Source organism: Sipha flava, unplaced genomic scaffold (genome assembly GCF_003268045.1).
Source record: "Sipha flava isolate LNK unplaced genomic scaffold, YSA_version1 65_pilon_pilon, whole genome shotgun sequence".
Lineage (NCBI taxonomy): Eukaryota > Metazoa > Arthropoda > Insecta > Hemiptera > Aphididae > Sipha > Sipha flava.
Window position 1 is genome coordinate 1,323,448 of NW_020273605.1, and position 72,089 is coordinate 1,395,536.

A 72,089-nucleotide genomic window follows, 5' to 3' on the forward strand; every position below is an offset into this window, starting at 1 on the left:
TTAATTATCTTAATGGTGTGGCGAATTGGTGGTACGAATTATATACTGCGGTACGGAGATTAGGTTATTATGATATATTCTGCAAGCGTTACTTTTGATTTCTTAAACTTAAGTTTAATAAATATTTAATAAATATTAGACGTGCGATGTTTGATAAAATATTATCGTGGTAATTTTAAAAATCATTCATGTTTTTCTGTGTCTTATATTATAGTGTGTATTGGAACATTGACTTTTGTGTAATAATTCTAGTATACTTAATCATGGAATCACAAAATGAAAATACAATAGATTAAATTTTATTTTCAAAAGATATTGTGCAATAATATTGAAAGGTGGGCTTGTTTCAAACATTTATATAAGTCTTATATTAAGTTAAACAGTGAACATAAAGTTATATTCTGTGAAGGGCCCCACACTCTGCGATGAAACACGACGGTTTTTATCGTTACGATAAAAACCATCGGTCAAAACTGAAGTGTGTGGACAAAATCCGACGATGAAACACGACTGTTTTTATTTCTGTCGAGTCTTGAATTTAAACACGATGGGTTTACCAGTTGTCGTTTAAAATCGTAATGTATGGGCTTTCCGATTTATAAGTACATCGAATGGAAGGTTTAAATGTTCGACTACCAACCAACGGGTTGTCAAAGTAGAACTTTTAGAAATTAAAATAAATTACATTTGTTTTAAAATACAGAATATTAGTTTTTGTTTAAATGAAGTAAACGGTAATTTGTACAAAACATACCTTTTTTACTTCGTAAATCACATTATTTATACATTGTAAAATTATTGATATAATAAAAGTGTAAAAAATTATGTTTTGATACTGTTATCGATAAAGAGTATACCGATTTACAATAGGTTCATCTTTAATGTTGTTGGTTTTTTTAACTGACACGTCATGACGTTCTATTTCGACACGTGTATCAAATGTCGGTAAACAACGTTAATTTTTTTACAAAATAAAAACTTATAATAATATGATACTACCTAAAATATTTTAAACAAAAATAATTGTATACTCAATGAGTGATACCTAATCTCAAAAATCATAAAAAAAACTAAGTTCATATTATAACTACCAATAATCCAAATATGTGCATTAATTTGATTGAGCTCATAAAATAACTTAGACTGCCAGTTTTCTCCGAGACCTCTCTTCTAATATTTTCATTTATGGATATGTGGAAGAATAGTAAGACTATTTGCCTTTGGCTATTTCCTAAGAGTTATAGAACGCGATTACTAAATTATAGTTTTTTTCGTTATTCTCTAGGATTTTTCCAATAAAATTTGATCACAGTTTATATTTTATCTTTCTATTTGTCATATTCAGACACAATTAATATTATAATACAAAGTCTAATTTTTCATTATTTTTTTTTACCAATCCGAGTGAAATACGCACACAGACCTTGAGTAGTTTAATTATGGCACTCTACAAAATGATAAATAATTAATGATTTTAGTTTAAATTAGCTAGAAAAAGTTTTATTTTATTGTTGAGTATAGCCAGTAGCCACAACTAGGTATATATAATCTAATTAGATAGGTACTAAAAATTCATAACATGGTTATATAATATTTTGCATAGTTACCAAGTTAGATTATTAGATATTCAATTACTGAAATAAATGTTTATAAAACGATAAAGTAATATTTTTGATAATTAGATAATTTAACCAAACATAATAATTTTTAGAATACAAACTTGGTCAAAATTCATTGTTTTTAATTATAAATTCCATTATAGACCTAAGAGAATTTCTTAATTTTTTTATTTTCATGTTGAATAGAACTGCTATACATTCATGTTGCAGTTATAAATATAGCTGTAAGAAATATAATATTAAATACAACATATTATATTTATTGTCTTTTTGATAAAAAAAATTGAAAATAATTATAAGATAGTTAGAAATAGATTTTTGTATGTTTTTTGGATGATATTATATCTATACATAACTAGAGTAGTTATAGAGGATGTAGTAAAATTAATTATTAATATTATAAAAATTATAAATTATATATACTATAAAATTACAATCCGAATGAAATCATTAGTGTCAAAAGGATTTTTTAAGTTTTTACTTTTCATAATATTTCATTAAAACTGCTTCTACAAAACCCAGATAATATCCTCTTATTTCAATATTTTAATAGTAATATTTAATTATTTAATAGCTGTAAAAATAAGAAAATATTAAAAACAAGAACATGTATTTTAAATCAATAATATTTATTTTTTTTCAATATAAATACACAAATAAATATTATTAGAGCAATATCAATGTATAACAAATATGACATTATTATAGCTAGATTTTTATCACGAACTTAAGATTTAAGAAAATTTAATCAAATTTATGATTTTACATTGTCATTTTATATAAAATACTTAGGAAATAAATAATATGCACAACACCATTTAGTTATGTTATCTATACTATACATATATATTTTTTTATAGTGTAATTACAGGTACTTAATAAATTTTTAGCAAATTTATTAAGAGATATAGTTCAAATTTATATTTACCTACTAGATATTATCAAAACACTGGACGGACATACATATTATGGAGTTTATACAAGAGGCACTGGTGTATTTATTGAATCTGATTCGGGATTTAGGGCTGGTTCAGTGACGGATTGTAATAAAGAACCGGAAGTTGGTACTATATTGGAACTAGACGTAGATATGTCAGTTGAATTGGTAATTGTAATAACAGGAGCTGATATAGGAATATTATTTGATACTGGTGCAAACGTGGTCGTTGTTTCTGGTACGGGGCTCAATACTTCTTCCGGTACGAATGTAGGTTTTATGCCTGGTACATTAATTGTGGTTGGAATAGTAATTTGTTGTAGATTAGATAGTGGATAAGGAATTAAACGGTCTGTGGACCATTGCTTGGAAGATCCTGAATTAGGCATAAAAAGTAAAACTAATGGTTTCAGATGTGCTGGACTGTCAATAGATGGAAAAGGCTGAGAACTATCAAACGAATTCGTTGAAGGAAATGGAAGAGATATTGGTGTAGCAATGGGTATTGGAGGGAATGACAAGTAATTTGGTAAATAATTATTTGAAAGTTCGTCGTAGTTAAAAGAGCTACTTGAAAGAGGTGTTGCGGGTAGACCTGGGTCAGATATAGACGTAACTGGAACAGAATTATATTGTGGAAATGAAGTTGAATCAAGCGAAGTACTTGCAATTTGATTTAACCCATTAGAACTGCACTGTCCAGATGTTGATCCACATGAAACCGACGTGTGCGTAGTTGAATCAGAAACGGAAGAGGAAGTCGAAGTGGACGTGTGACTATGTAATGAACACGATAGGGCGCCATTCTAAGAAATATATCAATAATACATATAGGTACTCAAGATGCAATATTATTAAATAATAGTAATATTTATATTAATTAATTGTTAAGATGTTATACCTTCAGAAATAACGCTACAAAGAACACTACTAAAATTTTCAAATCAGCCATGGTGAAAAATGTGAAGCGTAAAGTGATTCCGTGCTTTAAAAACTGTCACTATAGTATTTTTGTAAGGTCTTATATACCATTAAATATCGATAATATTTTTTATCGTAACACGTTATTACACCATTTTATTATAAAATATTAAACAGATTATATTATATTTATATTTAAGATAAATGATAATATTTTATCAAGGTATCAAATATAACAATAAGAAATATTAAAATGTAAAACACACATTCATAATGTAATTATAATTCATCAAAACTCAGATTAAACCAAAGATTTATCATTTATAATCTTAAAACGAATAAGCATTTTTTTTTTTTTTTTTTTTAACAAAATATATATATAGATCACATGAAATTAAAATATGAGAGTTTAAATAAAAATTAAATAAAAACTAAAATCTTGATAATTGCGAATATAATACAATGTGATTATATTATATTTTTTTAATGTGTTACTTATATACTCCTTATATACTCGAATGAAATAATCTAATTCCTATTAAATATTCAAAATATTAATAATGCGAATAATAATTACATTATAATTATTACACTAACGTTTATAATATTACGTAAACTCACTCCACTATCATTAGGATTAAAAATAACGTCTTAGTATAAAAGTTAAAATTTTCAACTGACAACGTATTATAAGATTATAATCATAAGTATATAAAAAGAGGTTAGATTTTTGTTAAACATTTTTTATCATTTCAAGGACTTTTAAATTTTTATCAAATATTTCTTGAATAGCACTACAAATACTTTACTAAGAGTAAAAATATTATTTAAGTTTGATATTTTATGAGGATAATTTCGATGATACGCTTAATAATTAAACTAATTTATATACTTTCAAACTTAATGAATTATACTTGGTATGAATAATAAAATTTATAATTATTGGGGGATTTCATCCGATTTTATAATGGATCATTGAGTTGATTGATCATTAGTTTAAAGAATATTTTTAAAACACTAAAAATAATTTTGAAAATAAATTTATATTTGAAAAAAATAATAGTCATAATTTTAGGGTGTCCTTCGGGTTAGGTTAAGCCTGTTCTGCACTTAACATTTCAACCACCACGTTTTTTTATTAGTTGTCATTACACAATACATACTAGAATTTATTTAACTTATTCAAAAGGTTAGGTATGTATCAATATATATATATATAAATATACTATATCTATGTTATTTTAACAGCTATTTTAACTGTTATTGTAGAAGTTTGTGAGAAATGGAAGCTAAATGTACTTTCAAGGCTTTTGGCTCGAACGAAGTAATTTGAATTTATTTTCGGACTTCTTATGATGCAACCTATTTTGCAAATGGTTCTAAAAGTTACAAAATCGTTGCACGCAAATAACTTTGAGCTCTTGACTTCTGTTGATGTACCTATTTAATTTATTTAAAATCCTTATTTGTTTCAACGATAATATCTTATTATTTTGAAAATATTTACCAAACATATTTAGAAAGGTGTGAAGGGTATTGAATACATACCTACCCTAAAAAAAAGAAAGTGTCATCAAAAGTTGATACATCACAAAGTCAACGTTTTTTTTCAAACAAAATCAGATGAAATAAAAGTGACAGTATTTTAAACAACATTAAATAAAATAATAAATTACATTAATTTTAGATTTAACCAAGATTCATTACAAATTATAAATTAAATTGGAAATATGATAGTGTATCATATAAATGTTTAGAAGAACAATTTAATATATGTAAAGATGATTTATTAGAAAATATGCCAGATACACCAAATGGTATTTAATTTCAAACAATTCATGTTTTGATTTGATTATCTACAATATTTTAATAAAATTGAAATTTTTTCTAACTTTTTTTATTTTTAACAATATCTGTTACAAGTTATAGGTAGTTGTGAACGTTACTTTTTAAAAATTACTTAAACAACAAAAAACAAAAAATTTGGATATTGATGAGATCATCGAAGAGTTTAAAATACTGAATGACACAATATGCCGGATGGTATTATAACTAATAATTATAACATTTGTTATAAATTAACTGTTTGTAATAAATCAAATTAGATAAATGAAAATTCTGAGTAGGAAAATTGAATGAAGTTAATATGCGCGTGCGAATGTGTGTGATAGAGATATATGTATGTGTATAATATGTTATTACATATAATGTATTAAGTAAACTGAAATGTGTTCGCCTGAAATAAAATCCTGAAACCGACTATGCAAGCATAGATTTAAATCAATTTTTTTGATACATATTTAAATGTTCTATTTGATTTTTTTATACATCAAAGTTCATTATAACTCATTAAAATATTTCTTACGGTTTGCTATTTTTTTAAGAAAGCAAATTTATGAAAAACACATTACAACACATAGGAGCAACAGTCGTGACACAATGGGCGTAGGACCAAGGACAATTATAAAAAAAAATAAGTGTCCGTAAGTTTTTGCATTATAAAACATATTATGGTCAGGGAAGAAGAAGAAAATATATTTTAGTTATCTAGTTGTTTTTTCAAAAATACATTTTTTCAGTGCAATTTTTCAGAAAAAAAAACTAGCAATCTTTATTGCAAAATAAGTTCATTCTATAGCGAAACTTTAAGTTCATTAAATTTTGCTCAACAAATCGGTGCTTGGTAATTTTCGTTAAAACCTATCTTATTTATATGTACATAGTACCGTTGATTATAAATAGTAAATGTATTTTTAATCAACGATAATACTACATACATTATACAGACCGGTATTTTGACACACGAAACAGAATACGTTCGCGAAACACGGCTCTCGCGCTTATTAATCCGTTATGTAGTGCGAATCAATAAAATTATTGCTGTGATCGGTGGTGCCGGTGAACCGAGTAGTGTTCCGAAATGTTTTGTCGAAAAACGAATTTCAGAAACGGGAAAGCCGCAATGGTAACTAGCCGTTATGCTGCGTAGTTGTTGTATTTATGGCGATCAACAAATATCAGTATTGTTAAACGATATTGGGCGTTCTTTACGCCTTAAATATTACACAGTCGGCAAGCGATTCGTCAATCCATCCGTTTTCGGCGTAGCGACGAGGGAACGATCGTAGTCCAGGCGCGCACGACTTGCCCACGACCGCCACCGCCGCGGCTGCTGCAACTGCGGCAGCTGTTATCGACGCTGATAGCGCCACAGTGAGCGGTATTCGATAAATGCCACGGACTGTTAAAGGTCGTTATTCGTTCGATTTCATTGTTATTCTTCATCTCGGTTCTTTCGTCGGCGTTTTAGTCCACCTTTCCCGTTCCAGACAAAAGTACCACTGACGTCCTATCACCGGATACGATTATCTGACGTGTAATCAACAACAGATCCAACAGTTGCAAAACCACAATAACATATGTTTGACGACTGACCAAACCTGTTAATCCGAAACCGAGGTAAGCATTTGTAAAGCGATGCACCTAACATTGCATTCATTCAGTCCTGCCTATCAATAACGCAATTTAATTTCACAGGCATAATGCAATCGATTTTTGCGTGCAGCCATTAATCCGTTTGTGTTGGGTGGGATCATTGTTATAATATTTCACCTGTTTCAACTATGGTCCTCATATGATTTTAATTCCTTAACCTGTTTTAATGTCTCATGTCGAGAAGTCAGGATTAAAGTAATATTTGTGAAACGATTGACAATTTGGTGTACAATGCACGTTGCTTTAAATGACCGTATGTATTCAGTAGCCTAAAGAGTATGAAGATATTAAGAGTGTAATTTTGAACTCTTATAGGCACAGTTATTATACCACTATTGGTCTTTTGTAGTTTCTTTAAGAACAATTAGGTAATATTTTATAAAGCTTTCTATTATTGTCATCAACATTTAGTTGTTATTATGTTTTTTCATTTTTTACTTATTGAAAAAAAGTATTCAGTAAATAATTTTTTTAAATCAAAATAAGGAATAAATATCTATAATTTACTATGAAACTAGCAAGAATTGAAAATTAATATGAAATAGTTTTATTATTTCTGGAATAATATAAACAACAATGTTGTATGTATAAATACAAAAAGTTTAATTTTAATAATTGGTATACAAACTAAACTAAATAATCTAGAAATTATAAATACATGTTTTGATATATTTTTTTCTAGTCAGGTTAGTTTAAATTAAATTAATTATTGATATTTATCATTCATTTAATCTTCAAATAGTTGCCAATGTCATTTATTAATTGTTAAAAAAAAAATTTTAATCTACTGATATTTAAAAATGACATTTATTTGGAACTGAACTCAAATTGGTTCTCAAATTAATATTAGTGCTGTAAAATAATCATATATTTTTGTTGTGAATCCCTTCTAAGTTACATAAATATTTATAATAAATCAAAAGTTATTATAGAAATTGGATATAATATTACATTATATCGCACAACTTAAGATTATATTATATTATTCATTTAACATTTATCCATCTTTTGTGAATAAATTGTTTTAGTAAAAATTAGAAAAATATATTAAGCTATTTTTGTAACATTTGAATATTAGTGATAATTATTTTATTGTGTTGTTTTAATATATTATGATTATTCCTTTATAATTGTTGTCTCAAAACTAAACCTAAAAAAAATTCTAAAGGTAAGTAAATTATTGAGTGAAGTGAATAACCTTTATTAGATAAGGTTTTCATTGATGATTGTTCTATCACATGGTTTTTTTAATACTTATTACCTGTTTAAAAATTGTTAATACAAAACACTTTTTTAGTTCTAAATATATGAGTTCACATAGAATTAAAATTTAAAATAATATGTAGTCTGTTCTTTCAAAACAAAAAATTGAAGTTTCGCCGATATATAATTGATATAAGTATTTATATATTACGTATATTCATGTACTCTTATTAACTTAAAGAACTACGAAAATAAATTATATATTTCTTATAGCAAAAAATTTATATTATGTAAGTAAATGAAAATAAAATTATATTTCTAAAATATTTATAATTTAAATTTATAACTCTTTAGTATACATTTAAAATGAAGCACAAATTATGATACCTCTACTCTTGATTATTTATCTCCAATTAATTATTCTCCTAACTAATAAGTTAACGTTTTTACAGTTTTCGTAGGTTACATCAGTTGGTCATTATCATGTACAATTTATTACTAAGTAGAATAGCTCTACCATAATTTATTACTTTTATTTGAGAATTAAAAAATACAAACATTAATATTAAGTTGTATAATAACTTCAAAGCTGTATAATACAATACATATTAAAATTTAAAATGTTTGTAATTCACTAAAAATACAGTGAATAATGATAATTTTCTCTTATTTTTTTTAATAATGTTCTGATTTCATATTAAATGATATGTTGTATGTACAAAAATGTTATTGTGGAATCCCTCAAATACAAAAATACTATTAAAAAAATTAGGTATTTTTGTAGCTAAGATAAATTAAGTATCATTTTACAAGGATATAAAATATTAATGAAAGTATATTTATAAGCTTTTGTAATAAGTTTTCTCTAGGAAATAAACATTTCTTTTTTTCTTTTTATTTTTATATAGAACTCAATTTTGTTACTACAATTACTATTTTATCTATTTTATGAATTTTTTTATTGGTTTTAAAAGATTCTAAGCTGACTTTTTCTGATAAAGTGCTTCAACAGATTCATGGTTTATCTTTTTTTAATTTCTCTGAATTTAGAGCACAGTTTTTGTTTTTCAAAAATAATAATAAACAATTGTTGATAAGCATGGAATTTTATAAATATTTGTTTTTTTTAATAAATAAGTCAGAAAATTCAGTATAACATATATATAAAAGAACAGGCTTTTTTTATGTTCCAATTTTGTTGTGACACTATTTAAAATTTTTCTAATTTTTTTTTCACAGAGTTGTTCCAAATACTTTCTTGAGTGTCACCATATCACCCGATTTTTCATTTTTTATCTGAAGTGTGGGAGAAGGGGGATTTAATTTAATTGTTACGGTTTTCTAGCGTGTTATTTAAATCATTTTACGAATTTATTTTTCAAAATTTTGTACTAAATACTCATACGATTAATCTATTATCTATTTTTCACAATTTTGTTTTATTCATAATTTTAGTTATAATCGTTTATGCACTCTATTGTAAATAAAATTGTGAAAAAACAAATTTCAAATGAATACAATATTTTTAATTATAATCTTAATATCATGAGAGTTGTATGAAAAACATTGATAACTTTACCTTTATATCATGATTAGTTAAATTATATAAATAATAATTTTTTTTAAACATAACAATTGTGTATTGATTTAAGAATTTAATTTAAAAACTACACACGGGCGAAGACGGGTAATTCAGCTTGTGTATATTTGATTGTATTGACTTCTTTGTTCTATAAACGTAGAAAATCATATAAATACGATTATAGAAGTGAAGACCTGATAGGTACTTAGTGATATTTGTTTTAGGTAGGGTTCGGGACTTATTGCGCACTTATGCTCTTAAAATAAGCGAAATATGCGTAACAATATGCAACTGATTTTTTTTATAATAGCAATTCAATTTTTGTATTTTAATTTAATTTATTAAACTTTAAACGTGGACAGTTTTTTATTGTTTAGTTATTTTTTAACAATAATAACTTTATAAATCTAAAAGTATAATATTAGGTACCCTGTATGATCAAATTAATTTTTTTCTACATTGAAAAAAGGTTTAAAATTATAGAAAATCTAAAAAAAAAAAAATGTTAACCTTTAGAATAAACTTACTTCACATAAAACATAAAAATGAGTAAATATTCTCTAAATAACTGTTTAATTTCCAAAATCTGTCTAACATGCATTTTGCCTATAAAACGGCAAAATATGCAATTCAAATTTTCGTATTTCAGTCCGTTATATTATAAAATAAATTTCTATCTTACTCAGGTTATTTTACAGTCATTAGTAAAAATATGCAAACGCAACAAGTCCACAAGTACCGAACACTAGTTACGAGTATAGTATTAAGCATTGACATTTTTTTTTAGATATTTGAATTAAAATTATAATCAACAATTTTAATTTTAATTTCTCGATACGTAAAATGTAAAATAAATATTTTATTAATTACACTTTATTTATACAAAGAGTGTTATTTTGAAAAATAAAACAATGAATCCTTTTTACTAGCTAAAATTAAATATGAAAATTGTTTTCGGCATTTTAAAAATATTATATATTATTTCACGGTTTTGTTCATTGTTTCAATTTTTAGGAACCATAAAAATTGCAAAATTCCCAGAAACTATTTATTTTTTATTTTCAATCAACTATAGAAAAAATTAAAGGTACTTATTGTGCCGATATGTATTATTTTAAATAAATCATTATTTAAAAATTAATACATTTTATACTGATATTTTCTAATGTCTATCCAAAAATAACCTTCAAAAAACGAACAAAATATTTCAGATACTTTATTTAATTTAAGGCTTTGTCAAATTGTTGTATAGTTCATCATCTATAATAATGAAAATTAACAATAATTTTTGATGATTAGAAACGTTTGAACTTGTATTTTGTTATTGTTCTTGAAGCCGATTTTATAAGCACAGCGTGCTAGTTAATATAATATAAGACCCCCCCCTCCATAAGTTATCTTCTTTCTTACCTTACCGGTTAAGTTCCCCTCTCATTTTATAGTATAGAACACATGGTGGACCAACTACTTATCTTGCCAGTGAAGAAACACCGGCTCGATCAGGATCTCGTATTTATATTATGGCGTGTATGTTCTGCTGTTTGTCCTGAATAATAAATTTTTAATATTGTTCTATAAATTTTAATGTTAAAAACAATGTTTTAAAATTATTTACTTAAATTGACGTTATATTTTTTTAATGGTGCGTTCTTAGGAAATTTTGTAAAAATGAAGTTCGAAAAAAAATAATTTGGAATCATATTCTTAGTCCTTTTATTAATTAAAATAAGGAAAAAATATGGAATCTACTAACTCATACAAACAGGTAAGAGAAATAAAAACAATACTTTACAGATATTTTAATACCTATATATCTGATTAAATTACGCCAAATATAATTTATAATTTATATTAAATATGAAGTATTATAATTACAATAAGTATTCTAGAAATTAATTTGAGATTTGAGTTAAAAAAAAAAAAAAACAATTTTTAATTACATGAATAATTGTACTGGTATTTGTATTCGTATTCTTATTTATATTTTACTATTTCTCAAAATATTGCACAATTATAAATAAAAGGTTTCTGGGTGAGATTTTTATTTTATTTTGATATAGAATTAAAGATAAAACACATTAAAATACATTTATATATGTAATATTAACATAGTTTAGTTTCGAAATTTTCGTTTCAGTTAATTTTATTATTTAATGGAGAATGTTAGCTCTTATTTTTTTGCTGTAGTGTTTGAATTTAAATAAAGTGTATTATAAATAATGAGGTAGGTATAAGAAAACTAGTGTCGCTATAAATATTAATAAATATTACATTTTCAACTTTGTTTCATCGTTCATTACATAATATTTGAAAAACCATTATTTATATTACAAAAAAAGAGTATTATTATTACGTAGAGAAATAGCTAAATTTTCATTACTATCCATTTATAATATATTATACAAACTTTAATTATAAGCTTAAAAATGAAAAAAAAAACGAAATAAATGTTAGTCATTTATAGTATATTATTAGATAAAGACAGAAAAATGTGAGTTACTAAGAATATTTTTTAATAAAATCGTAGTCTTAAAATTAATTAACAACTAAAATTAGTATCTTCTTTGTTTGTTTAAATAATTTATATCAACGCCCTATACTACTTATAACTTTTGTACTTTTATGTCACTGTACCTTCAAATAATATTATTGATTACTGTGTACTACAATTATAATGTATAAATGCTTAAATTATAATAATTTTAAATATACAGCTACTAAATAATTATTGTTATATTTTGGTTTCTGAAAATTTGGGTGAGTTATTAAACAGTTGGTAACTGTATACACTAGCTACTCATCGAAGTATTTTATTATGAGATCTGTGCACACAGTTGTTTTCGATTGAAATGCTATATTATTGATTAAAAATTATTTGAAAGAAAAACTGTATACAAACCTTTGCTAGGAAATCGAACATTAATTGGAAAAATGTTAGTGTGAATTTAATTTGAGTACAAAGAAAAATATACACCGATTCATTTTAAAGAAAATATTTAAAAATATTGATAAAACAAAGAAATCCGTGTACGAATAGTGGTTGTATAAAAATCTTTTGTTGTATGCATTGTATAACTATATTAGTAGTTCTTCCATAAACTAAAACAATGAGTATTTAGATGTACTGTGTTTATATTTAAGTTTCTATACACAAATAAAAAAAAGTGGTAACTGAGCAGGAGGTCGGGGATTATTATTACTATGAAGAGATACTATTATTTTTATAATATGTGGCATCTGTTAAATTAAAAAACTACACATTGTAGATATTAAATATGCATGTCAATAAACCTAGTGTTTATTTAAAAATATTTGATTTTTTTATGACTAAATAAATTTGATTTTTTAATTGCTTATAGATATTCATTTTTGGTATGGGTACATCCGTGAATAACTTATATTATTTTATATAAAGTAGTTTACCATAATTACTATTAGAGTCGATTAAAATATATTGTAAATAGAAATAATTATTCTTAACTTAAAATTTTTTCTCTGACTTAATCAAATTATTGGAAAACAAATTTTTCTGGATTTAACTAAATTTATCAAAAGCTTAGAAAATATTAATGATTTAAAACATCGAAGTATTATAATCCAAAATAAAATAAATACTTGGAGTTTTATATATATTTATGTATATTTTAAAAATATAGTTCGTTATATACCTACTACTTACATTTTTAAAATTATTAACGCTCAACCTTGAATTTATAATCAAATATTTTTTATACATTGTTTGACAACATTGTATCATTAAATTAGACATTTATCAAATATAAATAACCTCGTAATTATATGTTTACCTACAAAGGTATGTTGATAAACACATTGTACAGATTAATATCAATTTTTTCTGTGAAATGTATCAGCATTGTCTTAAAGAAAAAAATTATATTTATAAAAATTATTAGGGTTATAACTATTTTTAGTATTAAAACTATTATTTTAATTTAAAAATTAAATATAATTAAAATATAATATTTATTTCAATATTGTACTATTTTGTACGCAATAAAACGTGTTTATACAGTTTTCTATATTCTAAAAATATTCTAAATAATTTATTTCTAAAATAAAAAGGGATAATTTGATTAATATGATACAATATTAATAAATAATAATTATAAAACAATTATTTCTTTTGAATATTTATGTGGTTTTATTAAAGACCACGTGCTTATATGTTTTTGAATTATAAATTATGTTATTTGGTAATATATAATATAATATGAACAATAATGTATTTATGCAGCATAATACAACGGGAAAAAGTATGTGTATACACTAATATAAGCTATATTTAAAAGATATTTTTTTATAAATGTTGTAATATTACGAATTTATGAAAACCGTTTTCAATATTTTTAACCTAAAATATGCAAAAATATTTAAAATAGTGTAAATAGTATTATAAATCTATGAAAAATGTTAAATCATTTTGACATTTATACACATTCATGGTTTCCATTAAGTGTCAGTAAAGCAAACGTCTTTATGATTTCTAGATATGTTTCAATTTTTGATAAAAACTTATGAGATTTAGTTAAATAAAACTGTAATTGGTGACCAATAAAATATAATTTCCATATTTATATTAAAAATCATCATCTCACTTAACATAAATAGTGGAATAATGATTTTTGATAAATTTTAGTCTGATAAGTACAAATAGTACCTTCAAGCTAACTTGAAGTAATGTTTATTTGTTTTCTCATCTTGTAAAATATGCAAGTCATCGTTTTAAGAACGTAAATACCTAATTATTTGTTGTTTGTATATAAACGTACAGTTTTTGATTTTAATAATAATAATAATACATTTGTGAAGAATAACAATGTTAAATATAACTTTATTTTTATTTGTTTTATATTTTCTTTACTAATTATCGACAATGAGTTAATGTAAGTACTACTAAGTGTTAAAATTACATTTAGATTTGGGAAAATATATAAATTTACTACGAATCACGTAAAACTATTATTAAACTGCTGTTTTCTAAATTGATTCATCCAGGGAGTCATATTTAACTTTATATTTAAGATAAGTTTTGTTCATATTTGTTTTAATTTAGTAAAGTAAAATTTGGATGACAAATTATATGAAATAAGATTTAAAAGTACTAATGACATACTTTATTAATGATATTTGTTGTCTGAGGAACATTAATTTAAATACCATTAAGTAACCTTGCTTTGTCAAAATAAGTTGGTTGACCTTTTTATTTTGATTTAGTAATTATCATATAAAACCAACATTTCTGTAGCTATAGTACCAATGTTTAATCGGATATTTTCAAAAGGATGCCACTAACGAATGATGAACTTGAAAATATGTTATCTATTATTTATGTTTTAAAATGATTATTCACACCGCCAATGATGTAACAGTAAGTTTTTATTTGAGTTATCATTCTTTTTTTTTAAACTTCTTTACTTATATTTTATCTTTTTGAAATTACCCAAAGACAACTACATCAAAACAGTTACAAATATTAATATTAAATTACATTTTACATCAATGCCATTAATTTAAATACATTATACGAGTTATAATACATTTCAAATAAATGTGTTAAAAATTTACTTACAAGAATAATTTTTCAATTATGTTTTCTCATAGTCTGGTTTTATTATTTTATGTTCAGATGTTTAAATAATGTCGAGAGGTTAAATTACAGTTATATGGTTATGAATTTCGTGCCATCGGTCGTCCACATGCCCTTGTATCTGAAATTATACTCATATTTCCTCTAAAATTATGCATCATAATATGATATTATCGTGTATTGTATCCTTGTGAATATTTTCATTATTTTTGTATCTGATGCGGAAAGTTATACTTGTATTTGATCATTCAATTTCTTACTCAACAACTAGGGTTTTTTTTAATTACCTAAAAAATTTTTCAACTTCAGTCTACGCATGATTCGTTCATTTGTGTTTAAGACTATATTCATAGCAATCCATTTTTTTTCCTATACTTTTTTTTACTGTAATATAATATTGGTACATTTTGATTTATAATTTTTTAATTAATCTACTTCCACAATCAATAATAGGTAATAGTAGCATAATTAGACATGGCTTATTGTTTGTGTATAAAAATTGGTCTTGTTTTTATTTTTTGATTTGTGATTTATCTTCGATTTAATTTAAATTTCTTGTTATTTATGAAAATGTTACGTCCTAAGTTCACTTAAAAATATCTCAATTGTGATATACATCAACATATATATACCATATGGTACTCATTACTTTATAGCTCGGGCAGTTGTATAAAAAAATAAAAGTTACTTAATATCATAATTTATTAATCAAAAACAATAATTTACACTCATTATATTAAGTTTCAAAAATAGTATTTTAAAAGATTTGTATAGTTTTCTATTAGTTTTTTGAGAGTAGGTAACTTCAAATGATTTAAAATATTTATTTTTATTTTTACTTTTTTTATTTGTACTCTCGTTTTTAAGTTTCCTAAAAGTTTTAGAATTATTTAAATGATTTGAAATATAAGGTAGTATATATTATCATTTTTATCGTTTTTGATAAAATATTTAGAATTTTATTTGGTATAAAAGTGTGGTTTTAAGAAAAAAAAAACATTTTATAATGTGTAACATAATGCATATAATTGCATATTTATCCATTTTTTCTTTGTATATTTGCATCATATTTGACACTTTTTAAATGCATATAAATCCTTTATTAATCATATTATTAATAATCATTTAATTCAAAATAAGTTAATAATCCTATATTTTTATTTTTTATTGTTACAGTAGATACCTACATCTAATGGTGTCCTGTTATTTCATCACGATTTTGATGAATTATTTTCGACCAATTGAAACGTAAATCTGATATAAATATATATTTTTAATAATCCTAATTTATAAAAATTTCAATTTCCAATTAATTTAAAAAAATGTTTTATTATATTTGCAAATCAAAATCCTATGCTTTTAGTGAAGTTCATCGTGGTACACAGGAGAAATTAGCATAAACTAAAATGTACAATTTGTATAGAATAGTATATTAAATGATTTTATTTTAATAATATAAGGACAAGATGAGGAATTAAGTTTCAGTATTGACGCCTTTGGTTAATATTAAAATATGTATACTTAATTATTCTCAAAATAATTTTCTTGAACCTAAAATGATTTATATGTACATTTTCGGTTAGTTTCGTCCTGTGGTCAAATACAGTATGATAATATTATTTAGTGTAAGAATGGTGAATTAGTACATTTTAGAACTCTATACCAAAGTAATAAAAAAAAACTTTTTATCTTAAGGAGGCATTATCTAACATATACATTTTAGAGTTGGCTCATATGTTAATCACATATAATTTGATAGCCTTGTATATTATGTATGCGTTTATCATTGTTTTATTTAATTTTGAGTTTTTGTTCATTGTCATATCCATTATCTATGTATTTCAATATATTGAATTGTCAATTAAAAATGCTATAAAATTCTAGGTATATATATATTATTATTAAAACAAATTAATGTTATTACTATTTATATTATATTTCGTTTTGTTTACTATGTAATCTACACTTATAATTCATTTATTTCTTAAAAATAAAGCAAATAATTTGAAAGTAAATTCCGACATCCGTATAATATGAATTTAAAAAGTATTTTAAAACTAGTAATTAGGGCTTGGATTTTATAGCATTGAAAAATAATAAAATATGCGCTATATAATACGACCAGAGCACTTTAAAATATGCCTTAAAACCATAAAAAAATAGTAAGAAAAATAATGTAAATCAAAATTTAATTAAATTTATTATCTTTTATTGACAGTTTTTTTAATAATTTTTTTAATTTATATCTATAATATAATCTTATGAATCGACAGATTTATAAAAATAAACTTAAATGACCCTCTTCTGTTAAGAATTTAAAACCAATTTATATTTATATTTAATTTTGTTATTTTTATCTGTATCCTATAACAATAAGCAAATGCTATAAATCCTAATCCTGCTAATAATAATAATAATAATAATAATAATTTTTAGTATTTTATTTAATATAATACCACAATACATACACATTTACATATACATATATATTTGCTGCGCGTCTTATAAATTGCATGATGCAAATTTAAGAACACAAATTATTGCAGTTTTGAACCTTTTTGTCGTTGTTTACAACTTGTGTTGTAACTGATTTAAAAATAGTATAGAAAAGTGTATCTATATTGTAGGTATATAACCAGTTTTGTTCAATGTCGTTATAAACTCGTTTGAGATACTTCTACGTATTACAACAATATTTAGTCGATATTAAAAAATATATGGTCATGAAAATATAAATATTTCTGGTCACTAAATTAGTTCTTATTCATCATGAAGGAATCTTAACACCCCATACATATAAGTGTTTAGCTTTTTAGAAAATATATTTAGTATTGTAATAAATAAAATAGGTTTTATTTCTACCGATTGACATCCGCATTAAAACTAAATTACATAGGAATATGAACCAAACGTATCCATTGTAAAAACACAATGCTGACTGAATTGTAATATATTTTCTTTCATCTGTTATTTGTTCATACAATGATTAGTCTGTAAAACATTAGGTAATTATTAATATTGAACAGTGTTACTCAACATATGTGTTACACAGGTACAGTACCTGTCTGTTAAAAAATGCATACTAACGCATTATCGTATGTAATTATTTTAATTTCTCAGAGCATAAAATATTTATAATAAAAGCGAAAAAAGTTAAATTAAAAAAAAATTGGTAAATTTTTCGTTAAAACATGTTTTATCTCTATCAGGTAATTAAGCATGCTTACATGTCATCTTCCTTAATATATTTTTATTTTACATATTATGACCAGAAATATTATCACGTCCTATAATATAAAAATTTAATAATTTTTATCCATAAAAATATTAAGTATAGTAGGTATACTTTGAATGATAATATTTATTTACGCTTTAAACTAACTGCGTCAATACCTCTCAACATTGATTGTAAATACATTAAGATTTAAATTTAAATTACTTAATTTTTCTTCTTCAAATAAACAATCCTAGATCATCTGATAACTGTAAATAGTGTTTGGAAATTTTACAAGTTTAACAGAAATTAATTTTATAGTACTATTCAATGCTATTGTAACCTACTATTCTTACTACATTTAATGTGCATTTAATATTTATACTAGAATTGTTTATACTTTCTCTAAACTTTCTGTAAACTGTGACTTTTAACACTGTTTTTATTTCGAACATATCTGTTATTATACTAAGGATCATTTTTTTTATATACATTCGATTATAGAACAAGTAAATAAAAATAAGCAATTACTTTGACACTGTCATTTGGTAAATATTTAACATGCCATATGAATGTAGCTGTGCAAGTATCATTTTTTGAGTATTATCTAGGACAGTGGTACGCAACCTAGGAATCAGGATCCCTAAAAGGGTCTTCAAAGTTTATTAAGGGAAATAACTTTATATTTATACTTAAGATTTTATAAAACTCTAATTTTATATATATTTTTTCATGTTTTGGATTAATTAAATAAAAGAAATGTTAAAATTGCCTAAAATTAACAATTTAATTTTTATGAATAAAATGTTTTTATACATTAAGTAAGTATATATTATATACTTACATGATGTTGGTAGGAAGAATTTGAGGGTCGTGGACCAAAAGAGATTGCCCTAATCTAGAAAATACATTTTTTATCAATGTTTAATAAACTCATTTATTTTTTTTTAACAATTCAGACATTTACATTGAATCAATCCAATGATAAAAAAAAATATTGGTGTTTATACAATAAATATAAATATGGATATAACAGTCTTTATATTTTATATTCCGTAAAAAGGATGGTTGAAAATTACATTTTTTTTTTTTGTTTTTATATACAACGTAATTGATTTATTGTTTTAGGTTAGTAATGAAAAATAAATTGTTATTCATGAATAATTATATAATTATTAATTATTAAGAATAAGAAAGTATAATTTTTGACTTGTTATTTTATGTAAGAATCTTCATTGGTATAAAATGAATGTATAATATAAGTACTATTATGATAATTAATAATTATTATTTAATCTCATATTACTAATATATATTAATTCTATAATTTAATTCCGAAATTATAAATCATTGTTACTTTACCGAACATTTATTTCGTAAAATATTAAACATTTACTCCACAACATAAAAAAAAACAACGAAAAATACCTTGTTTAGATATAATTATTATATGCAGACATGTGAATATTAATTAAATAAAAAACAATAAAACAATTTGTAACAATCATAAATTTATACATAAATAAATAAACAAATCGGTAATTTATATATAGAAATAAATAAATAAATGCTTAGCCTTAAGCATTATTTTATTTGTAAAGTATAACCGCGATTTTATTGACTTTGTTTATATACCCGATGATGAATTTTTAATTAACTCACACCAATTCCGTATGTAAAAATAATAATAATAAATTTTTAATTGGAACCCAGTAGTGATTTAAAAATATAATAATATTCCATCCTAAGCATTTATTTATTTATTTCTATATATTAACTATTTGACTATTTATTTATATGGTACATGTTAAGCAAATAATCCAATGTTCTATCGCATTATACACTAATGGATTTCATAATTTATTTATTTGTATTTCTTTTATTTTATTTATTCAAAAGGATTTATTAATTAGTTAAGACACTTCAACATTACACAGAACCTGTGCCTACATATGTATATAATTATAATATATTTTGTTATCATCGAGCTATAGAACAAAACAAAACAAAAAAATAACTTCTTTAAAAGAATAATATCATAATATATTACACTGACTTTTATACGCGTGGTATCTGTGAAAACATGTCTATGCAAATATGTTCGTAAATTACAGTTTAATTTTTTTCAGTCCTAAAACATTTACGACAAAATAATAATACTCTAGATAACGATTATTCGTGTAAAAACGTTGCCATATTGAACAAACTTAATGCCGTGGTATATTAGGTAGGTACTACTAATAGGTACTACTAAAATTGGTAAAATAAAAAAGCGAGTGCCCTATATTTATATATGTTGCCAATTTATTTGCGAAATTCGATGAAAAAAATTATTGACGCGTGGTTTGTATAAAATAAAACAAAAACAAATTCATAATTTTATTCATTCGCATTTTTGAACCCCATTATTATATACATAATATTGTATACAAATGGTGTTTAATAAATATTTACTTACAGGCTACAGTACTGGGGGCTTATTGGATTGTTTGAAAGTCACAATGACGAAATCAATTGAAAATTATTTTATTTTCGGATTTAGGTTTACATATTGACAATTTCAACTTATTTATTAATATATGTAATTTAGAACTTTAGCTGTAACTTGGAATTAAATATTATCAGTAAACTTAGTTATTCAGTTGTTATTAAAAAAATAAAATAAAAAAATATATTAATTTAACGTAATTCAAATGTAAATTTATCGTGAAAAATATTTATCAGATAAAGAACATGCGCAGTAGTTTCGATCCAAGTTATCAAAGTAAAACATCTTTATTCCAAACAAAAATCTTTTATATGCTGGATCACAAATAATTGATATAGATATTTTTTGGTCGTTTAAGTATCAAAACATAACTACATTTATCAAGCATTTAATTATATTCAACCATAGGAAATGTGATCTAGTCCATATAGGGGCGGAAATCCCAAAATACTAAAAAAACATAATCTACAATTAACAATAACAGATCATTTCTTTATTATGTTTAACGTGTTTTTATTTTATTAATTCAACTTCAATATATTAACTTCATTTCGACTAATCTAATAATAAGAAACGTCGATGAGATTTGAACAAAAACTTGGATTACTTCTTTTTCTATGATTTTTTCGGATTTGTTGAGAATAAAATTACTATCATACAAATTTATAAGAATTAAGAGCAAAAGCGAATTCAACGAATTTTTTAAACGTATAAAATAAACAATATTATAATCAAGCAAAAACGTTGATACGGCTGATAAGGGGGGTATGCCCCCCAACAGATACGCCACTGAGTTCATATAATAATACTACGTATGAAATGCTATTTTATATAAACTTATCATATTTTTCGTAACATGATTTTTACAAACTTTTTAACCCTGTAATACTGAATTTTTCAGTTTCTGTTGGCAGTATCGTCAACAATTTAAAACTATATTATGTACGTAGAAGTCATTATTAAACTCATCGTCACATTCTTTACTTTATTTTTAATTTTTGTTGTGTATACTTAGGTACTATATGTTTATTAATTTTATCGTTAATTTAATAAAGAATGATTATTATTATGTAGCATATTTACTGATAAAAATGCATCATTATTGTAGAAAAATATAATGTAGTAATATTAGTTTGATTCCAAAATCAATCTGTAATCGTTAGTACGTGGGAGTTGAGAAATATATCTTCTCGGGACGTCAATACGATTCGCATTAAAATCAATAAATCATTTTATAATCAATTATAATTTATTTAATTTAACAATAAAGGCTTACAAATATTTGCCTGTGGTCAATAAAATAATAGGAAATAAAAATAAAATATAAAAATTTTTTTTATTAATACGATTATTTTACCAAAATTATTCATATTTGTGGATGATTAGTACAGAATTTTATTGATCAATTATATAAAAAAAGAGTTAAATTCCTTTATTCATAATAAAACATATAATTTTACTCCAGCGAAGTCTGTTATTAGCTATAATCCATATTTGTATTAGATAAACATTTTAATCAAATTGTTTTGAGTGTATTTTATAAAATTTGACTTCAGTAGCAATCAAAGGTTTTTTTTAGTAAAGTATTTTATTTTGGAATTTGGTAGGTGTAAAAAAAAATGATATCACTCAAATGGTTATGAAGCAAAATAGTTCTAATGATTTTTATTCTATCACTGTTATGAACCACAATCGGTTTGACTTGAACATAAAAATGTTTAGCGTTAATACATATTATATTTCATAGTCATTATTTATAATTCTTCATGGAGAAAGTAGTCGTATCGTTTATTATAACTGTGGTATTCATAGCCTTAAATAAAACTAAATGCAGGATGAAAAATATGAATTTCTATTCGCTATTATACAATCATCACTATTATAATTCATACACTCTTTTTTACCTTTAATCAGACTATTGCTAATTAATTAAAAACAGATTGAAATTCGTATTACTGTTATATTTTAGTAAATTGAAAATGTTTATAATTGAAAAACTTCCCAGTGTCAGGTGTCCATTATTTATACCTAAACAATTGTTATTGTATCAGTTACGAGTAGAGTCATAAAAATGATACTTATATTTTAATTAGGTCGAGTATTCTTTATGTTATTTGGATATTTTGAAATTCTGGATATAACATAATAATAATAATAAGTTCAATATTGTTTATGTATAGTTTCATCTGTGTATTTCACTTATATACCCTGTATTACTTTATCAAACTTACCTTTTTTACTTATCAGTAAATCAAATAAATACATATTAAATTATAAACAGGTTTGTTAATTAAAAATTAAAAAGATTAAAAATACCATAGAACTAACAAAATAACAGATTTCTTATATGTTTTTACCTGTAATATAAACGAATTTGGTTAAAATTATAAATTCATAAATTATTTACATAATTACATTCGATTCACTTAATTACACTAGGCTACACGTTTCATTTTCTTAGAGCTGGGTCGATTCTAATTATTTCAATTAAAATTCGTTATCCGAGAAATTAATGGTGCTAATAACGATCGTTAATAATATTATACCCATATATTATATGGGTTGGATTAGATTAGCTCTATTATTTTTGTTTTTATTTTTTTCGTTCATCGTTTGTAGAGTCAAGTTCAATACACAACCTAGAATGACTATACATTTATGGTTTAAAAGAATTACTGAGAACTTTTGAATAACTTGAAGTTGTTATTATTATAAAATGTGTCTTAAAATATTTTGTGATTTAAGAATTGTATCTGTAACTCTTTGTAATCTTTCCAAAAATACAAAATTACAACATTAAAAATCGGTGAACCCACTACTAATTCATTTTTAAAGAATAATTCTTTCAAATTGTATAAAGTATCAATCCAATAAAACGTAAGTTGTAAATTAAGATAGGAAAAAATCGAAAACAACATAAAGAATTTTATCACATTTTCCATATTATCATAATATTATATGGATTCATTTTATTTATCATTCACTATTATGCATTCATGAATAAACGTATGATCAAGGGAACGAGTTAGAAGTTTGATTCCTCGAAAAAACGCTAATAGTAAGTACAGTTTGGTATTTAATTAAAATAATTTGTTTTTAATAATTCATCTAAAATAGTTTTTTTTATTAGGGTTTAAATTATTTATGTATATTTTATAAATAAATAATTTATTGAATATATAACCATACAGAATATCTAGACTGATTTGAAGTTATTATAAAAGCAATTCATTTTTTAAGCTCAAAAAGTTATATTAATTATATTAAGTAATAATATTATAGTATTGATTTTAGATTTTAAATTGTTCAAATTTGAATGCGTATTAGTTCCGATGAAAATTGTATTTAAATTCGGTATATTATAGAATTTTTTTTTATGTATTGAATTCAATATAAACGAATTGATAAATTTGTTTAAAAAAGTTATAACAGTAAAACTGTATTGTATAATTAAATCACTTAATTTATTGGTTGTTTTTACTAAGGCAATAAAAATGAATTTCATTAATAATAGTATTGATATATAGTAGTAGATGGTTTGTGAATAATATGTATTGATAGCGTTCTGGATTTTTTTTCTATAATTTTGATGTGTCGTATTTTTGATTTAATATTAAACTCACAATGGATTGACTAACTACATGATGTTGTCACAACTAAAATGAACGGATTATTCATGAACTCGTATCGGACCATTATTATTCAAATATTTGTTTAAAACATAACAATAATTGTGTTTATTATATTTTGTGTCTATATACTTCTATACTAGATACACTGTTATAACAAAAACAATGAAATATGAATGAATATAATACATGTAGGAAAGTTACATTTTAGGAACACAGCCATTTTTAAATTATTTAAACTATTATTTTAGTTATATTTTTAACTAATTAGTCTCGTAAAATGTATATGCTATTAAATTATGAAAACGTTAGTTTATTTGTTACTTTATTTTCGAAAAACATGGTTTAAATTATAATTTTGTTTTTTTTTATTTCAAGATATTGGACATGATTAATTTATCAATTATAAAAATAAATAGATAACTATTTATTACGTAAGTACGATGCGCATAATTTTTCCGACTCATTTAACAATATTAATAATTAAATAATAAAAAGTTATGTATTAATAATTATTTTTGTTTAATATATAAACGTTTACATAAATGGAATCGGTGATTAGGTACTCGTATTTGCTTGCTAGTGAATCATCGATTTTCACAATTTAAAAGTATATATTTTTACGAGAAGTATTATCGAATGAAGTTGTTAATCCCTTAAAATATCAAACAATATTATTATAATTACATAATAAAATGCGCGTATTTACAATTCTTTACAATTCGGTGTATTTAAAACTCGTAACTATAAGAAGTTTAATTGTTTACGGTTTTATTTGTTTATTGTTATTAAATATTATGTCAGTACGATTTATCGTTGATATTGTTTTTCTTCTCGTCGAGGTTGGCCTTTCGTTGATCAGTGATTTTTCGCAGATCCAACGCTTTTTCTTGTCCCAAAACAATAAGATGCATTGGATAAAAAATATTTTCGAAAACACTAGAAATGATTTTGTGACCGGTGTCGGCGATCGATTCGCAACACGAACTTCACGTGCGATTCCGCAATACCCGATCATACGCCATGCATCATTCCAAATCATATGGAAGTCTACCGTACAAAAATAACCGTCATTGCAGTAAAAAAAGTAATAAAAAAATAAAATACGATTGAATATCAAGAAATTCCGGTTTTCCCGTGGAATGTAGTTCGACTGCTAAGAACTGTTATACTCTGCGGTTACGCGTAGCCGAAAGGCGACGTGGAACGTGTGCCACGACTGCGCAACCTCCGCGCAACGTCCAATAATATCCGACCGAAGTCAAGGGCGGCAGTAACGCGCACGTATTTTCCGTCGGCGTGTTGACGATGTGTTTTATACGTTTTACGCCACGACCGACGGTACACGATGATACGGCATGAAACGCGTTCATTTAACTAAACACACTGCTCTCGGTGACGCCTACGTGCGAGCCGAATGGCATTGGGCTGGCGCGAAACGGATAAGCAAACGCGGACAAACGCGAGCGTTTTGCGTTTTCGTCCGGGACCGCGCACTTTACGTGTCACCGACGCAGCCGCCCAAGTGGCCGGTCACAGAGACACGGTTAAAAACGATGGCGCCGGGAGAACGGTCGCGATTGTCCCGAACATGGATGATTTACGCTTTGCCGGGCGGTGAAGCAACTACACCGACCGATTCGGGCCCGCGTGCGAACACAATCAAAGTCCCCCCCCCCCCCCCCCCCCCTCCCCCCCGACGCTGTTCGGTAAACCGTACCTTTAATCGATCGTGACCGAATTGTTTCGGCCGCAAAAGAAACGTTCGGTGTACGACAGTGCGCACCAAACAGAACCGGTCAATCATCGTTCGATCTCCAATGATAACTGAAGACAACTTTTGGAAAACTTTTATGAGAAAGAAAAATTATCTTGGTCAATAGAAAATGTAAGAATAAAAAAAAATGTCTTTTAATAACAAAAAACGATGTTGAGCAGTACACACACATTGTTGTCATATTACCATGGCTTTCGTTGTGCATATATATTCTTGATGTTTGAAAGATGGACTTTCTTAGGGTTTTGTTCATAAAAATGTAAATTTATTTTCAAATATTTACTTATTATTAATTGAAAAAATAAAAAAATAATGTCTTAAAACCAATAACCAGTATAAGTGACTGTCAACACAAATAATATTTAAATATTGAATAATGCGTTTTACTGATTTTAACAACACGGTATAATAATGTTTATGTTCAATATTTCGTATTAGGGACTTTTTTATCAGCAAATATATTCACACAATATAATAACACCGTAACTAAAACAATAGTTAAGAATATTAAAAAATACGAATATTGTTGTCAAGCAGAAAATATACGATGGCCAATTATTATAGTATAACTAATATTAGCATAGCAAGTATTAGCAAAAACCATGAAAGTCCGGACTTACCTTGTTCTTGATTTTATAAATATTTAATGAGGTAAGTGCATTTGCACGTTATCTCCGTAAATAACGATTGGACATACCTTGTTTTTGGACAGTATTAACCGTGATGATTTTGCTCATTAAAAACAATCAAAACTGATTTTCGAAAAAAGTAGACTTGCCCTGTTGTTGCAGTGAAGCCTTCAATTAATAAAGCGAAATGGTTTTATTTCCTTTATTCCTACATATTCTTAAATTTTTATCATTGGGCACCATTGTTGGCTGAGGCCCTGGACCCTTCTGTTTAACACACGCAATACACCCGGCTATTGAGATACTCACCCAAAAGCTTGACAACCGTTATAGTACATCCCATCAGTTGATCAAAGTAACATTTTCTTCATTCGAAAGAAATTTATTTTTATTTTTTTATCCGAATTGTAACATCTGTATGTGTTGCCCTTTTTGTATTGTTTCCCCCAGTAAAACATTATACTTAAGTACGTTTATTAAACTACCAATAGATACCTACGTTGTCGAGAACATTGTACGGAACGCGATCCTCGTAAACGGAACATTAAAATCTCTTGAAATAATTAACGCATTTAATCAATGACTCTGAAACAAACTAACAAATTCACTTACAGCATTATGAAACACCATGGCTAGATTTTTAGAGCCTAATCATATTTGTTTTGTACGAGTTATATTATCAAATAAATAAGACGCATCGATTAATCTACGGGATACTGACAATTCAATTATTAATCGTGTACGTTCATAATTCATAATAAGTAAAAATTCTCTAACCGCTGGAGATCACTCAAATATTACGAGGCAGGCATTTGTTCAGTCTGAACATATATATTGGCTTCGGCACCACTGTCTTTAATCTATTCAATTTGTCTGTGTTAAAATGCTTAAGGTTATCAAAACAAAAATATAAACGTTGAAGGTTGAATTGTATACACAAACATTTGTAAACAAAATCAGATACGCATAGTTCAACAAATGCATCTACAGTATAAAATGTTGACGAAATTAATATTAATTTGATAAATAAAATAAATTATGATTTAATGGACATTGAGGTTAATTTGTTTTATCTTCTGCACTACAATATTAATAGAAACGTTTTATACTATTAGGAGAATAGTTAAAGACGTACTCATAAAACAAGGAGGTTTGAATAGTTTAAAACTTCGACGAAAAGACAGCTAGTTAATATTTTAAACTCAAATATATACTTATAAATATAATAATAATGACATGGACATTATTCACTTCGCACGTTAAAAACTATTTTCGTCACTTAACACGAGCACGATTGGTTTTAAGCTCCTTAAGTGGTAATGAATCGTAAAATATAAATGCACGTAATTAAGATAAAAATATTTTTGTTTAGAATAGATGTAGGAAAATATTTAAATTAACAATTTTATTTTTTTTTAAAACTTCAGTATACCATCGTCATTCCAAATTCAATTTTAATATACTGATAAAAATGGCGTTATCATTTTCAATGTCGATACATTACATTTTATCAATTAAAAAAACTGTACAATTATTGAATAAATTAGAAATGCAAGTGTATTAAATTTAATCGTTAAAAAAGGTTTACATAAATGTATACATTTTTTGTACAGTTACAAAAGTCAATTTTCAGATAAGTTTTTACAACTAGTTCATGTTTTTTTTAATAATTAGAATAATTTTTATTTTTAATATTACTATTTGATAATATTTTGTTTATTTGATATTAGCTGATTTTATAAATATCTGCAATATAAGAACAAAATGAATATAGAAGATAATTTAAGACTTAAAGTTATCATCATGAAGCCCGAAATTAACGTCATGATTCATTTAATACAACATAAAATGTTTTATGAAATTATTCATTCCTATTCTTTATAATCAATAATAACTATAAATATTTTATGTTGTTACTTTTTGTGCATTAAATTATTATGTAGTTTATATTAATAAAATGAATTATAAAAAATGTTTCATAAATGTAAAATAATTTTATTTTTTAATAAAAAAAAAAAAAAAAAAAAAAAAAGGTTATTAAGTTAAGTGGTACGCTGATATAAATATACGAGTATAATAAAATTATTGAGAACCACTGGGATATATATTTGATTGAATTAATATTTTATTATTTTGATTGGTTAAAATTTGTATAGTTTTTAATTTTAAAATTTGAATCATTTGTCAAAAATATGCAAAATAAGAATAAAAAAGAAAAAATAAGCACTTCCTTGCAAAATTTATGAAATATAGAAAAATATTTACATTCTAATTTTATATTTGAAACCATGATATCGAAAAATTAATTTGTATCATACACTGCTATATTTTACAATAAATAACAAAAAAATGCAAATGCTATAAGTCTCGAACCCTGTTAATCACCAACATTGAATATCATGATTATTACTCTTATATTATTGTTAATAATATAATATGAATTATGATTGTATTTTTAAAAAGTAAATCAGTGGCAATATTTTCACTAGCCATTAAATGACATTCAAATTGATAGCAGTAGATGTACATATGTACATTATTTTATTATTTTGGTACATCCCTCGATTTTAATTTGATAACCATAAAAACTTTACAGTAAAATTACCGTAGGAACTATATAACTGTTCGTCATGTTTAAATGTATTTTAAAAAGTGATTTAACGAAATAACAAGAAATCAAAATTGTAGTGATTAATAAAATGTACACAAATTTTGTTTTTTAAAAAACAGTTTTGATTTGGGGCGAACAATTTTAAATAATATCGAAAAAATTTTAAATAACTACATATTTTAACTTTATTTAGAATGCAACAAAAAGTAAAAAAAAAAAAAAATTACTTCTGATTTTAAAACAAATAATTCCAATCTTTAGCTCAGAAATCACTCTAGACTTAAATTTTAAATTTTAACTAATCACCTCTCTCTCCAGTCTTCAATCCTTAGATTGGTTTGCTGCAGTTCTCCATGATTCCCTATCATTACTCAATTCCTTTAGTTTTTTATAACTATTCTTCCCCATGTCACTTATTATTTGCTTCATATACTCCATCCTTGGTCTTCCTCTTCCTATATGGCCTTCCACATCGCCATCTATGACGGTTTTTGTTAGACTCTCATGGCGTAGTAGATGTCCTATCATTTTAGTTCTTCTAACTTTTACGGTATGCCATAGTATTTTCTTTTCTTTTATTCTATTTAGTACTGCTTCATTCGTTATTCTATCAATCCATTTAAATCTTAACATTTTACGATAACACCACTGTTATTGTTTAAAATAAAGTATTTTTATTACAAGCTTGCTCGAATAATAGTGTAGGATATTGATATTCATTAAAGCGTAGATAATGCCGTACATAGAGAGCAATATAATAACAATATTCATTTCATTTCTCAGCTATTAAAAATAATTGTCATAACAGCATTGATTAAAAATTTGTTTAACATTGAGATATTTTTTCGATTTTTATTATTACGATGACATGATTAACAATTAAATCATAAGAAAGAAAAATCACAGATTATTTTTGATCTTATTATTTTAACATTATTTAGTTTATTATATAGGTAAATAATTGCAGTTTTAACTGACAAAAAAAAACATGTTTTACATTTGTACTCATTTTTAATAAAAAATATTAAATTGTTCTTTTAGCGTCCTGAATATTTTTCGTTTATTAAAAAAATTTAAAATAATACCTTATTAGTTAAATTATATTTAAAAGTATTTTGGACCTTTATAATTAACTTTAAATATAGATGGGGAAAAAAAAAATATATATATGTATTTGTCATTTGATCAATAGAAGAATTCTAGAGAAAAATTTTCTGTAGGTATATTTATTTATCATTATAAAATTTAATTTAATCATATTCAGACTACTTTGATTCTTTGTGAATATATTTTGCATTCATGGAATCGCTAGAAAATGTTTGTACAGGAATGTGTTAACAAAAAAAAAAAAAAAAATTCTAATAATATATTACTGTTAATGGATGTTTAATATATTTTTTCTTTTGCTTCGCTCCTCAGATAAAATTAAAGATATTATTTCAAAATGGAACATTGAAGCCCTAGGCTATATTGAAATCGACCAGATGAACGTAGATAATAAGTATATTTGTTTTAACAAAATTTTCTTTGTGATATTTCAAAATACAAATATTACATATATATTGCATTTATGCATTAAACTATCAATGAAAACACGTTTTGCATCACTCAGAATCTAAAACGTAAAAGTTAAATAGAACTCTGGTTTTCATGTGATAGTAAATTTTGAAATCACTACTGTTAGCGTATATCAACCCGATTTTCTCGAATGCACGAATTATTTTCTAGTTTGTAAAAACCTGTTTGTTTTGATTTTCTCTCAACTCATTAAATAAATTACATAAATTATGTATAAAAAAAAAGATTGATTCGAATGTTACAAAGATCGTGGATCGATAGGAATATCTCAGTAATGTGGTTCTTTTTTTTACTTAGAACTGATAGATAGAATATTTTTTACTATACGAACAAGTTTCTTTGTAGACCAAATGTCTCCTGATAAATGAGTTCTAGTTTTTTGGAGTGCATTTTTTTCAACAATCAACAAAGCAGTGACGAGCAAAAAAAAAATTGACAAATTGGCGTCATGTTTAACAGAAACATACTATTCACCTTTCACTGAACACATACAAATCTATTGTGTTATATGGCTACGAATAAACTCACTTGCTGTTATAATTAATTACATCACCTTAAACTATCACCAATATATGAATAATACATTATACAACTATAGCAAACAAAACGTAATATCGTGACATTTATTCATTGTGTTGTAAATCACCCAACGAATTTGATATCACCAAACGCTCAGAGTTTATTGTCTTATAGCTTGTATTCTTTTTGGTGTTTATTAAGTATTTATTTCAACTAACCTTCACTTAAAAAATGTGTACTTATAATTATTCAATGCCTTGGAGATCAACACGATTATTTTTTTCTTTTATATATTTGTTTTTTTTGTTGTAGTTATCTTAATTTATTAAACGAAGATTTAAAAATATTTCAAAAAACATCCAACGTTATGTTGTCACTAATAATATATTTTAATTTTATAATGTTATGTTGGACGACCGTTTAGTGATTTTTTTATGTTTTAAACAAAAATTATTTTGGCAATATTTTTTTTGACTATTCGGAAAATGTATTTTCATAGATAATAAAACAGCGATTCGAAAAAGTTTATAAAAATAAGAAATAAAATAAACAAAAAAACAATAAAAACATTTTTTTATCAAAAAACAAGAAGGCACACCATCATTGGAAGTGATAAATATTGTAGTTTTGTCATCTTATTTTCGGAAGAAAGAGAGACGTGCTTAGAGACATATTTACTGTGTAAATGTGATACGTTTTTTCCGTCATGTTATTACTATATTACTTTTATACTTATACAATCGTATAACTGAGTTAAATATTGTATTAAAGTTAGTAAAATATTTAAATTTTATACGTCATGTGGATTCGATACTTATTTAATAAGCTCCACCCGTTTATTATCTGATGGTCTGGCAGAAATATTACGGCGTTTCTATACAGACTAAATTTTCTCATTTTACTATGTGATTAAAAAAGTTTAAAATAGTATTATTAGGTAAATTTGATTTCGATTTGTACGTATCACCGTAGCGACGCAAGTTCAATAAAATTAAAACCTCAATATGCAATTTACGGTACTACTAAATCCGGTTTATTCTATTAATTTCAAAAATGCATCAAAATAATGAAAAGCCATCTAACAATTCACCCGTTCGCCAGTTGACCGGTCGACAGTCTCCGATTTAGTATTATAATACTCGATTTAGTAAATTATCCCCACTTTCATTATGCGGATACTCGATAATGATATATACTATAGTGCACAATACTCATTTCATTATAGTTCGTGTTTACAACACTTTGCACAATATATTATGCGTTATCTAAATCATGGTCACTAAGCACTTATTATTTCCAGTATTCGCTCCAGATTTCGTATAATTACTCGGAGTAATACGAGTAATACGAAACTCGGAGTTAATTGTAATTATAAATAAACGGAAATGGTTATTAATTAATAAATTATGCTTTGAGTAAGGTACATCGAGAAATTTTTTTGTAAAATAAAAAAAAATTCTAGAAAATCGCACTTAATTAATGCACCAGACCGATAAATACATACGTATTATACGTATTATGCACAACAATGGGAACGAGAGAAGATCGGCGAATTTAACCTTTTTTTTATTTATCTCATTAACTACCTGTCCACGGAGTGTATTCAATTTTACACATGGTAGTGTACGTTATTTCCATACGATCCACGGATTGATTATAATTTAATGTTTCCATACCGTTGTAGTACAGTATGGGACGGAAAGACGATGTGCACGATAGGCAACCAAACATTCACCAAACACGTATCGGTATATTATTTTAATCTCATTAATTAATTCTTTGTCCGTCTGCCCCGTACTGTACGTAGTGTATACCTAATAAAGTGCACGACTAATTTGCATCCGTACGGAGCGCTACTCTTATAGCAGTAGTTAAGCTTAATCGCTAAAAGTCTTGCAAATAACACGACGGATAAGCGAAAAACAATTTCCATACAGGTCCGCATTGTTTTTTATACTGCGGTGGATCGTTTGAATCAATTGAAATGTATCACCCGACGACGCTTTGGTCGATAAATTTAACGGATGTGAACGGCAGTTGTTTCGAATATTGTAAATTGGGTCGGATAAAACACGACGACCGCACGTGATTGGAACGTGGTTCATCCTTCGAATCGCCTGTACGCAATGTGTACCAGCGGTTCCCAATCTTTTCTGGGTCACGCAAAACAAAAAATGTAATCGCGTCTCCCGTGTGCCAACGAAACAATATTTTTTTTATCATTTGAATGGTTCCGCAGAATAAGGGCCTACGTCGGATTTTGTCAAATTTTTTTTTTTTTTTAATGGAATAATGTCCTATATCATGTGTAGAATACGTTTTTATGGTTTTTAGTAGTAAAAAAAACCACTATAAGCCACAAGAAGCGGCGTCATTTTTTCGTTATCGTATCATCGTACCTAATAATTTAATTATATTATTACCAAAATATGTCGTGTCATGTGTTTAAATTTTAAACAAATCGTTGCCGATCCAACAACAGGTGTAGCACACAGTGCGGAGTGGAACATAAATATTCGCTTTGCGCCTCGCATTTTTGAAACCACCGATGTGTATCTAGTGCGATGAGCAGCGCGGGAAAACGGTGCCGTCGTCGCGCGTAACGGACGTGACGCGGTACCGTAGGCGTCGTTAGCAGGCGGGCAATTAGGGCGATTGGCTGCGGGGCCCGGCGCTTAACATTAATTCGGGGACCCGCGATTCGTCAAGTTACGATGTTTGGATACATTTAGACGTTAGGATATTGTACCGGTTTCGCCTAGGGCTCCGGCAATAGCCGTTAGGGTGTTTCTACGGGATCGTGTATTGATGTTACGCGTTCGCGACTGTTCGCAGGATTGGGACGTGGAGAAGGGTTTGCCTAGAGGAGAAGCTGTCGATCCGAACGGCGAAGGCTCGAACGGCAACACCGATCGTTGCGACAGCAGCGGTTCACGGGAAACCACGACGCCAGAGGTCGACGACGTTCAGCAACGACTCGGCGGCGGCGGTAACAGTACCAAAAGTAGCGGTGGTGGCAGCGGCGGCGGCGGCGGCGGTGGCGACGGCAAAACGATAGAGGACGACCGCCGCGTGTGCCTGGCCCGCCGAGTGGTGTGTACCGCAGTGAAAGTGTTCGGTGTCGCGACGTTGTTCACTGCCATCAGTGCGTTCATATGGTACACGATGGGCTTACCGTTCCTGTTGCAAGTCGTCGCGGTCGTGTCGATCGCCTACATCGCCAGCGGCGGATATAAATTCATCTACCTGGTGTACCGCACGGCTCCCAGAGACCTCAAGTGAGTGACACTACGGTATATTATTACCACTTGTAACAATTGAACGACCACGGTTGTGTGGCAACGCGCGCACATATCGTTCTGAACCGTGGTAATAGCGCGTGATACCTAACATTATCGTTACCGTCCTCCTATCGCGCGCATCGTACGTCCTGCCACGGTCCGAGTGAACCGGACCGTTCCACCTTTTGTTTTCACTTTTCACGATCGACGAAGAAAACAGTAGTTCATAAAACATTGCTATCAGTTTAATATTCAACCTCGATTTCGTAACTGTTTTTGATTTCAACATACTCGTTCACAGTGCAATTACTATTATCTTATTTTGACCTGCGGAACAGAAAGTTAACTTCCCCACGAACGATCGCCGTCAGTGTACCTGTGATTTTCGCTAAGACACGTGGAAATACTGATCGTTGTCCTGTATTCAGGTGTTGTATTCACAAAGGTTATACCCAAATCAAAAACATTTTGCCCCTGGAGGAAGATCGCGGCCGACTCTTCTCTCCTACCGAGCTGTTTTCGGTTCTCCGGTACCTCCCGCGACGACACGTTTTTCCCACCATAGTTCATATAAATGTCGAGAAGATTCGAAAACTATTTTTTGTGTATCGCTCACGATATTTTTTACCATGACCATTTCAAAACATCAACTTTTCGGATAGCAACAACGTCCTTTCTACTATTAGATTTCGCTAATAAAATAATGTTCAATGCCGAACACGGTTCTCGTAATGAAACAAATAACAGGTTTTCACACAAAACATCATATGTTGTTTCTCACATATTACTATTTTATTATTGTTAATGTGGATTTCTGCAACTTATCGCGATCAGCTGTACAACAATTAATATGGTTTTTTTCTTCTTTTGCCTCGATTTTCGTAGGCTGATAAAAACCGTACAGGAAACGCTTTATAGTTGTCGATGGTGCGCGACTGTTTGTCTTTGTACTAACACATTCCTGACGGCGGCGGACCGACGGCAATTATAACAACAAATTGTTTTTTTTTCTCTCTCTCCTAATGCGTTTAGAACGAATAAACTGTGTAGAGTCGCGTTTTCGCTCAGGTAACACGCACGCGCGTACTTCAATATCATTCTTATTGTATTATTATAATTACTATTATTTCACCGATGGACGTAGGATACCATTAGCCTCGGAAAAATTACAAAAAAAACCAATGTGTCATCGTTACATTGTCGCAATGATCAAGGTTCTTTTTTCCTTCTGCAAAATCGTTATTGAATATTTTTAATTCGTTTATAAATATGTTACAGACCACGTAATAAAGGTAAATTTCGATCGTATTTTAATGATTTACGCGGCGGTTCAGCACTTGATGTAATTTTATCATGTATCGAATATCCGTTGAACTATAATACATTTCATGCACATTCTGTTAAGTAGCACATATAATCACTTTGCAAGATAATTTTCAAACGATAGTGTTAATGTGCTTGAATTACTATTTTTGAAAATGTATTTGCGATGTTAGTTTTCAATACGATTTCCCCTCCCCCACGCTGTACCTACTGAAACCTTGAACCGATTGTTTTCAGTCATCGTCGTAGTAGAGCTGAAAAACGGTTAAAAACTGCTTTGTAATTTTGATTTTAAATTATTACAATGCGGTAATACGGTGTTAACAAAGCCGTCTCGTTATCAAAATTACACTGCAGTGGGATAATTTTTTTCGTTATATGTAAAAATATGATCCATTTTTACTTAATATTGATTATTATTGCCCATCTGTTAATAATTATCAATGATTCCATCGATGTTCGTATAAATAACTAATTATAGTTGTGCTTGTAGGCATGGTCCAATTTCGCATATAAAAAGTTTTTGTTTAGGGTCATTGTACCAGTTGCGCTCCATATATTTTACCGTCAATATACCAATTGCGTTATTCAAATTTGCCTACTTTCAGATATAAAAATGTTGTTAATAAAGTTGATTTATTATTGTAAAAAAGTTTAAATATGAACTATAACGTTCGGTAACTGGTATAACTTTAAATTTGGATTTATTTAAAAAATAAATCCAACTAAATAGTCGCAAAAAAAAATCGGTTAGTGTATTATTTATTTTTATTATATTTATAATTATAACTTAATTTTGATTAATTGACAATAATTTATAATCGAATAAAAATCGGTTGCGTAATAATTTATTATATAATTATAACTAACTTATAATTTTTCCTTGGGTATTGTAAAATGTTTAGAGCGCAATTGGTAAACTCCCGTGCTTGTTTGGTAACTACTCTTTTTTATCCTAACATAATATTAGTTACTATGTGCGTAATGTATTATTAATGAAATATATATCCTTATTATATACAATCTTACGTCTAACCGGTGTACATGATAAACTATATATTTGAGGCCATGTACACGTTGACTTTTAAATATATCCAACAAGTTTTAAAAACTGGACGATAGAAGTTTTTCTGTAGTTTCACATAAAATAATAGAACATACAGGTTTTTTGTACATTTTATTCATTATTTCGATTCAAGATCTTGTTTATGAAATAATTCAAGTTTAGAATTTATAATGTGGGAAATATGTGCTATTATTACTTGTTAATAAATTATCGTTGATTATTTTATGAAAAATTATTATTTTAACTAAAAATATTAGTATATTATGTACAATATACCATATACCATATTATGTTACCAATGTTTAAGTACACAAGGACGTACACACGTTTGACAATACGTTTAACAAAAATAATAATAGAACAAATAAACAATTGTAGCGTATCGTATGTCTATGTGGTAGTATATAACGTTAAAAAATTGTATTAATATACAATATATTACTATTAATTTGAATCATTTAGATAATGCTGCCTTTAAACATGTATACAAAACGTTCTAAGTTTTAGACGAATAATCAACAAATTCATCTAAACTCTGAACCAACATTGAAAAATTATTCAAAGAAATACATCGTGTTTCTATAATTCTTTGGGTAATCTATTGTGTGACAGTAACATGTCAAGTGAATTTTAATTAACCATCGAAGGATCAATTATATCAATATAAAACCATATTTTTTTCAAAAATATCCTAGTTTAATGTTTTCATTTGAATTCTTAGTTAACCGAATTAATTTTTCGAAAAGAAATACGAGTATAATAACAATAAAGTACCGAGTACAATTATTATTTTTTAAAACAAATGTAACGATATATTGATATACATAGTCATTGAGTTGGAATTAGTACAACAAATATGTAGTTACATTATAATTGTTCGTGTAGAATTTGAATATAATGCGTTAAAATCGGATATGTAACGAATTTATTCTCCGTAGTAAAAATTATTTTTAAGCACATATATATATATATATATTGAAAAAGTGTTATAAAAATATTGCTGAGAGAAACGTGTTCTGAGCGGTTAATGATGTAAATTGTAATATCAAAATGTATTTACGAATTCATTATGAATTAGAATGACCTTGTTGATTTTCATACAGCGTTTACTTGCTTACTTGGCTATCATAATCGAGTTTAACATTGAAATCGGTTTGCCTGTCTTACAAAAATAAGTCGATTGTTGAATGTATGATATAAATAGCTTAAATATAGACATACCTTATATAACGTAAAAATTAGATTATATTTTTCTGTTTCATATTCCATTATATTCTTGGATATGTTAAACCATATGATTGCAAATTATTTTTTTGACGCTCAAGTATTGTAAGTGGTCTATTAAAATATTTATTATTATTTTATGCGTATGATGCATTTTATCACAATATTTTTAATTACTCATAATAACAAGTTAGTGGCGTATTTTCAAGTTTTTATGTGATAGGTTTAAAATTTTACTAAAAAATAAGTGATTTTATAATATTATAAAAATACAAGATTTGAAATAACTATAAGTAAGCAAAGCTTTTAATAGTATATTTTTGTATTATTATTTTTTTTTTTTTTGTAAAATCTACACTTTTTCAAAATATTAGAAATTTCTAACTTTGAAAAGGTTGATTGTAAAATACTGATCTACCATTCTCATTAAAAAAAAAAAACATTCAGTTTTTAAGTAACTAGTCCTTCGTATTCGTATTTATCATCTTCGTAGTTAAGACTATGCTTTTTGAATTAAGCATCATAGTAGTAAACTCAGATACGATTTGGAAGCCTTATATTAAATACATTTTAACTAATAACATCAACCATTTTTCACTGCTTTGATTTGTGTAAACAGGATTCCGAACCCTGCCTGACTGAAGAACAATTCAATTAGCATTCGTAAATATGCTAATCGGCATAACAAATTACGACAACCGTTTTACAAATGTATATTGGTTATCAACTATTAATTAAACTAAAACATTTCAAATAAATCTCAAATATACTTGTGAACGATTCTCCGGCCTACATAGACGCCCAAGTGTAAAATAAGTTTTATTTTAATTGTAAACAATTAACATTGAAAATCAATAACGCCAATAATACGCATAAAAAGAAGAGTAATTATATTTCTATTTTTTTTTTTAGAAAACTTTTTATTTAAAAATATTAGTCGTCAAATGATATATTTAGAAAAAAATTGTATTATGAAACTAAAACTCAACTCAAAAATAACTGCATTGAGTTCTCTCTTTGAGTTTGTATTTCTAAAATAGAATCAATAATAAATAAATCTGTCTTTTTTACGATTTTAATTCCTTCACGTAGTTTAGAATTTAAAATTTAGATTTATAGTTAAATACTAGCATTAATTTTAAATCAATTATTTTACTAGTAAAAATAACACTGAATATTTGCTAAAACTTTTTAATAGTTCACATAATTTGATATTGATAAAAATGAGTAGAATATTTTCTTAAATCTCATAATTTATAAATATTTAAATTTTAAAACTCATATGTTCTCATAGACCGTTTTCATATTTTATAAAATCAATCTTATTTTCCATAACAATAAATTAATAAGTTCAAGTACCTACTATAAAACGATGACTTAAATTGGTAATAGTATTTACTTTATATTTTCTTTAGATTTGTAAAACATTTAAAAATGGATATCTGAAATATTTTGTTTACATTGTTTGAAAAGTATTCAAATATGTACTCTGAACATTTATTAGTATTTCTACTTTAAACACGAATAAAAATTATCCTTTAAAAATCAGCATACACGTATACATATAAGTATACATTCTCAATTGTTTTGTATTTACCCAATACTCATGCTTCGTTAACTGATAGAGAAATTCTAATAACTCATCGGCATTTTATAATACTTAAATTCTATGGACTTTATAAAATACAAACTAAACTTTACTCAAATTTCTGTAATGTTGTAGTTTCTATTCAAACATTTTCCAACCATGACGTAATTCTATTTGTAATTGTTCATAACAGAACATAGAGGTTCTCCGAAAAACTTTTGTTGATTGTAATTTTGAAAAGTTGTCTCTTTCAGGTATTTTTTTTTTTTTTTTTATTACAATACAATTTCTTAAAAATAAAACATAACGATTATGCTTTTATCATTTTTATACATAAAATATTTTTACTTAACATTTAAGTACTCTTGGTATTATTATTTTGTCATCAGTTGACGACTTTTGTGTTTAAATAGATAATATCTATATATAATATATATATATATATATATATATTATATATATATATATTTATATTATAAATTAAAATAATTAATTTTGATTTCATTATTTGGGAAACAATATAATTTTATCATTAAATAATTTCTTTTATTCTCGATCTATGAGGTCATCATATAGTGGTTTCAATATCACTTGATATTTTAGCATATTTTTGATCATAATTTTGCCTATTGCTGATTATAGTAACAATTTATAACTTTCCCTGACCTAACTGTTATTCTATTATATTTAAACGCTATAATATTTTAACTGTTTCTACACAAACATATAGTCAATAATCAAAATAAAATTCATTTAGATAAGTGTCCATGATTAATTTTTTTTACTAAATTATGCATTAATGTTACTGATTCTTTTCGTTTCACTTAAATATACTTTTGAATACGTTTAGAAATTACCGATAGCATTAGAATACGGTTATACTTTTATTTATAATATACGTTTTTTCATATAAAACAATAATAAAAAATAGTATATCCAACCTAACTTTTATTGATTAAACTAACCTAATTTTTTGAAAATCTCCTCAATGTTAAAAATATATTTTATTATTTTATTAATTTTGTTATTATTTTTGTCACGTTGTTATGTTAATTTTATCTTTTCGTTATAAATCATTAACTATCGAAATTAACGGTTAAACCAAGTTTAATGAAATAAAATAAATAAAAATAATATACAGAATATAAAATACTGTACTTCGGATGAAACTTTTAAAGTGTGTAAAAAATAGTAAAACTAAATAAAATAATTTACTATTATGTAATTAGTTCAAATCGAGACATCTGATATTGACATTCAATTTTGTAAAATCAAATGGTATTCTTTTGAACTCATATATGTCTTACTGTTTTTTTAAGTAGAGTTAGTATGGTTTATTTTAAGTTATGGAATATAACTAACAAATAAATACACACGTGTACATAATTCTAATCATACTTAAAAGTAAAAACTTTTTAAAATCCACCTAAATAATCAACTACAGTCTTTTGTTTATATTTTTATATATTTTTTATGTGTTTATTTTTCACAAGAGGAGCGTATACATCAATAAGTTTTGAAATGAAGTTTATTTATACCTCCTCAGGTATTATTTTTGAAATTAATTGCAATTTAGTTTTAGCAGTATTAGTGCTAATAATTATCCAATGTAGAAAAAATCCTAATTCGCCTTTTTCTTTAATTAGCTGCATTCCATTAACTCTCTAACTTAAAAAATTATCGCTTATGAAATTTAATACCGTCGATCATGAACTTTAGATTTAGTTGGTATTTTCTGTTCTTGTTATACAGTTAGTTTATAATTTAATAGGTTTTACCACGTTAAATAAATTAAATATTAACTTTAATTATACAATTATAATCAATCGTACCGGCGCGAAAACAATTGACTAAAACATAATGAATCTTAGTATATGCCTATAACATTTTTACTTCAAAATTGTAAACGGCAATCAGTAATTTTATTTTTTACATAATAAATTAAAATATTTATATATCTACTGAATAAAGTTCAATTTTGATTCAGTAGAGTTTCGTTGTTTACTGTACTAATGTAAAAACGCTACACTGTCGTCCGCCTTGTAATTAAACCCGTTTTCGCACAACTTGTATTACATAGTTTTCTTATGGGCTATCACTCACAATAGATGTAATTATGACCTACATTTTAGATAATATAATTTTTATAAATGGGTTCGTTTTCAATGTTTTTTCGATACTTTAACATACAGAACTATGTACAAATAAACAAATATTCGAAACCCAGATTTATACAGTCTCCGATTATTTTTATTTGTGGAAAATATTTATCTGATATAAAACTGTCAAATATTATAATTAAATCTAACCGTAATAATTTCCATATTTCTATGAAATAATATTCAATATTTAATGTAGAAGTCTGAAACAAGGTGTCATATTGCGTAGGCAATGTAAACGCTTCGTTTCATTTGTATAATAAATAATATGTATTGATTTTGTACCGAACTAAAACTATATCTTTGACTATAAAAAATGTCATGAATATATATAATATAGTTATAGTTACTAATTTTAAGTAGTATGATATGTAATCACCTAGAGTTTTTTTATTATTCTGTATGTACATTCATATGAAAAAAAACCCCTTTGTCTATTATACATAACATTTAATATAAATTAATTACGTTAATTATGTTATGTCTTAGAAAATGAATCATAAAGTGGTTTCAACGTACAGTTATATATGTATTGAGTGTGAAATCAATAAAATAATGATACGTCCTACTGACTCATAATTTCAGTGTTGTGTCGTGTTTATATTGTGATGGATTCTAATAATATATTATGATTTCCCCAAAAACTCTTAATTTCCATTGTTTATCATTATAGTATTCTTCTCGCTTAAAACTCGCGAGTTGACCTTCTTAATTTAGTTATTAATTACATGGTTAGTATCTCAAAGCTCTAATTTAAAAAACATGTGACTTTATGTATTACATTTTAATAAAAACTTATATTAGTTTATTAATTAAAATCTTTTACTTTCAGAGCATTGTTTCGTTATTTTTACTTTTTATACACGGCTAAAAAATTGGGTAGGAAAAATTGGACCGTTGCAGATGTGTTCAAAAACACAGTTGTAAAGAATACTCCACACAAAGTGCTGTTCATATACGAGGATAAAGAATGGACTGCGTTACAGGTTTGTAAATAATTATATATTTAATGTTTTGATGGAATACATTTTATGATGTCCAAGTATTTATTCACTCTTGTATTCGATATAGTCGGGTGATGATCATGAAATCAAACAACCTACAACGTGATTCCGTAAAAGACAATAACATTTTAATTTATCTATTTTTATAATGACCCAATATTTGATTTTTAATCAATATAATGATCATACATACATATTTTTACAATTTATCTCTGGAAAATAAATATTATAGTGAGATTAAATTTAAATTGTTTAATTTAATTTTGTCAAATTCCCTTTTCAAATGTTAACAGTAATGAGTAACATAGTTAAAATAGTTGGTTTAATTAAAATTAAAATTTTAGATTTTGCTGTTAAGTCATCTTGGAATTTTAAAAATATGTAAAATAATTAAATAAAAAAATGTAAAATTAAAAACAAATATTATAATTTAGAGAATAGAACCACAACACATTTATTAATTTCGTAGTACACACTTAACATTTCGTATTACACAAAGTGTGTTGTACTGCACACAATTTTAATCCCTGCACACACACACACGGCAGTTTCTCGTATTATACAAATGTCGACATTATATTATTAATTTGTCTTTTGATGTCAATAAATTATTTGTTGATAATTATTTGTATTTAGTGTTAGTTCTTACATAGCTTATGTCAAAACTACAACAATAAATATTAATTAATTAATTTTAAAATCATACTATAATAGATCTGATACAAAAACTAGACTAGTCATTAGTTGCTAATTATCTCGTATAAGTAAAAATATTTTATAGTTCCTGTTATATTAATGTTTATAAATTATAATTAAAGGCATGTATATGTTATAATTTGGAAAAAACAATATAATTTTGTAGTTTATATTTTATTTTAATAATCTTAAACTTATACTACATGATCGTATTGTTCTAACTAAATTTCATTATAATAAAATGATATAAGCATATTCTTAAACTTTACAATTCTTAAGTTTTTGTGTTTGATTCGTCATCAAACTAGTAAAATAATTTGAACGTGAAAGATAAATGATTGTTACATGAAATCTATATTGCTCTAGGTATATTAAATAAAAACAACGTTTATTTTTGGCGTATAACGAAATTTTCCAATTATGATTGAAAATACAAAAATATTCAATTAACATATTATTTTCCAGTAGAAAGTATTACAATATATTATTGGACACACTCGAGTTGGGTCCCAGATTTCAAAAACAGCATGAATTGAGTCCGGACGTATTTTATGGAGTACATGAGTTGGGTCCCAGTATATTCTAGCTTATTAGTTATAGCCTAGATGTTGTTTTTTATTAATTTCAAATCATTAGTGTCTATCGAAAGTATATCGCTGTTTTTCAACTCAGATCTAATGATCTTTGAAGGACGTGTAAAAATATCATCTTGTGCTTTTCTTTTAACCGAGCTACTTAACTTTTGTCTATTCAGAATCTTCTCATCACATTTTTGGTGATTATGTACGTTACATTTCTCTATTATGTCTAAAGTGCAAGATAGTTTCAAAAAACACTTACAGGTATTAAGATAACACTTCCAACGTTGTACATCATTCCGCAACATTTTGTGGAAGCGAAATTTTAATCCATCTTTAATGATAATTTTTTTACCTTTTTCGCTTGACATGAAATCTATAATTTATTTTTTATATGTAATATAACAACAACAAAAACAGGCTTACTTTTTATATTTTATATTTTATTATATGGACTTTTAGCCTTGACACGTGCCGGTATACTGACAAGTTACAATATGATTATAAGATTGTAAGATAAAATATTACCGATTATTATTAAGACTACTCTTATAGCCGGAAATTACTAAGGACTCAATTCGAGTCTTATCGAATAACATCGCGGACCCAACTCGTGTTTATTTTAAGCGATCAAATAGCTTGGACTCAACTCGCGTTTTCCCATATTATTGAAATTGATATTATCAGATTACAGATAAATATTTTTAACTATATTTTTCTTTTATTTATTAAATATTCTAAACATACTGTACTAATGAGACATTTAATTTTTTATTTCTGTTTTTTTGAATTACTATGCATTCTATAAAATTGTATGTGAAATAAACGATGATCAATATACCTATAAGTATGATCACACTAAAAAAAAAATCAGTAGTAGTAAATAAATAAATTCAAGTGTCTTAAATGCTATGTCCATTATTAACAATATTAAAAAAAACAAATTAATCAAAATTCATAATATGAAAGAGAAAATGAAAAAAAGAAAAAGAATAAATCATACATAAAAAAAAATTTTATATTTGGTATTTGTGGTACAAGTGATGACAGTGATTCAAATTTTAAGTTTAGTTTAAAAGAATATTTTCAATCTATACTTAAAAGTTTGCACAATAAGTAAATTTGATGACAAAACAAGTAATAAATAATAAATAGATCAAGAGGTAAGAGAGGTGATAACCCATTAATTGCACTTCTGATATTTATTATATTTTGACTTTTGATTTTTATTTATATTAACTTTTTTTTTTTGGAACTGATGATTTATATCAATTACATTAAAGCATTTCTTGACCAATTTATTTTTAACTTTTTAATAGAGGTTTCTAGAATTGTTTGGGGAAACATTTGAGAGGTATGTGGATTTGTGTGGTGTGAGAATTTTGTGTGGAATCCATTATAATATTGATGGGTTAATTTTTTGAATGTAAATCATTTTATAAGTTAGTATTAAAGGCATACCAAGGACATTCAATAATTAGTTGTAGACCAATTGTTCTGAAACGTTTCCAGTGAGTGAATGTTTGACGGTTTAAATTATACTTATACATTTAATTATTATTCTCAATTAATACTGGTATATATTAATATGGCTTAATGGTTGTTAGAAAATTGTAATGTATGTTAATTACCAATAATAGTTGTGTATTATATTTTTATTTTTATTATTCGAATATGAATTACATCGTTGATGGGTGTTTAATATTAATAACTATACTATGATTCACGTAATGATCGAGAAGTTTGTATTTTACATGTTAGGATAAAATATAAAATGATGTATGTACAATATCGGTACTAATGCAAAAAAAAACCGTGTTAAACCAGGTCGAAGAATACAGCAACAAGGTGGCTTATTCCATGTACGAGCACGGTTTCAGAAAAGGCGACGTGGTCGGACTTCTAATGGAAAACCGACCAGAGTTCGTGGCAATTTGGCTGGGTTTGTCCAAAGTAGGCATCGTTACCGCACTGATCAACTATAACCTGAAGCAGAAGTCACTAGTTCATTCTATAAATGTGGCTCATTGTTGTTGTCTGATCTATGGATGTGAATTGTCATCGGGTGAGAATTTCTTTTAGTAGCATAAGAAATATATATGAGCATATTATAACAGATTTAAAATTATTTGCAAAGTGTAATAACAATTTTCATACAATACAAACAAGTCGAATCGGTAAATCGGATTGATAACGTATAATTCGTATTATTTATAAATATATTTAAAATATGTGTTTATTAATTATATTTTATTTTTTGAATCCAAAAAACGCAGAATAAACTATTTCTGTGCGTTATGATAAATTTTCGTTATGTAGTTTAATAAAGACATTTCTATTTGTGCTATTAAGAGGGCGGATGGAAACTGATTTCGAGTTGCATATGCGATGGACCTATAACTCGTACACATTTTTTTCAGAGTCTATGATGTGCGATTTATTTATCTCTTTTTTTTATTTTTTTCCAATAAAATGTAGCTTGTACTTTCATTTTTTATTCTTCTCTCATTCTCTCATTCCTACCGGTTGTAAAGTCACCGGAACAATTAACGGTCAAACGACAATGACAAAAGTCCTTATTCATTTGTCTCATGACTATGATAACCGTTTCTTTAATGACAAATTTATGGAAAGGAAAGGACGTTTAAAATATATTTTAATTTTATTCGTGAAAGGATACACACAACCGGCATTACACGTAACTATAATGAGAATTTTTTCTTTAGAGATCGAAGGGATTCAATCTCAACTGACACAAGACATCAAACTGTTCAAGTGGTCGAGCACACCTACGCCCACCAGAGACGGCTCTTATTTAAACAACTTAATTGATATATCGCCAGCGTCCCTGCCCAGAATGTCAGAAAAACCCGGTTACAATGACAAACTGATGTACATTTACACATCCGGCACCACAGGCTTACCGAAAGCCGCCATCATCACCAACGTCAGGTAGCTAAGATATTGATCAGAATTCATGATATATATATTATCGACAATATGGATACTCCAGTATTTTGCAAAATGCCTAGGCATTATATAAAATGCCAAAAATCACTCGGCAATATACATAATACGAGCTTTGCTATCGTGGAGTAGGCAATATGAAGAAAACAAACAAAATTGGGCATCGCCTATTACCAACGACTTTACTTATCGTTTATCATAAATGTGCATTCACGATTTAACGCGATAAAGATTAATATTCTTTTACTACTATAATAATAATTTTGAGATACAATATTGAACGTACTAATAATTTTATTACAATATCGTAATTTTCTCGTCATTTTCGTGTCTCGTATTGGTGTTACAACTATGCAAACGATTTATATGAAGTCAAATTTTTATGACAAACTACAACATTTTTTTTTTTTAATTTGGCCACTTATACTAGTTTTTTCTTTGATGAATAGTATAATGAGTTGATAAAAATTCAATCCACAAAAATTGGCTAAGGATTTTTAAAATGTGTTTGTAAGTCCAAGTATCAAAGTAAAAAGTGTATTTGCCTTAAAAATAACATTTTATGCATTTTAAAATGTCACTTTTCTACAACATGTTATAATAAGTAAATAGTAGTTTAAGTAAAATATTTATATAATAGTAATAATATAATAATAGATAAAAATTAAATTTTGTCTATAATATGAATAATAATGTATAATAATTATAAGAATCTTAATGTAATATAACATATAATAAAATGTTTTGTACTTTGCCTAAAAAAAATTAGCATTTTGCATAATGCCAAGGTATTTTATAAAATATGTATAATGTATTATGTAAGATAATAATGAAAATCATATGTTTTATTTACATTGCCTAAAATAGGTTGGCAATTTATATAATGCCTAGGCATTTTGCAAAATAGCTGAATTATCCATATTGCTGGTAACATATATATATATATATATATTATACATTGTGGTTTTTACCACGATCACGGCGTTTATGTTCACGTAACTTTCCAATTACCTCAATAAGAATTATAAGGAACAAAATGACAATTTTTTGAAATCGTTAGTGTATTTGTATTGTAACTTCATTAGCTTATGCATACAGAGTATGGCTGACGAGACTATTTGCAATAATTTCAGTCTCTCATGTCATGTTAAAATTTCGCTGATAGGAGGTGATTGATGATTAAAATTAGTTATATTTCATATCGCTTTTACATCAAAATATCAAAACCCAATATATATGGAAAAACGTAATTGACAATTTATAAGAAAAATGTATATACACTTTCAGACTAATTAATTTTATTTCATTATTTTGTATTATAATTATCGTTAAAAAAAAATATACTACAATAATAATCATTAGAAATGTTCGTCGAAACAAAATTTATTTTTGAAGTTACCTGCATTGGATACAGCGATAAATAATTTAACAATAACCAATTTTTGGCGTTTTTCGAATCACATTTTGTTTTTGTGTATGTTTTTAGATACATTTTCATTGCTGGTGCTTTTGCGTATCAGGTGGGTCTCAAATATTCTGATCGGTTTTACACACCACTGCCGCTTTATCACACCGCTGCCGGTATTATGTGCATTGGTCAATCGCTGTTATACGGATGTTCCACAGTCATACGTAAAAAGTTTTCTGCTTCCGGATATTTCCAAGATATTTCCAAGCACAATTGCACCGTAAGTTACTATAATCACGCCGTTTTGTCATACTCCATGTCTTTATGCACTTTCCTTTTTTCCTTCTCTTATTCATTATTCTCTTTTGTAGTTTTAATTTTATTAGTGCTTGGAAATAATGAGTTCATACACAATATAATTTAGGTAACGAAATTCTATACTAAAATAATCAAGCTGTAACAATATTCTTATTTGATTCATAAATAAACTATATACCGTATATAAATGTGTGCCAGCTTTCGATCAAAATAAATGCATTTATGTGTTTTATATTATAGAAATAGATAAAACTGCCATAATATTGTAACACAGAAAATGAAACATTTTGGTTGTCTTGACTTGTATGGATTACTGCTTCTTTAGACAACGAATTCAAGAAAAATTTGTAATTTTCTTTTTAAATCGCTATATTTGATCGGTCGTTCAAAAATATATAGTACTGTATATATATACTGTAATGGAAAAAGAAAATTAACTTGTTTCATTTCTCAATCGGATATATAGAATAAAATACATAAACACGTTATGTTTAAGCTAGACTTTCCTATTAGACAAATAAAAACGTTACATTTTAAAAGGAATTTTCTGAGCACTGAATTACAATTCAGAATTATTATTATTATTATTATTATTTAATAATGCGTGTTTTACCCTTTATATTGATATATACATGTGTATGGATATAGGCAGCTCAATACATTGGTGAAATGTGTCGGTACATACTAGCTACCCCGCCCAAAGCCGAAGACACAAATCACAAGTTGAGGATCATATTCGGCAATGGTTTGAAAGCTCAGATATGGAAGGATTTCATAACCAGATTCAATGTACCACGAGTCGCTGAGTTCTACGGCTCGACGGAAGGAAACGCCAACATCGGTGAGCTATATCTATATTTACCATCATTAACATAGGTAGAAATCGAGGGGAGACTTGAGGGGACTAAGCCCCCCCAGAAATGTAAAGTACAGGTCTTAGCCCCCTTAGCCCTAAAAATTGTTAAGTGACTAAAAATACAATAATTATTATAATTGTAAAATGCATTTTTAATAACTGAATTAAAAAAAAATATTCTGTGATAAAAATTAAATCAAATTCGTAAGATTTTTCAAACTTATTGTCATGACTTGGAACGATTGTAATTAATGTAATATTAATAATATGTAATAATACCCGCATTGGTTGTTTAATTTAATTAATTAATAATTTCTGTTTAGAATACCTACTCTAAAAATGTTTAAGATAAAGCTCCTAATTGTTTTTTGGTTAAATTGTTGAGTATGTCAAATTATCAAACTTTGTAAATTGCCTTGTTGAAATAAATAATTTCGTACAGTGGTACCTACAAGTGTAATAAGCAAATAATGTTCAGCCCCCCCCCCCCACTAATTTCACTAAATTTCCGTTTATGATCTTTAAGCATTTCCATAGCTGTCTTAGCACATATTTATCTTAACTTTGAAAGGACGTGAGTATTGTTTATAGTTGCAGATTTGCTATGTTGTGTTATAATATCTGTTTTTATCGCTGTTATTATTATTACTATTGTTATAAAATTTATTTTCGTCTTACGCAGCCAACACAGACAACACATTCGGAGCCATCGGGTTCGTGTCCAGGCTGGTGCCCAGTATATATCCGATATCGATTATACGCGTCGATCCGGAGACCTGCGAACCGATTCGGGGTGCTAACGGACTTTGTATGCGATGCAACCCAGGTACGGCCAACGACCGGTTTTATAATAAACTGCTAACCAATTAATATAGAAGAAAAAAAAAACATTATGAATGATCACGTATTTTCAGGTGAACCGGGAGTGATAGTGGGCAAGATCATTTCGACCAACCCATCCAGACAGTACCTGGGATACGTCAATAGCACGGATACAGAGAAGAAAATCGTGCACGACGTGTTTGAAAAAGGCGACGCCGCCTTTTTGTCCGGCGACTTGCTGGTATCCGACGAATGGGGCTACCTGTACTTTAAGGATAGAACTGGAGACACGTTTAGGTAAGACAACACATAAGGTACGCCATTCCTCGAAAGAACGCGATTCCGAACAACATTTCGCTGGTCGGATGTGCGAGTTCTTGTACATATGACGTCGAGCAATCGGATTACCATGTTATATTGTCATCTTATTGCCGTCGTTTGGCATTTATCTTATCACCATCGTATGCTTGAATGGTTCTGACTGATTTTAATCACTTCTTCGAACTATTTAATATTATAGTACACGATTTAAACTCGTGCCTAACTAATCGATGTTACTAGTTTTTTATTCAAATAGTATTATCTTCATTAACTTCATGAATAACATACTTAAATAATATTTTGCATGCTTTTTGAACGCAATGCGTTTTTCTGTTTTTATTTTAATTTATTATCAATATAATCTTTACTTTTATTTTCACAGATGGAAAGGAGAAAACGTTTCTACAGCTGAAGTCGAAGGCGTTGTTAGTAATATCGCTGGTTATCGCGATTGTGTTGTTTACGGAGTAGAGGTATTTTTTATCTGCTAATTAATTGTGGTTGTTATTTACTTTTCAATTTTCTATTTCTTTTTAATCAGGTTCCTAATTCTGAGGGTCGTGCTGGAATGGCAGCTATTGCGGATAAAGACAATACTTTAGATATAGCTGCTGTATCAGAAGGCTTACAGAAAGCTTTGCCAAACTACGCTCGACCGTTGTTCATTAGGAAAATCAGTGAAGTAGAAATGACCGGTAAATAAAAACTTTGTTACGAATAGAAAATAAATCATGATATTATTGTATATTATTGTTTCAGGAACATATAAATTGAAAAAATTAGACTTACAAAAAGAAGGATTTGATGTTAGATTGATTAAAGATCAATTATATTTCTGTAACAACAAAGGCGTTTACGAAAACTTAACTCTTGAAGCATATAACGATATTCTTGCCGGAAAAATTAGATTGTAAAATAATAAAAAAAAAAATTTTATATAATTATGAGATTTTAAAATTTTTTTTTTTAATGTTATCTTGCCAGTAAACCTTATGTTATACATAATACCTTATGCAATTGTTAATGACATACTCTGCATGCGTTTAACTTAAATAGTTTTGTGTTTCAGTTTGCTCAAAATGTAGTTACTTAAAGTAAATTTTAAGTTTGTAATATTTTATTATTATTTCTTGGTTTAACTATTGATTATTTTTAAATATTGAGTATATTTTGTGTATTAATTATTATTATTTTTATATTATTTTTATATAATTGTATGTAATAGTTAGGGTTCGGGACTTATTGCACACAAATTGTAAGAAATATGCATGCAAATATGCACTTAAAATAAACGAAATATACAACTCAATTTTTTTACAATAGCAATAATAGCAATTTTAATAGCAACATTTTTTTTTTTAATTTGATTTATTAGATTTTAAATGTAGACAATTTTTTTTTGTTTAGTTACTTTTGGAGGACAATAACTTTATAAATTTAAAACTATAATACTACTCTGTATGATTAAATTAATTTTCTTTGTCCTTTTCTCCTATATTGAAAAAAAATTTAAAATTATAAAAAAATGTTAACTTTTAGAATAAATTTACTTCATATAAAACATAAAAATGAGTAAATATGCACTAATAATTATTAAATTTCAAAAATCTATCTAATATGAATTTTTCCTAAAAAATGGCCAAATATGGAAAATATGCAATTCAAATTTTTGTATTTCAGTCCGTTATATTATAAAACAAATGTGTATCTTATGCAGATTATTCTACAGTTATTAAAAAATATGCAAATACAACAAGTCCTGAACCCTAGTAACAGTCATTTATATAAAATAAATGATTATCAAAAATAAGTATTTTAAAAACAATGAACATTACTAATGTATTACTTGTTTTGGCGTACTTAAAAAATAACTACAACTGTTGTCAACTGAAAAAACAACCAAGAAAATTGAATGCAATGCTTGGTTATAGTTAATTTTATCAATATTTATTGTATCCACAAACTATAGTATAAATTATTGTTAACTTAGATCTGTTAATATTACCTTCATTAACTTATTTAATTAAAGTGAGTTTGTTTTAAAATCTGTTGGGGAAAAAACTGAGAAAATCGAATACAACGTTAAGTTTTTATCATATTTAATAATATTTATTGTATTCATAAACTATAGCATTAATGATTGTTATACTAATTAGTTCATTTATATTATTTTCATCGACTTATTTAATTAATGTATGTTTTTTAGATAAATTGGATTAAATCAACGAATAGAAAATGTATTTCTCATACACATAGTAATAGTTATTATGATATAAATAAAGCGAGTGTTTTTTGAAGTACCTACACAAAACAATTGTTTTCAAATTGCGTTCATACTGATTGTATTGATTATATAATAATTATTCTTATTAATTAATACCCGAGGGCATGGAAAGGGTGTACAGTTATTTTCTAATACAAGCAATATCATTTATCGTTTTTATTAGAACCAGCAAATTGTTGCGACCCTGTCCCACCTGATATCATAAAATTTGCACTTTTCAATTAAATGTTCGACACCGATAACGGACGTTGAATGGGTCAAAAATGACCAATCACGATAGTAACGCGACCAAAACTAAAATTATTGTGAGAAATAGTGTCCGCCTCGATTTCACCGAATTCTATGCCGTAAAAAAATTTGGGTAGGCAACCAAACGCTGTTGCCCCGTGAATGGGAGGACCGGTAAGCTAACTCACGGTTTTTGAAAGTTAACTTGCGGCGGCGAGGAAAGAAAAAGAACACAATTTAGTTTACAAAGGGAATAAGGAGAAAGAGGTTAATTATTGGGGGCAGCCCCTCCGGTCGGTCCGGTCCAGTGCAATGACGCACAGGGTTTACATACAGTCGGATACAAAATACTTAACGTTAAACACTCAATTCACAAATTGAAAATAAGACAGGCGAACGATGACAACACCGGTGACTGGAACTGATAACTATACGTGGATGAAGTTCTGGGTGACCTGGACGGCATCACACCAGTGCCGTAAAAATCGGGTGTACAAATTGTCCATTGCACACAGGCCCCGAGCCTTATAATATATATTATAGGTAGTGGCGTATTTTCAATTTTTTCTGGGGTCCACAGTTCATACATAATTAATATAAACTTTATATTATATTGTAATAGTTACGTTCTTATGCAGTTTTTGGAGTAAGTTAAACTAAATATATAATGTAATAATCGTATAGTCTTATGTAATATTATATATTATATACGAGTATATACCTATATATTGTATTTAGCATTATATCATAGGCGCAAATCACCCAAAAACATTAGGGGGGCTTAAGCACCATTAATGTTTGAGGAAACAGACCAAACTCTTGATGAGCTTTGCACACACTCTCCAATAGTACTTTACCATATATTATATAAATAAAAATATAAAATACAACAAAACATTTTATGTAAAAGATATATATATTTTTTTTTATTATTTATAGACTTAGCCTAATACTGATTGAAGGAACATACCTCAAGTTCCTTGTCTGTATTCGACGTTTTTTTGATGAAATATGAAAATAACGTATTCATTTTTTCTTTTTTTTAATGTACATATTTATGTTTAATTAATTTATACAAATGTTGTGTACACTGTACAATAATAGTATAATTATAATTTTTATAGCAAAAAAAAAAAATAAAACACTAAACGTGAACTACGAATAATTAAACGATCTCGAACTAATAGCCTAGACTCGTGGTTGGGTAATGCCATGATTAGAACCGTTCTAGTATTATAATTTATAATACCCAATAGTAAAAACTATTTATAATTTATAATCCATGATATTATGTTATCGTTATTATTAGTAATCGGTAACTAAAGATTTGTTGGATTGACTGGATCGACTTTATTCGGTCGAACAGTCGAAAACGAGAAGTGTCACAATGGCGATAATAATAATTAATAAAGAATTAATAATAAATTTAAGGGGGCTGCAGACGACCATATTTTAAGGAAAATAGCATAGGCAATTTAACATGACGTAGTAAGTTGGCTTGTTAGTGTGTGGAAAGTAAATGCACTTTAGTGTGTGTGAGACTAATCTGAAATCTTTATCAACGTCGTAAAACTTTTTGCAGACGCTGGACATGACAACTATCACTAAGAAAATGCGCGGACTATTTTATACTTTGCAATGATTGTAATTGTTACAATACATTATTATTTCATTTCCGTAGTCATTAGTTCTAATTGACTGATAATCGTTCGAAATGCGGGTAGTATTTAATATTTATGTTATGGATTGGTACTAAAATTCTTAGAAATATTCGAACGCCCTAACTAGGTTAATGAACACGAAGAAAATTTACACCACTCTAATAAAATGTCAAAAACGCCAAAAATCTAGACAAAACTGGGAGACTTGGGATTGATGAATTTAAATGTTGAAAACAGATTTAATTAAGTCACTATATTAGCTAGGGATTGACCAAAGGAATTTTCTATATTGTAATCAAATAATAAGATATTGACAATTTAAAAAAACAGAAATTTATGTATTTTATGTATTTAAGTACGCCGTTAATTTTTGTAATAATAAAAATTCCTTCGATCAAGTTTTAGTAAAGATGTTCAAGATTTTTAATTTGTTTTCAAAATTAAAATCCGTCAAACCCAAGTCCCACAGTTTTGTCTAGCTTATGACCTGTTTTACGTGATTTTTTACATCGTCTGCAGCCCCCTTAAAGAAAAACAGTGTGTTGCCGCAATAGCGAACGTAAGGAATATACAGTGCAACAATAGCGACCGATGAACGAAAAAAAAAACCGGTTTGTTCGCCACGACGGCATGAACACAACACGAGATAATAATTTACAAAAAGGTACAAAAATAACAATTAATAAGACAATAATATAATTTACATTTATAAACACGAATCATTTATGATATTTTAGACGAGGAAACAAAGTGGTACGAAGCCGCGGCCAGATAAGAGTCCGTTTAATCCCATGTAACATGTTCATTTCGGTACAACTCCGAGAACATTAATGTTAATTAATTTGACCCATTCACACACGACGAAAAACACAATCTGCACACGAAACAACAGCAACGAACGTGCGAGAATGCACGAGTATAAACCAAAGCTTCTTCTTTCACGAGTAGGGTCGCGCGATTATTTTACTATTACACAATTAACTATCATCTTGGGAAAATCGATTTTTATCGATTAACCCAACGATTAATTAATTAATAATTAAGTATATTACTCGATTAAATTGAATAACCGATTTATTGATTAATGATTATAAGGATTTATTTACAGATTTATTAATTTATTAGTAACATAATAAATAAATTAATAGACTTTATGTTTTAGATTAATTAAAATAAAAAAACACTAAGACGGTCTAAAATTGACCATTTAAGTTGTTACATGAATAAAATATTGGTATACAAGTAAGTATACATTATACACTTATATAATGTTGTTAGGAAGGGTTCTGAGGGTGGTGAATCGAAAGAGGTTTCGTACGTCTAAAAAATATATTCGTCTCGGTTGTATACAAAATTATTGTACCTATAACATTTTTTTTACATTTTTTTTTCATGGAATATATGCGTTCAAGATTATATTTCAGGTTATCTAAATATGTAATGATTTTCAATAAACTCCATGTATGGATCTCAATAAAATTATATTTAATGCGTGTGGTGTTAAATTAAACGATAGTTTTAAACATTCCCAGTAGAGGGGCCCTTGTTTTAATCCACTACGATCCCCACTATCATAACGCGCAGTTTGCCACAAACATTTTTGTACATAACCTCGTGCGCGTTTCCACGTCAGTTAAAACACGTTATACTGCGCCGAACAATTCCTTTGTGTTTACCGTCGAAAAAAACCGATATAAACCGGTGTTCACTCCGCGCCGTTGCAGGACACGGGGCGTGTTCCAAGGACCGTTCACACGAACGAGCGCCGCGCGTGCAACGTTAAGCCGCGTTCGCACTAGCGTAACAAAACGACGAACATGTGTTCGCGAACAAGATTCGTGTGTAACGAACGGGCGAAACTTGAAACATTCTACCGAACAAATCGGCGATTCGTCAGCTGTCGGTATTTCGGCTTAACATCAAAGGATGTTCCGCGAACATGTTACGACAGGTATGGACACGTCTTCGAACATTTTCACCAATACGCACAATTAAACTGTTATTATTCATAATCAGTTTTTAACGTTATATATATAAGTATATATCTATACTCAACGATTGATTGAACTACTATGAAGTTATTCAGAAGAGTTATTTCAGTTATATGGTCATTTATTGGTTAGCTACACGCGAATTTTTATGTAAGAATAATATGTACGCTATACCCGTTGGTCGTTTTGTTACGCTAGTGTGGACGCGGCTTTACAGATTTTACTCGCTCGTGCGTACCCGCCTTAAAGGTCCCCTCGCGCTGCCGCAGTGGCAATACAATTGTACACAACTATTACAATGGGGGTCGGCAGCTGCACGCTGCAGCTGAAATTCGGACGCGGTAAAATATGGCCGCGCGATATTTATAAAAACCGCCGCATGCTCGGTTTCACCACCATCCCGCAGCGGTATTTTCAATTGACATTCTTCATTTTTCCCCAAAACCAGTGTTAGTACTTCAAATAAATTTGTATTGTTGATGATTATTTTAAATCGTTTAGCATTACACTCTAAGATCATAAAAATACGTATAATTATACGAAATTAAAAATTACTATTTATTTATTCATTATTAACTAACTAATTTGTTTTTGTATGCTTGTAAGTGGATACAATGTATTTAAAATGAAGGTACTGTAGGTGCATAAAATATTATAATAAAATGTTAAATTGTTGTTGTTGTTAAATTGTAAAATGTTAAATGAAATGTTAAAAATAATAATATATTATTTAACTTAATTGATAATAATTCATATAAAAATAATCAATACAATATATTATATATGTATTATGAATATAATATGTATAATAGTAAAAGTGCATGGTATAGTACTAATGCACAATATAGATAAATCATGAATTTTTCAAATAATATATTCTATTACATAGAAATAAATTAATTAACTATACACTTATTGTATGTAACATATAAATATTTTATGTTTATGCTGGATGAAAATCGCCACCGCCGCAATGTGTTCAGTTCATTGATTTTAATATGGCTACCGCTACCGTCACCGCGACAGTGTGTGAGGACATTAAATATACAAAACAACCAAAGCAGCTGCTCATGTGTTAGTTCAGTTTCATTGCTGTAAAAAGCATCCTACACATTTTCAGTATAGGATGCCGGGAATATAATCAATATCGATGTATTTGTATAAAGTTTTATAAAAAAAAAAAAAAAAAAAAAATGAATGCATTTGTAGAAAAATAAGCACTTTGCGATTCCAAGTCGACGAGGTTCACGGGCTGCTGGTGGTATGCATGCAGAAAGTAATAATAAAAATAATAAAGATGATCCCATTAGTTTGGCTTTTAATTCACCTGATAATTATAAAAAAAAATTTAAAAAAATGTCGGTGTACGAAAATTGTGTATGTATTAACGGTATACCATGTGGCGTGAGAACAAGACTCGATTTAAGCATTTAGAGGCCTTAAGCAAGATGAAAATGTATCCCCTCGACAACAATAGCGTGTCATACACCGTCCCAGCACATGAGTTGTCCAAAACAGATTAATAATTACATCTTACTTCTATATTTTCACAAACAAAACAAAAACGATATGAGTACATTTTTTATCCCATAGGTTTCTGTATTTATCTTAAATATATTTTGCTAATGTTTATTTTATACGATGAAATTTGTATTAAAAAAAAAAAAAAAATGTTTTTAAAAATCCTATCTTACATTATAGTAAATATGATCATGAGTGAGACGAGTAAAATTATACTAATACTAAAGGGGTTTCAACAAGGCAGTTAAAATGTTCATTATGATTGACTCATCAAAAGTGAACAAGTTATGAACACGTTCATAATACTTGTTTCAGCAAGAATACATTATTGTTTTCAGTAATTTAGTAATTATATCCATTTTGTGTCATTTATAATAATCGTTTACTAATAATTATTCAATAACGCATTTACAATAATTATTAATGATTAGATTCAAATCTGAAAAATATTAATACCGATACATAAAAACATAATTAATTTTTAATCGCAATCTTTAATCATTAATCAGATTACGATTTACCCAACACTGTATGTAATTAAAATTTTGTATGTTTTGTTTGATGACGTGTTTAAAAAAAGGAAAAATGAAAATAATAAGTTATGAAAACTAATAATAAACAAATTACAAATTTTTTGAATTTTTAATTAAAAATTAAAACATTTTTTAGGGCATTAAGTCCCTAGTCATAATGAACGTTTTAAGTAAAACGTGTAAACTCGTCATAACAATCCGTTCGTGATGATACTAGAAACAAACCAGACCAAAAATCGTACTCGCCAGATGTCGTTACGGCTATTCACAATGCATCATCTGCAACGGATGAGTCAGCGGTTTGCCACTACACCGCTGTGTGCCCGCGGTCTGGTAATGGTCGAAGTAAACGTTCGGCGACGGAAGTTTCGTTATCGACCGCCGCGTCGTACGAGTACACATCATAATACAATCCTAGTAAATCTTGTACAAATAAATAGATAATAACGGACAATTATAATTTATGATAATTTAATTGATTTCTCATAGTGTTGATTTGTACGAGTTAAACACTTGAAATGCATTACACTCTTATAATTATTATTCATAATAAATCGAAGAAAAATATTGCAAAATTGAATTATTATTTGATTGCCCGAATATTCCATGCTACTTGTTTGCATCGTCACTGTTATTCTAATTTCTATTAGTAATACAACAAAATCTAGTAGATTTTTAGTGTTTATTTATATCCCACCAAATATACTTCGTGTAAGAAGATGCTGAGTTATATTAAAAAAAAGTAATTAAAAAGTAATATTAAACCTTTTTTTTTAATCGACAATACACCCACTAAATGAGAACACCTTAGATTAATACATCGAATGATGGATAGTTATGGTTTATTAAAGAAAAATATTGATCGGCCTTTGGTGGAGTCGCAGTAGGGATGTCCCCTTTGCATGACCCTTCAGTCGGAGACCGAAGGGAGTGAACGTTAACCCCGTTCGTCTCTTCACCACTGTCCTATTCACACGCCTGAATAGAATTACCCCTTGTCGTACCGTTTCTCACGCTCAGCTTCCTCCTTGACAGCCATTACGTCATCCGCAAAGCGAACCACTGTATTCCAGTGTATCGTGTTATTCAGCATTAGATAGACCTGCGTATCTGATTTAAATGAATCGATAGTCTGATTAACACCCTCCCATTCATCATCAAACGCTTAATAATATTAAGCCGTAATATACGTGAAATAATATAGAAACTAAGTAATTTGCTATTTTAAATAAAAAAATAAAAAAACAAATGTCTATACCAGAAAATAAGATTATTTGCAAAGTAAAACATTTAGTACATTACCTGACAGGAAGTAATCAGATATTTTAGAGAAATAAATTATTAGTTAATTTACTTAATTTTTAAAGTGGTTTTCTATATTTACTTCCACAACTACACTTTCTGCTAAGTAAATAATGTTTTAGGCATTTTTAATATATTAAAATTCTCTTATTATAATATGATGCCGTATATAACAATAATCCGGATAAAACGATTACCAGTCATGAATTCGGTTGGTTTTATATCTCACGTGCAGTAATTTTGGTCGGATATTACAATACCGATTACAATGATAAATCGGATGTAACGATGTTATTTTAAAAACAAAATTAGTTTATTTATTCGCTTAAAACAATAAATTAGATTTCATAATCGAAAATCGTATTGATCCAGTAATAAATAAAGTACTTTTATTGATTTTTTTTTTTTCAAAAAAATTATAAATATATATAATTAGGTCAATTTAATATTGTTTATATAAGACGTACTATTTTTTATTCATAAATATACAATCTGGTTTGTATAATTATAAATTTATAATACAAAATATTTGTTCTGATATGATCTGATTCTTTAAGTTTCTTACAGATCGATATAAACGAATTCTTCTGTACATTTATTTAAAACTTTGTTTTATTAAGTTTCTATATTACTTCACATATTTTAAAGATTATGTCATAACAAAACATATGATACATATAATACAATGTTGTTAAAATGTTTTTTAAGTTTAGCATCTTTTTACATGCAGTAACAACGAAGTGTTTTTAATGGCACATCAGATATTTTTTAAAATATTTTATGAATTTAATAAAACATAAAAAGTGGTAAACATGTTATAACTAGAGGTAGGATGTTAACGACCAATATTTCATATAAATATACATTAAATAATTTCAAAATATGCAATTACATGCAATAAAATTTTTTAAATATACCTATTTTTACAGCAAATATATGCAAAAAAAATAGTTAATATTAATTCAAAATATCTATATAGTCTTTTGAATGTGTATTTAAAATTACTTTATTACAAATAACACAACTATTAAATACGAAAAAAAATATTAATAATTTTTCGATTTATTAAAGTTAAATTTTCATAAATTAAGCATTTTAAGTATCAAGATTACGCTGTACAATAATAATTTTACTCATATTTTTAAACTTGAAGAATCTTCGACGATCAGACAAAAAGTTTTTGTATACTGAAAATAACACAATTAACGGCTATGATCGATAATTTATAATAAAATGAACAATTTTTAATATTATACTTAATACTTTATAAAATATATGCTACATAACCTAGAAACAATCGAAATATGCTTATAAATGTCAAAAATGCAAATTTGTGAAAAATAAGTTTGCATGTTTGCAATCGAGATTTCAGGAATCGAATTTACATCATATTAGGGTATAATTCTAATTGTGTGAAAAAATATGTTCAAGTCATAAACATTCAAGCTCTAGTTATAACATACACCAAAAAATATTTACTTTTGTAAACTAAACATTTGATTTCCATAACTGAGATTTAAAGTAATGGTCAAAGCCATTATTATTAAAGAACAAAGACGTAATGGGAGCAAAAGTCAAACAGAAACGGTAGTAACAGAATACAGCCAGGGCTGTAGCAAGAGGTGGGCGAAAGGAGCTTACACCCCGGGCTCAATTCCTAAGAGGGCGCAAAAATGAAAAAATTTCAATTTAATTGTTACATATAACTTATTACTTATAAGTAAAAGTAATAATATGTATTTATATATTTACTTATATAATTAATAAATGTTAATTATAATTAATATTAATAAATATATTATATTATATCTATGAATCTACTTGATTGTTATACTAATTGTTATGTTTATTTATATTTTGATAAGTAATTGATTTAAACAAAATTAACAAACGCTTACTAAAGTATAAGAAAAATTTATTATTTATACTACGTTTATAAGAAATATACAGTTTTTTGTGAGTTTTTTTATAAACTAAAATACATTTTGAAATTTCACCCCGAGTGCAATATTTGACGGCTATGGCCCTAAATACAGTATACACCCTCGAGGTTTTTGCACGCACAGTAACAGCGACAGTCACAGTGCATTAAATTAATAACCGACAACACGTCAGTCACCGATTTGAGTGCGTTGAATGGAGTTGTTGGGGCCATGAGAAAATCATTAAATTGAAGTAGGTATGTCGCAGCACATTTGTCGTTACTCTGTGACCTGCGTGTTACCGTGGCCCATCGTTCCGCGCTCGTCCTGCGGTCGATCAATACATTTAGCGCGCGTCACTCGTCGGTCGTTGTTGGCGTCGCCGAATGAATAAATTCGAACAATGTGAACGGTTAAATAAATGACTGAATGATTGACAAATTTACATTTAAATTCATTCGGAAGCATTTGTTTGCTTTTTTTATATGTTTGACGTTCGCACCATAATATAAATGTACCTATAATAATAGAGGGCAGTAGGTGGTGACGGATTTTCTTTTATGTATATGTATATATATATATATATATATTTAAATTACCCAATGTACGATATACAATGCTTATCAATTGATGTTAAAAAAAAAAATCGCGTTAAAAAATATTTCCATGAAAATAAAAACTAAGTGACAAAAAATAATAAATATAGATTGATTTATAGAATATAGTAATAATTTTCTCATTAATATAAATTGAATTATTTTGTTTAATCGTTTGATGATATTTTACATACATATATTTATATAAACCGTTAGGTTAACTTATGTGTTATTTTATGTATCAATAATTAATTATTCAAATGTAGTATTTAAGTAACTGATCCATCTATTACAATTAATGAAAATAAAAGGTTATAAAAATCGTTAAACTTTTTTACTGTTGACATTTTAAGATAATCATTCTGTAAAGTCAATAATGATACTTAAAAAAAAAATGGCGAAATTGGTTCAGTTTTCAATGGAGGAGAGTAATTCGTGCGTTCAAAAATGTAACAAATTTTGTCATAATAATTTATAAAAAAATATTTATCTTAAATATCATAACTACACGACTTTAAAAAACGGCCGCCTTGAAACAAATTCTTTTTTCAAACAATTAAGATATGCCATCACTCAAATAATACGTTTAAAAATTCTGCACTCGAATATTCGCGATTAGTTTACATTAGAGCACGCACAATCCGACTGTGTGTGTGCTCATGTTGTGCGTTCTACAAATCAGGGACGCCTACAGAAATGTAGCTCAGGGGGGGCAAAAAAATTGTAAGTACCTAAATACTTATAGGAAGATTTACTGCTACATATTTCATCTACTCATATTTTGTATTACTATCATTAATAATTTTTTAAAAATCAAAACTCATTTAAGTTTATATAAAATTACATTATTAGTTATTAGTTTTAATATTTATAAGAAAAAATATAATAAAGTTTAAACAAAAAACAACTTTATTTGATTGAATTCGCATCATATTTTATTATTTTATTCAAAAAGTAATGACAATCTCCTTTTGTTTGAAGCAAATAAATTAATTGAATCATCATTTGTTGATTAAAAAAATGTTAGATACTTATTAGATACAAGGATTGTCGAATAGTCACTGAATACCCAAGATCAGCTTTATATAAAATAACTTCCAATTTTGTAAGTGACGCGAAAATCTCAGGGAGGGCAATGGCCCCCACTGCCCCCCCACCCATCCGGGCGTCCCTGCTACAAATGTATTATGTGTAGATGGTATGATAAGCACGCAACGAACGTTTGTAACAAACAGCGAACGGGAGCCGAATTTTTCGGGTTCATTGTGCGATGTGATAATCGTCATATTTACTGCTCAGTATCATACTAACTTCTAATGCGTGAAAACGTCTGAGTGCACAAGACACACAGCAAGATCATACATGGCAAGGGCGTATTTGAAAGGGGGGGGCAAAGGGAGCATTCGCCCCCCATGGCTCATATTTTTTTTTTGAATATAATACATTGATTTATTTAAAAAAAAGAATGTATAAATAATTAAGAATATAAATTATAGTCTATCATTATAATATGATATTATCAGGACTCAGAAGTTGTAGCACTAAAAATGTTACTTTTTAGCTTTTAAATATGCGCTATAAATAGCATGAAAAATAAAAAAATATGCAAAATTTTTAAATTTATTAGAAAAAAATGTAATTTTACAATTTTTTGGGCTCATAGACACAGTTTGGACTGGTTGAATAATAAACTGTTAACAAAAATGTTAAATTACTTAAATATATTTGTAAAAATGTACTTATTATTAGATTATTTACCTTAGAAATTATCCTGGATGATAAAATGTTTGATAATTTAATGCAATGATATAATAAGGGAATAACAATGACGTCACTAACTATTAATACATCAAATTGTCGATGAAAGCATAAAATAATATTTAATGAGGTCTATTTATTTCCAATAATTCAAATATTTTTAAAAATATAATCAAGTAAATACAATTATTATCAACAAAATATGATTATTTCCAATATTATGTGAAAATAAGCAAAAAATAGCAAAATTAAATTTTATGTATGATATTCGAGTAGTGAGAAACATATTTGTATCTTACTTTGGATGTTCTAGGAGGAACCAAAAAAAATATGCATTTGCTAGGACTTCCGAGCCCTGGTTATTATATACTTATTGCGAAAATTCGCAATAGATTATTTATTTATATTATAAATAGTATAGGTACTATCGAATCAATACATAAACACATTTTTACAAATCAATAAGTGAGTATAATAAAGAAAATTGAAAGACATATAGAAATGACAGAGTGTGTTTATTAAAATATATGTTCCGCAGCATTAGGATAGACTATGTTTGAGAGGGTGTAATTATTACATAGTCATTATGCAGTGCTTCCTTCCAGACAATATTACTTAATATAATTAGGTAATAATATTAGTATTGTTTGATAGTCGTTTGTTGTTATATCATTGGGTAAGAGCCAATGAGAATGCAGTATTTGAAAAAAATTGAAAATAAGGTTGATTGTGCACACATAACTTTTTTCAAACTCAACGAATTTAAGAAGTTAATGGCTCAAAAGGAAGAACTTGATCCACTGAGTGTTCTGAGAATGAAACGATCAAGATCCATTGATTAGAAGAGGAGCTATGAGAATTCGAATTGCTTGAGTGAATATGTTCCATAAGAAATGTACAGGGAAGAATCCCATTGGTGGGAGTTGAGTGAATTTCAATGATTGATGACATATCTGTGTGTAAATACCTATAATTTAAAAAAAAAATGAAGGAAATCGGCCGAAATGAACGGTGAGACGGACTGACTTTAGTTTTCATAAATGTTTTTAATATATAAAATTATAACAGTAGTATGAGCTGTAGGTAATAAACTGTGAGTTATTTTTAAGTTTGTATTGAAAAAAAATTAATTTCTTCCCCCCCCCCCCATGGATTCAACTCAAATACGCCGTTGCCCGGTGGTATATCTAAATGGCACCATTATTTTTTTCTGACCATCGTTACATTTGTCAGGTAATTGTTACGAGTAAAATATAGTATGTGTATAAATGGCGTGGAATGGATCATTTAAAAAAAATTACTCAAAAATATTATAAATCAATTATTTACGGAAATTATTTAATTTATATTATATAAATATTTTGATTGTATTGAATAAATTTGAATTTATTTTATGTTTAATATAATATAAAGTCATTTCAAATTAGCTTTCCTTGCTTTTTCTGATGCAAATGACTCAATGACTATTTTAAAATTAATCTGCATTGCTAACGCTGATTCTAAGCAAAGAATTGCTTATACGGAAACTCTTGTCACAGGACCGATGAAAGTTATTTATTCTTGAAAACACGTTGAACGAACGCTAAGCACTATTAAATAATATTATTTCAAAGCAAATGGTATCTTTTCATAATTTCCTATCTAATATTTCATACGGTGTTATTTTTATTTAAAGACCTTAAATTTTATACACGTTTACCATTTATTTTACCGTGATACAATGCGTCCATCTGTTATTATCATTACATGGTTTATACGCCATACGGGCTACGTTAAAATTAAAATTAAACTGTCTTATCGTTTGTAATTGAAAAGTATATTATCGGAATAGTCGGGATTTCCGGAACGATTCGTGACTTGACATATTACCTATAGTTGTTAATAATTAATTTATTCCCAATTTTTTCCGCAGCGTTCATTAAATTCTTATTATTAATCGAGTGTTTAATTTTTAATAATTTGTGACAATCAGCGTTAGGTGATCTATTTTACCATCATTATAATATAATTTATGGTCGTTATATTATTTAAGTGCTCGTGTGATAGCTATTCTTGTCCCGTAGGTTCAAGTTAACCGATCAAACTCCACACCTGCTACAACGCACACACACTCCCCTCTGTCTTATTTCCATGGTCCGGGCACACACTACCGTCGTACGAAGATATCGGCCAATTAATTTAAATCATTACGTGACAAATCGATATCTCTCGTTCCCACCGTTTCCGTCGCCCGACAACTTTGCTGTTGATTAAGCCGGCGGGCGACGATATTTCTTTTCCACACAACAACATGGAAGAGTGGTGCCCCGATTTGTTGCCACGCTTTCGGGCGGCATCAAAGATGTACATTGTGTGGCTGGTAAGGCATATTTTTTATTATTTACTTTCATCATACCGTGACCGGTATCCTTGTTTTTTCGAATTATATTATTGTTAATATTATCACCATATACTCCCTGTAATCGTCCAGAGGATCCGGTGGGAGGTATATTTATATGGTTTTTATTCTTACTTAATTGTTTTGTCTTTCATTTTGTCCGAGTTCATTTACTCCCGAGAGAGCTTTCTTGGCACCAACATAATATAATTTTCTACTAATTTTTTTATCTGTGTATTTTTTATCTTGTTCCTATATGTATATACTTAAAAAAAAAACAAAAAAATCCTATATGTTCCGGTAAACGCCTCGGCTATAGGTTGGCGACTCGAATCGGCCCGTCATATAACTCTCCGTGTTGAAAGTGCGAGACGTTACAAATTTGTAGTTCGTAATTTCCGGGCCCTCTAAAAACTCCGGGCTTGGGGGAGATCATTCCTCCCCCCCCCTCCTATCAGGCTAAGCTCTAGTGCGGACGCGGCTTTAGGTAACGAATTCATCACCGATTTTATCGGACAATCGATAAACCTAACAATCGTCGGTCAAGTTGAACAGCCGATTAATCGGTGGTGAACACTAGGTGGAAAAACAATCGGCTAACCGATTGTACCGGTGCAAAAATCGATCAATCGAAACAACTCCGAAAATACTTCGCGAATTCACAATGTTGGGAGGTATATTATTGGTACTAGTGTAACTTGGTTTAAAATATTGGAGGGGAGTACCGTAGCCTTGTAGTTAATATTTCTGGAAAATAATCGAAGTGAACTTTGTCCCTTGCTAGGATATAACCCATAAAATCGTCTGAACAAAATCGAACGTGCACGTAAAAAAAAAAAACTTAAACGCATTAACGATATTAGTTTTGCCCCGTCCCCTCTACGCCCGTGTGCGTTAACTGGTTCGCCGGGAGCGCTGCGGACGTCCAACTTTCGAGAACATATTTTGTCGAAAACAAGTGCCACCGAGTATTTGCTGTTCGACCTTCTTGGATATCCATTCGCATTGTATATGTCGTTTTTCTTGGACCGGTGCCCGATCGATGTCCCAACCGTGTCTGCTTTGCGTTGACGACGCAGTTTCGCGTCATGGTCGTCCGCCCGAGCTGATCGTTTCGTTTCGCTATGCCCGCGCGTTGCCGCCATCGCCGTCGTTTAAGACTCCGTCGTATTCGCAACATCGCCGCCCGTACATCACACCAGCATTGCCATCAGTCTGCATTTAATATTGTTTCCATTAGCCGTGATCAGGTTTGCTTATTATTATTGTTGTTATAATTATCGTTCCGTACCGTTTTCCTGAACATCGGTGATTCGCACCTTTCGAAAACATTACAGTCGTATGATTATAAATATATAGCGTGGAAAATAAATATTAAATATTATGTGCAGTCGATTGGACTAAGGAGCCAGCGACGTTTATAAAACCAATTAATAATATAAATGTGGAGCGAGAATTAAGGTTTGAGTGGACGGCGAGACACCTTGTCTTGGTAAAATGTAAACGGTGCATCTGTGTAATCTATATAGTCACACGAAGCCATATAAGTGTTTCTAATTATATTAATAGTTATTTTTCGACCATAATCTCCGGTGTGTTCTCGTCATCGCCTAAAAGGTACCTCTCCCGACTTGAAGTCAACGAGACCAACCGCTCGAAAAGAAAACGTAATCGTATCCGTTGTAAAATATAAAAACGAACGATTGCAACGTAAAAAAATATGTACATTATAATTCATCTATTAATATTGTAAAAATACTTGGTGCATTGACACAATTAAATTTACAAATTAAAAATAAAAATAAAATCTATTAATATTAATTTTTTTTATCTTCATTAAGTTTATTATTGTAATAAGTGAATATTATTTTTTAAATATCGGGCTAAATTTGGATAAAATAACATAGGGTCTATCCCCCTCCACTCGTTTGGTTATGACAATGAGTGAACACCATACGTATGTCATTATTACGTATGAACTTGATCGAGTACAATAAAATGGCGTCAGTTGGTAATAACGTGCTAATACGGAGAATGCAGACGCCTTGCCTATCCATCAACGGCGTCAACTGCGTTTGAGAATAAATATGGAGTAGAACGCGTTTGTTCGTTGACGCGAACACGGAATGAGCGATTCAACCTGCTTCGTGAGTCGTTATGTGGCGGCGGCGGCGGCGTCGTCTAGTCCGTCCCGCATCCGTTTCCGCCGTGTCGACGCGCCATGAAATCGTGAACGTGATGATGAAAATCATCGACAAATAATGTTACATTTGATCAGACGGCTGGTAACCATCGCTTGACCTTATTTATGATTAATTTATGGTTATTTGGTTTGGGCGTGAGAAACAAACGGTATATAATTATAAAACTATTAGGCTAGTCGCTGACTGGCAATTTTCAGTTGCGCGATAGTTGCGCAATAGTTTAATTGCACGGGTGACTTCCACAGTGATATATGACAATCAGCTCACATGCAACTAATCAGTTTGACCAACTAATTAGTTTGTGTTTTGTCACAAATCGATCGATTACATCCTATGTATCATAATGTGACACGAGAGTACAGTTACATTTGTGATTGCGGTATGATGAAACTGTTGCGCAACTATCGCACAACTGAAAATTGCATTTCAGCGACTAGCCTTAATGTTAAATGGTTAACACAATGCTTAATATAATATATGAACATGACAACGCAGACCTGTTGTATTAACAATTGGTGAGGCGCTTAAATAGGCCGTAGAATTTTCTAGAGGCGGCAATGGACGGCGCGCGTTAGTTCGAGAACGTTCTCGGAAACGCGGCGGCGACTGTACGGTCCGTCGGTACGTTTGTTTGATAATGTTCGCAAATAATCACACGCGCTCACCACATATTATATTGTCTTTCTTATGAAGAAGAGACGATCGGTCACATCATTTCGATATTTGATGTATACCTACCATGTCATAAACCCCAGGTGAATAAAGTCAGAGGCGCTGAAGTTGCCTTCCATCGTAACGAATATATTTCACGTAATGTACAATGAAATATTGATCTCGCGGTACGAAGTGGTAGTGAAATAAAATTTAAAGCCGACATTTGAACGATCTGTTTACTTCTCGAATTTTTGCGGATGATGCAATATAGTTTCTTATAGTTTTTTTTTTAAACATTTTCCCCCTATTCTAATGATGGAAAATATAATTTTGTTGTTACGATTCCTCCCGTACAAAATTATTAAGTAAAAAAAAAAAACTCTTATAACCATCGCTTACGTTTTCGAGTATAACAGATGGAAGGGAGGTGGGTGAAACCGAATCGATCCAGTGTCTATGGACACGCCTATTTGGATTTTACGTGTATAGGGGCAAAGACGCGGTTATGTTCTGGAGGAGACGGAACAGCTGTGCATTTTACGTCAAAGACATTATAAAATTTAGTTTCAAATTCTAAAGGTTAAATATTGTTTACGGCGTTCTTATTCCATTTTGTGCATGTGAAATATTGGACTCATTTAATCTTAAACAGTTGTCATTGTTTCTTTTTTACTTTGAGAAATTTGTTTCAAATTTTAAAAGTTATATTGTTTACGGTGTTCTGTACCTATTTTGTTCATTTGAAGTATTGAACTCATTTAATCTTAAACAGTTATAGTTATATCTTTTTTAGATAAAAATAGTGCTGTCATTTTGTTATAATTCTCGTCTCTCAGTTAAACTAGGTGTTTTTATATTTTAATACTTCTATAAAGAAAATGTCCAAATTTAGCAAATCTGGTTGTATTGTTTGCGGTGCGACAGTTTTTAAAAACCCTGATATTTCTTTACATCGGTAATTGCATTATATCATTTAAATAAACGTAATAATAATATAAATATAAATGTAATATAAATGTACTATTTTTTATTTAGGTTTCCCAGTGACCTAAATCAAAGGTATCGATGGATTGAAGCATGTAAACTAGACGATACGTTTTTCAATACATCTAGTAGAATATGTTCTCTTCATTTTAAACACGAGTACTTTAAAACAAAATGCCTTAGAAGAATTTTATATCCAGGTTCGGTGCCAACAATATTTACAGAAGAAGAGATGAAAAACAACCGAAATATGAGTATGAAATTTGTTATTTTTATTTATCAAATTTCTAAATTTTCTATTATTATTATTATCTTATAATTTAGAACTGCTACTTTTCACCTTATACACTATTTTGAAAATCAATCATTAATACTAATTTTTTTCCTAGATATGTTCCTTATCTCACTTTTCATCAGAAACTTTTTTACTTAGTGAATGTTTTTTAAATTAAAAAATTATTTACATTTATTTTAATGAACAATTTTAAGTTTGATGGATAAAATGTATTTTAATTTTATGTGTAGTGTTATGTGCCACCATTATAAGCCTATAATAGTAGATAACATTTTTTTATTGAGATACATTTATGATATTCTTAATTGTATTTAGTACAAATATATGTACTAATATAATAACTTGTATTTCAAACAAA

At 27.7% G+C, this 72,089-nt stretch overlaps 3 protein-coding genes across 3 annotated transcripts in view; 2 read left to right on the forward strand and 1 right to left on the reverse strand.

The window, feature by feature from the left end:
- Positions 1–2,331: 2,331 nt before the first annotated feature.
- On the reverse strand, positions 2,332–3,568 carry LOC112691654 (mucin-5AC-like). The gene is made up of 2 exons (XM_025565999.1): positions 3,458–3,568; positions 2,332–3,362 (listed from the first exon to the last, which is right to left on the reverse strand). The coding sequence occupies exons 1-2, from the start codon at positions 3,506–3,508 to the stop codon at positions 2,595–2,597; spliced, it is 819 nt and encodes a 272-aa protein (XP_025421784.1). The 5' UTR covers positions 3,509–3,568; the 3' UTR covers positions 2,332–2,594.
- A 7,851-nt stretch (positions 3,569–11,419) lies between these two features.
- On the forward strand, positions 11,420–52,757 carry LOC112691644 (long-chain fatty acid transport protein 4-like). Its single transcript, XM_025565982.1, has 12 exons — positions 11,420–11,522; positions 34,646–35,088; positions 43,284–43,437; positions 46,557–46,794; positions 47,456–47,681; positions 49,183–49,384; positions 50,071–50,263; positions 50,961–51,104; positions 51,193–51,397; positions 51,804–51,894; positions 51,963–52,116; positions 52,181–52,757. Exons 1-12 carry the CDS (start codon positions 11,496–11,498, stop codon positions 52,333–52,335), a joined length of 2,232 nt encoding a protein of 743 aa, XP_025421767.1. The 5' UTR covers positions 11,420–11,495; the 3' UTR covers positions 52,336–52,757.
- A 9,708-nt stretch (positions 52,758–62,465) lies between these two features.
- Positions 62,466–72,089, forward strand: part of LOC112691611 (THAP domain-containing protein 1-like) — a 15,795-nt gene continuing 6,171 nt past the window's right edge. Inside the window, exons 1-4 of the mRNA XM_025565922.1 lie at positions 62,466–62,563; positions 67,472–67,576; positions 71,345–71,407; positions 71,488–71,690. Coding sequence (XP_025421707.1) covers positions 62,466–62,563; positions 67,472–67,576; positions 71,345–71,407; positions 71,488–71,690 — 469 coding nt within the window. The remainder of the gene's footprint in view (positions 62,564–67,471; positions 67,577–71,344; positions 71,408–71,487; positions 71,691–72,089) is intronic.

Excerpts from the sequence above, each read along its gene's own strand:
- LOC112691654 (XM_025565999.1), bottom strand. The coding sequence starts at position 3,508 with ATGGCTGATTTGAAAATTTTAGTAGTGTTCTTTGTAGCGTTATTTCTG. Across the intron at positions 3,363-3,457 it reads TTGTAGCGTTATTTCTGAAG|AATGGCGCCCTATCGTGTTC; the intron begins GTATAACATCTT and ends TATATTTCTTAG.
- LOC112691644 (XM_025565982.1), top strand. The coding sequence starts at position 11,496 with ATGGAATCTACTAACTCATACAAACAG. Across the intron at positions 47,682-49,182 it reads GCCATCATCACCAACGTCAG|ATACATTTTCATTGCTGGTG; the intron begins GTAGCTAAGATA and ends GTATGTTTTTAG. Across the intron at positions 51,895-51,962 it reads GTGTTGTTTACGGAGTAGAG|GTTCCTAATTCTGAGGGTCG; the intron begins GTATTTTTTATC and ends CTTTTTAATCAG.